Below are 70,407 nucleotides of genomic sequence, written 5' to 3'. Positions count from 1 at the left end.
GGTTCTGGGTTCAGTTCGCGAGGCATGTCGCTGGAGGACGTGGTGAGTGTGACAGATGCAGGAACTAGCCCGTCGATCACATTGGAGCAAGAAACTCATATTGAACAATTCAAGAAGCAACTGGATCAAGAGGACGGCATGAACGCCGACATGGCTACCCGTTCGGTGCATTCATCATCAACAGATTCTAAAGAAACAAGTTCCGCAGCAATTTTTGTAGCTTTTGATGACTGGCCACCACAAGAAATACCACATCAAGAGCAAGGACAACATATTTCAGGACCAAATCGGGAAAATGGTACGAAAGATTGTTGGGAGCTAGAATTGGCCATGACAGCAGGACAAGTGCAACCAAATGTGAATGATGCTATTCCCAGTGATTCCGGATCAGCCTCCACCACTGCGATTGATCTTTTCCGCGACGCCCCAATTCCCAGTTCTCAAAATAATCCATTTCTGCAGGACACAACTGCATTAAGCACCATGGTGCCGGCATCCACCGCAGCCTCTGGCAAGCCTTTCCATTACAGCACTGATCTCTTCTCGGTTGCTCCCACCTTCCAGGCTACGGCAAAACCAACTTTTGGCGCGCAAAATCCAAATGCGGATGCAGTTACGGCCCAAACCGAGAACGATCCATTTGCATCAAGCTTCGAAGCAGCGGCCAGCGGACAGAAGTCTGATGGATCCACTAACCAAGAAAACTTGCGGTATGAGCAACAGCTATGGTTGCAGCACCAGAACAAGATCATAGCAAAACACACGAAGTAACCGTGTACGATGCCGACAAGTTTGTGTAAATAATTACAGGACATTTCTTAGTTCACCGTAGTTGTGTTCTAATTGATCATGATTTTTCCTTTTTCAATGATTGCTCATTTAAAGAACACAACCTCATGCTCAGCAACCAAAACAATTAACAGCGATTTGTTGAGGCCGTTGGAACGCTGACACATTGTTTGCTTTTGGTCATTTGCCTAAACTTGCGATAGATCAAAATAAATGTCGGAGTTTGAATACGGGTTTTCCTGTATAACACCACACCACTTGTTTGATGAATCATTGGATATATTAGAATTAGAATCGCAGGGACACTCACACTGGAAGTTAATTATATCTCATCTAGGGTTCGGCTATCATCAACGGATACTACTGAGAAATATGACCTCAAAAAGTCTAGACAAGCCCGGATAAGATGAGTGACATGGGTCCTTGATGGTAACACATGAGTAAAGTACCTATGACCCAACAAATTCAAGATTTCAAAGGACTGCACGTCATGTGGTCATGTTTACTTGGTGCTTGCTTCAAAGGGAACTGAATGCACAAGCTGTAAAGGAGCTCCCTCCTCCTAACATTTCAGTTGCAGAATCTTGAAGAATGAAGTGAAGAAAACGACCACTCGTGTCTAGTTTACTAGGCACTATGCCCTATAGCCATTCCTCTTTTTTTCCTCTGTTCTTTGCTCATTGTGTGAGGTCGCTGTTCGGGGACCCACCGTATCCTATGGCTTCTCCCGTGGTCTCTTTTCAGAGTCTTTCTCACCTCCATCTCCGCCGGTGCTTCCTCCCTCTCTTGTCCGCGTTGTTCACTCCTTTTCAGATTCTACGAACATCAAATCGAATCGAACCCCACCTCCCTATACTACCTTGAGACCTGGTGCCCTTCTCCACTTTAGTATATTTTAAAGAGGGAAAAAAATTGAATGCCCAAATCGGTGCGCGAAATGAAAGTTGGCCAGTCCTTGTGCTTTAACTTATTCCCCTTCTTTTTTTCTCTAGGCGTATGTGATGGATACGCAATAATTCAATCATTCATGTGCAAAGAAATCTGACAGAGAGAGAGAGAGATTAGGGGACCCAACGAGGCATCAGGAATCGACCTCCGTGACGGAACAGCCAGCTCATTGCGCAAACCATAGACGCCCATGAGCCCCATCATTGCTCTTGATTCCCAAAACATAAGAAAAAGAAAAGGAAATCAACAGAAAAGAAAAAGGGAACCTACTTGGGATAAAGACGTATGAAAAGCGAAATCTCTGGGAAAAGTTTCGTGCCTCTCTTAATCAGTAGTATTTAGGTTTCGGCCAAGGCAGGCATGACCCATTGTAGGTTCTATCGGTCAATCGCAACCGCCCTCCACACCTACCTTTCATTCTCAGCGTTTGCATAGAAGTCAAATCACACAGTCAAGGCCGCCGGACATGCCCATCAAAAAGGGCCGAGCAAGAACCAAACAAAGGCAACGAGACGATGAATGCGGAGATCAGGGCGGCATCAAGAGAGTCAAGAAAGTGCAAGCAACAAAAGAAAAAGAGTGCACGCGGGAAGAAACACTCAGCAAATTCTTTCTGAATAAAACTCCTCTCATTACAAATCAGCCAGGAGAAAACTCTAAGACGGTTACGTATGATATGAAGGGTCATAAGACAATATCGCTCTTACAGCTTCATGAGCACATAAAATTAAGGACTATGAAACAAGACAAGAGAAAGCAAAACGAGGATACTCCCTAAAAACCGCATCCATCATGCTTTTGCTATCAATATAATATTAGTGGCAAGGAGATTTTCTTTTTTTTTCCTTTTTAGACATAATAATATACTTTTATGATAAAAAGAAAAGGAGGGTGGAAAAAAAAGAAAAAAAGAAGAAGAAGAAGAAAGAATTCGGACAGCTCGGAGCATGTGAGCGCGTGTTGGCGGGTAGTTTTCCATCTTTGACGGTTAGACAAATCCGAGGAAGGCACATCAGCCCCTGTTCAACGACAATCATCACAGCGGAGGGGTCAGAAACAGGGCGTGAATCATAAGTCAGTTAATAAAAGCGAATCTGTCCCTAACTCGATAGAAGGGAAATAAAAAAGCGAAATGCGTCTAGAATCTGAGTTAGACCCCCCCCTCTCACATGGTGGCATTCGGTCAAAACATGCACAACTACCCGACAGATTCGGCGGAATGCGGCCCAGGACAACAACCCATGAGTGTGAAGTTTGAAGACCTAATCGAAGAACGGGGCTGCTGGACTACATGCTAATCCCGCAAATTTCGGGATTAGGAGTACGTGCGTGCAAAGGAAATTTCGAAACTGATGCTCTACCTTAACGCGTTCAAAGTTTTCCTCCAAATCCAATAAGAAAAGAACATTAACCACTCAAACAATTCTTTTTTCCACCACGACTGTCGCTTGATAAAGAAATTTAAAACCTTTTTTCTTGCCAATCAAGTCTACTAAAATGCTCGCAACTCCTCATCCCTCAATAGTTACAGCTCCTAGACTATGTGAGATGCAAAGACAATTAGGACGCAAATGGCTAGCCCCTCTGACTTCAGAAACACGCAATCACAAATCAAAAAGGGCAATGCTAGGCATGCTAAGATCATAAGCTAAGCGAAATCACATGATGTGACCGGTGCTTTTTAAGAGACTGGTCTGAATCATGAGCCGGTGGATGCATTATATGGTGTCCAATATTGGCATTCACAGCACTAATGAATGGGATATACAGCACTTTTTATGCCGCTAAATTGGGCCAAAAAAGTCGACACTGTCTGCGGTATGTTTGATGTTTTGACCCATCGATGTGCTCTCGAGAAGGCTTGCACAAACGAGATGATTAAAAATGAAAAACCTTGGCAGGTTTTTGTGCTCATTTCAAGCACTACCGGAGCCGTTTTGATGGGAAAAGACACGACCCCGCGAAATGATACGCCCGCCCAAGGTGGAGGAGGCCCAACTTTCTCTTAACCCTAGGGGCAGAACCGTCACAGAATTTCTAAAAATGAAGGCGCTAAGGAAAAGAGGACCCTTTCGACTTCACGCGCCAAGCTCGGAATCCCATACAAGATTCACAGAGCGAGGACTGCCACATGGCGCCTCCGGATTGGCCCATGGTCCTCAGGAATAATTCCCTGGAACGAAACAGAAATGTTGAACTTCCCGCTTTACCCTCGGCAAAGACGACTGACCTTTTGTTTGGCGGGGTGGTTAGTTGGCGCAACTCGCTTATTCCCTCCACGACCGGCTGAACATCGTCTTCAGCCTGTTTCCGGCGAGCCTCTGCGACGCCCTCCTCGCTCCGGCGATCTGCATCTCCGCCAGCCGCTGCATGTGCTGGTGAGCCCCGGCGGCCACGAGCCTCTTCCGGCATCCCTGGCTGGCCGTCCCGACGATCGCCGACGCCACGGCCACCGGTAGCCCCTTCGGCACCAGCTCGTTCTCTGGATCCAGCATCTGGACCAGCCTCGTCAGGCACTTCTCGTCCCTCACCAGCTCCTTCCGGTTCGACCGGACGGTCAGCAGCGCCACCAGCGCCTGCGTCGCCGAGTCCTGCAAACCAACCGGCTTCGGCGACTCCATCAGCTTCAACAGCGAGCCCATGCAGCTCGAGATCGCCCGCTTGTTGCCATCGCTTAGCGACAAATTAGACAACAACGACGCCGAAATCTGCTGTAATCTGATGTTCCCGTGTTTGATTAGTTCGCCGATTTGGACAATGAATGTGGTTGAAGACGACAAGATGCGTGCCACGGCATCTGAAGCTAATAGCGAGCTAATCGCACGGAAGACGCTCTCCAGTGCATCCGGACTCGATAAATCCTGAGTCAAACGCATTAATTTCTGCAATCCTCTTTCCTGTAATATCAGAGTGCGAAAGTACTCGCCGGATTCCGCCAAAATCGCAATCGTGCCGGCTGATTTCTCTATCGCCGACGTCGAACTCGAGCTCAGTAACTGCACTAGCACCGGAACGGCGCCTTCCTCGGCCAAAGCCACTTTTATGTCCGCCACGCAAGCGACGTTCCGAATCGCCCCCACCGCGTGCGACTGAGTCGCCGGAGAACTTGATCTGCAGGCCTCGACGAGCACAGAGATGCCGCTGTACGCAGAAATGGCCCACGCGTTCTCCAAATCGGCGGTTATTGCCTCCACGGCAATGGTGGCCTTCTCTTTGAGCGCCGAAGAACCTGTCTCGATGATCCTTAACAACGGCCCCAATCCACCTCCCTCGAACACGCTCTTCCTCGATTCGTCGTTGGCGGAGGCCAAAATCGAGACAGCCGCGAGCGCTTGTTCGCGGACGGAGCTATTGTTATTCAGATCGAGCAGATGGATCAGATAAGCGACGTTACCTTCCCTGGCGACGAGGCTTGCGGCCTTCTCGTCGTCAGCGAGGAGCTGGAGCAGCGACTCGAGAGCCTTCTTCTTGAACTCGATCCCCCCGATTTGGAGGCGCGTGAAGAGATCCTTGACGAAGAACTGGACGTCGTCCTTGCCGGAGCCCGGGCCGGGCTGGGACAGGACGATGGCGTTGGACTGGTGGAGGACGCCGGATCTGAGGAGCAGGTCGAGGTCGTGGAGGTGGTTGGAGAGGGAGGTGGAGGCCATGTCGAGATCGCTCTGCATGTGGAGCTTGCTGCCATTGAAGGAAGGGGCGGAGCAGTGGTCGTGGAGGGAGCGGAGGCGCTGGAGGGTGGAGAGAACATCGGGGAGGAGGGTCAGGAGGAGGGGGTTGTCGGACCAGTGCGGGGAGGAGGAGAGGGAGGAGAGGGAGGAGTGGAGGGAGGTGAGCTTGGAGCGGAGGGCCTGCCACCGCCCGGTGAAGGACCGGACGGTGAGGGACGAGAGGAGGAGGAGAGACAGGAGGGGGTTTACCAGGTCGAGGAGGGATTGGGGGAGGCGGCGGCGGCGGCGGCGGGCTGCTGCGGGGGCGGCGGGGCGGCGGCGGAGGGATGCATTTCCGGCGAGGGACCGGGCTAGGGCCGGGGGAGATGGGGGGAGATGGAGGAGGGAGATGCATTAATGGGGGAGGGAGGCTTAGGGAGGAAGGAAGCGGGAGCGGCAGAGGGGAGACACGAGGATGGAGGGGGTAAAGAAAAGCGAAGCAACCGAGGAGAGGGGGAGGGGGAAGGGTTGAAGTTTGGAGTTGCGGGGGGATGAGTGAGAAAGAAGTTTCAGAAGAGAGAGAAAGACAGAGAGAGAGAGAGGGAGGAGTCGCCAGTCGGCACATGAAGCGAGTGAAAACTGTCGAGTGCGGACGAAATGATCGAACTCGAAGGAGGGGTGGACCGCCTGGGCTTAAGGCCACGCGGCGCGCTGTCCGGATTTCTTGGGGTGGTTTACCGATTTGGGCCTTAAAGATTGGGAATACCGAACGCTGTGGGCTAAGTAACGTCCGGCAGATCCGTCAAACAGGTAATTATATGATTGGATACTGAAGCATACCCGACCTAACAGAGTAAGCAAAAGTGAAAGAGTTACAGGCATGAATTGAGTTTAAATAGGTTGTGAATTCATTTAATATTCATATTATTTTAAGGTTCGTCATTTTAAACTCATAAATGGTCATGACCAATCCACATAACAATCCAATCCATCAACTATGGATTAAGAAATAAATTTGTAATACATTTTGATAGGTCTAATGTGGAGTTGGTGTGAACACTCAAAGTGGGCCGCTGTTTTAAGCATGATAGGTGTATGAATGTTGTTGATAATGGTTGGAAATGGCACTTTTGATTTATGGCGCAGTAACCAGAATAAACTTAAAGTGCATATAAACAGTGGCACATTGAGATATATATTCTTTGTGTTTCTTGAGTTTCATAGGGAGAACTATTTAATAAGAAACGACAAGGGGGGATGTGAATTTTTTTTTTAAAATCTTTTTCACTGATAATTTCTTCATATTAAATAATTCATTTAATGGTGAATTCATATTCATGATTCACTTGATTGACATGCGTTTCCTCTTGTGACCCTGGTCCCCGTTGGAGCGTCCCAAGTCAGCAATGGCTAGTCGATTGGGGCCCTCAGATTTTGTTTGACCGCCAAAGCTTCGATGGCGATGATGGAAACTGGGCTCGTCGAAGCTTCTTTCCAATGGACCGGACCCGATCTCCAGCTTTAGATCAGGTCCGTTCACTTTCGCAGCACAGCGCCGTGTGATCCGTCCGGGCCGTCCGATTCGCGTGGGAATTGGAGGAAAGTCCGACGGGCGGGCGGGGCCCACGCATTCCTTTCACTTTTCCTATTTTCTATCTACGAACCTCGAGGTGGGCTGGGCTAGGCCCACGCGTTTCTTTCGACTTTCGGCTTTTATCAAAAGATTTATAAAACGACGCTCTTTCCCACTCAACCTTTTATTCTGCCTTTGGTTGGACTTTTGGAGAAAATTGTTGGGAAAATACAAAGAACCTTAGGTTAAAGAGGTTTTTCAGAATACAAATTGTGTTTATTAAATTGTAATATGAAAGTTCAGTGTCAAATACCTTTGTGCAAAATAGTATTTGGAAAACTATATTTACAAAAGACTTTTTGTGATAAAAAAAATTATCAAAAGAAAAATAAATAAAATTGGCTGGCAAGGGCAGCGGCCGCCGGTGATTGAAATTTGTTGCCAGCGGCCGACATTTGACTTAGGTAGCCCCAAAGACGACTAGGGAGGGCCGCCTAGGGTCGGGCAACCTCCGACAACCCTTGAAGACCGACCTCAAATGACCTTGCCACAACCTAGATCTAGGGCAATGACGTCGCGAGAGGACCTCGCCACCCTCGAATCTAGGTCGCGCGACCTAGATCGGGGGTGGCAAGGTCCTCCCCCGAACCCTACCACCCTAGATTTGGGTCACGGCAAAGTCGGCGACCTAGACCTCACCGTGACCTAGATGGCGCGGTGATCGAGCCACCCCTCAGCGACGATCGTGCCTCCTCCCGGCGACGGTCGTCGATGACTGCCTGCCCTTTGCCGGCTACCTCTCACGGAGAAAAAGAAGAAGACGATGAATAGTGAGGGCAAAACCAAAAAAATAAAAAAACCAATGAGAATAATTTGGGAAGAAATTTTTTTATTTTACTCCCTCAACTCAGCATGCCGAGAAGGCTGGCATTTTCTAAATGGGGTTTGAAATTTTTTTGCCAAACACCCCTACATTGGCCCAAGGATCTTTAGGGGTTCAAAGTGACTTCTCAAGGCCACTCCCAAACGCACCTTGAGAAAAGTAGGAAAATTTTTTCGCCTTTGGATCTCAATCCGGAGCCCGAAATATTTAAAGTTTGTTGTTTATTAGGGGTTTGAAATTATTTTATCGTCCTTTTGTTTCATAAAATCCACTATCGTTTTCCTAAAGTCGAAAACAAGCGAGTGTAAAAAGAGTTGTCTTGTTTTATAGATAATAAAAAGAAATGAAAATATTAATGGAGGACAGAAGTAAGAGAGTGACGACTTTGAATGCGGATGATTTTATTTTCATTTTTATATCCATTCCTTAACTCGTGTTTGAAACGCAAAATAGTAAAATAATATAAAGAGATAATCTTACATTGGATAAAATTAATGTCAAGTTAGTGGGGGCCTATCTAATAAAGTATTAGTTGGTAATTAGATTGATTGCAAATAATGAATGCGACGACAAGATAATGGTTTGCTATTCGGCGTGACACAAAAGAAATCTAAAACTTGAATAAGATAGTGTGCAATCTTGGAAAAATTATCCAAAAAGTCATAAACTTATTGTATTTTTTTAATTTAATCATAAATTTTGTTTGTTAGCCAATTCAGTCCAAAACATTTTACAATTATGCTAATGTATCTTGTTCGTTGGCTGGTCGACCATCTGATTGATAATAACGTGGACAATATTTTAATAATATATATATATATATTCTTTTTTAAATTTATTATTATTATTTTTCCTTCTCCTTCCTCCTCCCTCTTTTCTTTGGCCTTAACCATAGGCAAGCATCGGTGGGGTGAGCCGAGGGTGAGCCTCATCCAATGATGGTGAGGCCCCACCTGCTCTAGCTTGGGCAAGCATTGCGAACCATGGGTAGTTTGTGATTTCGTCAAATCTGGCAAGGTCAAGCATCACCACTGGTAAGGGTGAGCCTCACCTAGCCATCGGTAGCCATTGTTAGAGGCCATGCGAGGTTGAGCCTCACCCCTAGCCGACAAGACCCGACTCTTGCCAGATTTGATAAGGGCGAGCTCTGTGTAGCCATTGGCAACCCTTGCCGGAGGCTGTGACCTAATGCAACCTCTAGTGAGGTCTAGCTTCGCCTACAGTTGGCGAAAGCCAACCTAGCTGGTGGACTGGGACGGCTAGGCTTCCCTGAGGCCGCCGAGGCTGGCTGGTTGCTAGTGGTGATCGGTGGAGGAAGGAGAAGGAAGTGAAGGAAAAAAAAAAAGAGAACGAAAAAAAATTCCAAAAAAATAAAATATTATAGAAAAAATTGTCCACATTTTGGTAAAAAAACATATTTGAAAAGTCCTAATATTACCTTTCAATTTTTTTAATTGAAAAAAATGCAACTTTTTTCATATATATTTTGACAATAATTAAAAAATCAAATGGAAAAATTCAAAATGGTCTCTTTCTTAATTAAAAAAAGGAATAGCTTCATTACAATAAATGGGATAACATGTACCCTAAGAAAAGAAATTCATTATCTTTAAAAATTATAAACGGCATTAAATATCTCCCATAGCTTCAATCGAGCCAGAGTGCCATGTAGAATGAACCTTGATACAACACAGGTTCTCAAATATTTATTCTCCGTGTACATGCAAAACCTACATAAAAGTTCAAATGCTCCAGTCATAGATAGAATTGAAGGTCATTGTAGCACACGATCTTTCGACCACAAAGATAATTTGTCTGGCCCTGTTTGACTCCCCATATGAAGTGGAAGATGAATCCTTTGAGTGACCTTTCAGGCCTTCCTCAACAATTAGATTCATGAATTTTGAAAGTGACTGAGGTCTCAATATTTACACCGTCATTAACCTTAGCTAAGTCCATCTGCATCTTCACAACAGTCAACATGGATGATTGAAGCCTTGGTATACCCTTTGCGCAGAGAAGGCCAATCTTCTTGAATAGGCATGCCTCTTTAACCATGATGTTCCCCATCCAGAGATGTGTCCACTAAGCTAATTAGCTCCCCTTTCTCGTGCTGCTTCCATGCCCATAACATAGTGTACATGTGAACCAAGAGACATGCATATTTGCAGCATCACAACTCATCTTCCAAGCCAAGAAGAGCCAGAAAGTCTCCATCTCCAAATCCCAAGCCCCTCTATCTACAGAACCCCCATTAAACATGAAGAACCTATTTGAAAGTTACAAATGGGACTTTCGCTGATTCACTAGTTAATTTGCGCGAACCTCTCCCAAATTCACAATGTTCAGCACAAATGAATCAGTGCCGAAATGCGTAAGTCAGCAATCAATGACTCATAATGAGAACAACTCAAGCTAAGCATGGCAAGCATAATTGGGCAAAACGTCAGCCCAAATACTTCCAATCAAAGAGATTACCAATTAAAGCACTAAAAGAAGCACCACAACAATGGAATCCGCAAGTTCTCAGCTTCTGCAAAAGTGAAGGTATAAATCGAGCGAAGTTCTCAGCAACTTAGACAACAACCGCGGGCGATTAAAAAATCACACGATGACCATATCGCGATTAGATTGAAATCGAACGCGAACGCATGGGATGCATGATTAGATTGAACAAAAGCGAATGCGAACGTGAACGGACAGGACGCACCACAAAGACGAAGATTGAGAACGATTGAAAAAGTTACAGTATGCACCTACAATTCCTGGAGATGGAGATCGAAGTGCCAGACGGAAAATTACTGCAAAGGGCAAGCAAATTGACGAGGATTGAGAACGATTGAGAACGATTGAGAACAGATCAGAACTGCAAACGGTTCGACTTCCACGTCTCTCCATCTACACTCTCTCTCACCTCGCGATCGAACAAGTTCTCGCCGTCATCTCGCCGTCGTCTCGCGGTACATCACCATCGTCTCGCAGCCGTCCATTGCCGTCTTCTTGCCGTCTTCAAGGGATCTCTCTCTGCGAGCACGGCGCGAGCGCTGGTCTTCAAGGGACCCTGCAGCTTCGTTCGATTTCTGTTGGGAATCTGAGCCTCTGCCGCCGCTGCCGCCGCCGCCGCCTCGGGCCGGACACAGAGCTTCTCGGTGCTAGGGAGAGAGGGGTTTCAAATTTCAATTGACGCAGGATCGCGGTCTGCTTGGTTTGATGGTGAACATAGTAATTATATCTTTTCGACTGGCTACACTTCTTCTTGGTTCTAAATGCTTGCTGCTTGGTTACTGACTGAAGAATCGCAATAGTTCTGGTTTAGATGAATCAGATACTATGTATGTTATGAAGCTGCTTCCCTAGCTGTCTTCGTAGTATAATTTTGTTTAGTGAATATCACTAACGTCCATAATTTTCTGAAACGAGAAGAAAACTATGAAACTCCATCTTCATGGCTTGATTTATCCTGGTTCTGCCATGCTCCCGGAGTATCAAAAGTATTTCAACGTTGGATTCGGTTCTCTATCTAGTATAAAACCTAGCATAAATTTGATGGCAGTGTTTGAGTTCTCTCTCTTTCAAATTTCAGCAGAGGGGTTCAAAGCATGCTGAACAAAGACATGAATCGAAAAAATTGCATATCTCCAGCCAGAAAAGGTTCAATTTGAAGGGATTTTGCGAATCGAGCTTACCAAGTCGCCGTAAGTCTCTTTCACCTCCCTACAGATTAAAGAAAACGGTAGCGTTGTCCTTATTCTTCTGGTTCTTCGCGTTTGATGTGGCTTCTCTTTCCATTGATATGCATCAGTTTTTTCCCAATGTAGATCTTGTGAAATCTTTTTGCGGTTGCTTTGACGTTATTTGCATTAATAAAGTGTTTGGGATATGCACTGGCTTTACCAACCGCAAAAAAAATTTCACGAAGTAGATATCGTGAAAAAGATTTTACTAAATGCAAAATCGAAGATTCATGAGCATTGAGCAAGATGGAAGGAATTTTTTCTTTTTTTTTTTTTAAAGTTAGAGCAATTGAAGAAGGCTAACCCAAATTACTTTAATTTTTATGCAAATTACATATCCAAATTGGGCTGACGTGGGAATTTATCTCCAAAACACATTCTCTTAGATCTAAAATGTGGAGAAAAATTGATGTGAAAATGCCTCATCACTAAGGGCAATTTTTGGTGGGATATTAAAAAGGCAAATATAAGATTCAAGTAAGAGTTGGTTTTTTTATGAGACAAAATAAATTAGGATAGAATTGAGAGACTAAAGCTAAACTTAAGGGTATTACGCCCTATAAGTTAAGGTATAAGTTTCTAGGAAAGTCTATTACTACAACCTCGTTAGGTGCGATAACCCAAAATCGCCCTAATTCATTTTTGGCAAACTAATAAAGACTTCTTCAGATTGATGATAGACTAAATCTTGTGATGTTGGATTTGCAAATCAAGTCTTGGACCACTTACAGTGGCAGTCTCATCATTTTGCATTTGCCATACCAACTTGCATTGGGTTTTTAAATTCCCGAGGAAAATACTTTTCTTAAAAAAATCGATTGTATCACTTAAAAAAAAAAATTTACGAAATAAAAAAAATTTTCATCACATACGAAAATATTTAGATATAAATTATTATTGGTAAATGGCAAGCGATGTGATATTTATTTTTCAAAGAAATGTTTCAAATCATTCATTTTTTTTTTTACGAAATAAGCAGAGTCTCGATATCTATACTTATGGCGATGCCTTCTACACTATTTTCCTCTTGGGATTATCCAAAATTAGCTTCCATATTTTTTGGTCGAAATTAACTTCTAATTTACCAATAGCAAGCATGTCCATGAAATGAAAATAGACCCTAATAAAAGTTCAATCATCACGTCAATTTGGAGGGAAGGAGCGCGGAAAACAGCTAAGGCTTTAACTCCAACGACCCGTGCAGCCGCCAAAACCCTTCACGCCACCTGAACCAGACAGCAGTCGGGGTTTAAGAAACTCAGAAGAAGACACTGCGGCACTCGTTTGATCTCGCCGAATCAAGCAGCAGCAGCAGCAGAAGAAGAAGAAGAAGAAGAAGAAGAAGAAGGAAATGGTGCACAAAGCGTGGAGGATAATTCCCAGGCCTTTGATGGAGACGGTCCTCAACAACCATGCTCAGCACCACCGCGTCCCTCAGCCCCTCATCCTCCACGGCCCTAGAGGCGTCGGCAAGACCACCCTCATCCTCGAAAGTAATTGGTCTTCCTCCTCATCCTCTTATCTCTCTCTGGACTTTCGTCGAACAGTAGGCGGGCAAAAGTCGGTTTTTTTGGACATGGGCAGTGCGATATTTGCAAATTGGTTGTTGGGTCTTTCTTTAGCGTACGCTGTGATCGGGAATAGGATGACGAAAAATGGGATTGATTTGTGTTTGGTTAATGCTTCATGGTTTTCTCTCTTTTGCCAGGACTCCTCGGCGAGTGGAATAAAGGTGTTCACGTCACTGGATACGTGGACTTGGCTCAATCGATCAAGGATCACCACCCGCAGCACAATGGCTCGTTCCCGTGGTATTCTTGGTCGAATTGCGATCTGCCCAATCTAGCGACTCTCCAGAATCAGCTCGAACAATGCCTCGAATCCATGGTGGAAAAGGGTGTCAAGCTCGGTACCATAACTTCTCAGCAGATATTCACGACTATGAAAAAATGGCATGGCCTGAACACAGCGCTTCGACGGATTCTTGAGAGCAATCATGCTTCGAAGACTGTGGTTTCGGAAAAGGTTACTGGTTCTGCATTGTGGAGTCGGGCAGTTTTCACGCTGTCTACTCAATGCAATGCCAAAGAGATTGATGGTATTTTGGGATTGAAGGAGAAGGGAAGGAGTTTGTCGGTCGAGGAGGCTTCTTATTTGCGAGAGGCCATTGTTGCATTGAAGCTAGCCAAGGAGGTCATTAAGCTTCAGCATGGGTGGAGGAGTAAGGCAATTGCACATCTGAATCAGACTGGTGCGTTTTCAAGGTCTCTAGCACATTCCTGTACTGATTGGCCGTGTTTACTGTTGGAACTGCTGTCACAAGCTGCTGAACTAGATCATTTTCAGGTATGTGTGGAGAATATGGAGTTTATTTATTTCTTGCCTTCACATCCTCTGACAGTTTATGTGTCATGGTATAAAACAATAACATTGTCTACTTAGTTTGGCTATGCATGTAATTTAACTTTTGATTGGCGCTGTGCTCTAACAATTTGCTTCCATTAAATTTGGCAGCCCAAGTTGGTGATCAACAACATAGATGTGCTAAGACATGCTATCTTGACTGATGATTCATCAGTTAGTGCATCAATGTACCATGACAGTTTGATATGGAGAATAATTGCTTTAGGTGCAAATGAGAGATGCCTACCAGTTATACTCATCACTTCTGATAGGTAATTGGTTCCTCTGTGACTGGTGTTCACAAATTCGTCTGCCTATGTAGATAATGAAATGATATGTAACTTACATATTTTTCATTTTACTTGTTTGGAATAGATTGTGTACAATGCAAGTCAAAATGATATTTGTAATAAGTTTCCTGTCGCTTGACATTAAGATTTTCAATTTGATTTTCTCCTGGTTGAGCATCCTCATTTACATGGTTGACTACCAGTACTGTAATTGCTTGTAAAACAATTAGAAGTTTTTCACAACAAGCAACCCTAGAAGTTACGAATTGCATAGGACACATGGATACATGGCAGATTTGTCCTTGTGTAATCCTTCCTGCTAATGCTTAGGATTTTCTAAATGTAATTCCTGATATGCAATACAGTTAATAAAAAAGAAACAGATTAGTTTTGGCAATTTGAGTATACATTCTTCAGATTCCTGTACCTGCCAGTGGATCAGTTAATTCATTGAACTCTACATTGATTAAGACGGGTGCTGATCATCCTTGTCATAAGATCGTTTTGATTCTATTCCGTTTGACTCTATTTTAAGATTTATTTACTTTTCAATTTGTTTATATATCTTTATTCTGACTTGAAACGTGATGCCTCAGCTACTACTCCTACAGAGCTTTCATGGATTTTGGGTTTCCGGACATATTCATCTCCCGTGAGGTACTCAATGTTAAACATTACCGTGTGACTAGATGTGAATGACTTGGTATGAGTTCGAGTTCAAATGAAAGACGTGCTTGCTGAAGCATGAAATAGTAGCATTGCTTTATGAAAGTTCACTTCACACAACCCACAGTTGGCAAAAGTTTCCTGTCATGAGTCCTTAAAAGAAATTGAGTTTTTTTGTAAAATCCTTTTAGTAATGAAGATATCTGACTTAGAGCCTAGTTTACTCAATCTAATTTCTCTGAAAGTGTTCTACATATTAATCCTTTTTCCAGCTGTTAAGAATTAGACTTACCACTAGTTGATAAATACTGCACAAAGTGGTTCAAGAGCTCACACTTTTCCATATAGGGCAGTCAGTACATTATAATCTCTTAACTATGAGTGATTCAACTTTGTTTTGTTTCTACTATTTGTAGACCTTTGGCTGGACTCCACAAGAAGCTAAAATGCATATGGTGGCAAATTTCTTCAGCAATTCAGAGGTGAGAAGATCTGATGACTATATGGGTAACGTAGTTCATAGATAACTTTTACTGTGATGGATAATGACTCTAGAGATCAAAATGAAAATAGCAGTTTTGGACATTAGTCAGTCACTAATTAATTCACATCACTACGTTTTGTTCTAACATGCATAATTCGGTAGCATCGTCATAATTTTTTATGACATGGTCTACCATTTTAACAGTTTTTTTTGTGATGAATGTAGTGGTTGGTGATTTCTGAGGTGCTTGGGTCAAATCCTCGCCACCTCTTCGAGCTCTACACACTCAAACAAAGCAATTTCTATAATAGGTATGTTTTTTTCCTAGAAGAGCACAAGTGTAATCTTTGATGCTCCTGCTGTTGTTCACTTTAGAAGAGTATGTGCGATGGTCTTTCCAATAGCTGTATATGTTATTTTATGCTGTAAGCATATCTAGTTCAAAAATCCCTGCAATATCTCTTAGTTGTTGGAATTTGTTCTTTGACATGTCTGCATCATTTTTCTTTTTGCTCATCCTCAAACTTAAGCTATGTGCCCCTTTGTGCTACTTTTCTTGGTTCTTGTGAAGAAGGCACATGTTTGAAACTCCTCTCATTTAGGGCAATCGTTTCTAGTGGTTCTAGAAGCCATCAACCTTTCTGCATCCAGCAGTTAATTTTATGGGTTAGATCTACCTGCTTCTACGAAGGTTGTCATATCCTACTCTTCCATGGGCTGAAACATTGATATTTGCTTTTGTACTAGCTGTTTGCTCCTGCCTGATTTCTCTTCAATGAACCTTTACTTCCTGGTTCTCTGTCTTTGCTAAATCAAAGATATCTTCAATCAGTTCACCTATCAAAAGTGCAAGGAATTGTATGATTATCAATTTATAAGAGGGATGTCCAAGTTATTTATTCACTTCCAGTTCCATGACATGAAAATTTTATTTCATGCTGAATATATATATCCATAAGTGGTCATGGCTAATTGTTTTAGGCAATCCTTGATTGTCTTTTGATGAAAGATTGCACTGGTGGAAACTGGTAATGCATCGGTTTTTTCCTTACGATAAGCTGAGATGTTAAAAACTTGGAGAACTAAAACATGTTAAATGATATTGAGAAAGGAGTTTTTAGACTGTACAACCTCTTAAGTTGTTCATAATCACGTGGTCAGCTTGGAATTAATTACCAGATACTTTTAAATGCATGTGCTGGTTATCCTGCTCAACAAGTTCTTGTACCTTCCATTAGATGACTTCTCTGTCAGCGTGCATAGATCAGAGGTCAGAAATCACCAGTCACCTTATTCTAAAGTGGCTACCTTGCCGACTGATCATGATCTGGCAAAAGAGCTTTATAACTACTTAAATTAGAATTCTTGCATGATTTGTAAATTTACAACACCATATAAAGCTATCTAGCAGCAGCTCATGTTTCCGTATAGAAAAGATATTGTGGAAGCATATCATGAAATGTAGTTTCATGTTTGTGCTTTTGATAATTGAACAGTGCTGTATCTTTCTATATTGCCATCGCATAATGGTTTGTACCTTCTACAACAACACAGGGTTATAAGTGACAAGAATAGCACATTTGAAGACATTGTGGATGCATATTTAGCACACTTGCAGGTAACTTCCAAATTAGCTGCGTGTTTGCTTCTCTTTTCAATGAATATTTGCATTTTCCCCTGGTGGAAATTTGTTAGCTACTTAGCACCATTGAATCATTGTAGAAAATTGAAGTTCTCTGATTATTCTTACTGAAGACATAGTAGCTGTTAGTCAATTGTTTGTTGAATGTCAGACATCTTACAGATTTTTCAAAATTTTTCCAGTCCCAGTGGGGCCTCCATTGTCCTTTCACACACTTGTATATGCTTGCAACAAGCAATCGTATTGCAAATGGTGAAGATGGTAAAATTAGCCAGCTGACTACATAGGCTGAGTGCTTCTGTTAAGTTGCTGCATCCTTATTGTTTGTACAGGAGAAAGTTTGTGCATTGCATGGGTACATAAGTATTTAATGTGTGCAAACGCTATTATTTGTCTTCTGCTTGCCTGAGTATCAGTCTCCAATTAATTGGTTTACTGTTGGCAAATACAAACTTAATCAATCTGAATTAATCAGCTCCATGGAGGGGGTGTATGCTTTGATAAAATGATCAACTGATTCCTCTAGAGAGGCCACTTGTTGCCTATCATCCATGCTATGTTTTTGAGATAAATAGTTACATTTCAGGTTTGCAACCAGCAATGAGATATAGATGTGAGTTTTTGTTTTTGTTGTTACCATATATGTTTGTTCTTCAGTAGGGACTATCCAGTAGTCAATATTCACAAAATGTCTCAAGCTTCCTCATTCTGAACAGACTGTGGTGCCACATTAAATGGTCTCTCAATTTTGTTCAGCACAAGTACCTTCCTGTGCTATCAAAGAACTTGTTGAGCATCTTCATCTATGTGATTTGGTGAGGTATCATGTGCATTCTAGGATCTATGCATTTTACCACCAATGATGGCAAATTGTATCAAATAGTTTTGCTTTATAGTTTATCCGGGTTGTCTTTACTTAATTGAGTGTATTAGAAAAGTTATGTAAACTAGAGGTATCATTAAGTATATGAGTGGTATCGCCTCTACCAGTTCAAGCTGCCTATTTTCTGGTATACTTTATGACCGAGCACTTTATCCTGTATTTCTTGTTAGATTACCACGGTGAATCCTGCAATGGATAAGGCTTTGAAGATACTTCAGAAGTTTGCTGCTGATGTGCGATGTGGACAAATTCCAAAAGACAGACTCCGTTTTGGTGCTCCTTGGAGGCATCCTCCATCTGATGACAACCCTACACTGAGCTTGGAATGGGCAAAGCTTCAGCTTTTGGACTTTGTTCAATCCCTTGATAATGCGGAATTTGGGGTACTCTTTTGTTCTGCACTTGGAACAGTATCTTTTTTTCTTGTTTTCATGCATCTTCTTGCAATTATTTTTGAATAACGACATCACTATGTAGGTTCTGCCATTGATGTATGAGCAAATTGAATCACATCTACTGCAAGCTTTTCTAGTTTGCCTGTCAGTTTTTTCATTTTTGCAAATGAAAATTGCTTCGCATTGGCTGTACAGGTCAATTACTTTGCTGATTGTAGCCTCGAGATCTTTGACGATCCATCTGCTGTAGCATTAATTGAGGTAGTTGGATTCTGCTTTCTTTACCAAAGATATCCATATTCAAGCGCACAGCAATTTTCTTGAAATGACTAACAAAATATTTGATTTTTTGACTTTCCCAAATTTCATACCACTGGATAGCAAGTTATTGATGCTTCTTTTGGAATATTTCTTGTCTGCACGCTTGCTTTAGAATCAAAGATATCTCCAATACTTTCTTTGGCTTTGTATCTTTCTTTAATCTCCTGTCAAGTATGGAAGGTAAAAGGCCTTTTCTTTTTCACTCTTTTTTGATCTTTTTGTAGGTTGGTTTGCTCTATACACAAAGGGATCCTTCTTTCATTCGCCCTGTGTCACGAGGTATTCAGAGGTGTCTTGTGAGATGGTATGTGATGTATTTTCTTACATAAGACTACTAAAGAAGATGAAACTGTTGTGAGTTATGCATGCTCATTTTGAGTCACAGGCTTGTGCAGGAGCGAATGCAGTTGAGCTTCCATAGCTCACTCAAGTACCTGTGGCAGCGAGTTTTCCGTGGTCGTAGTTATCGCCATTTGATGTTACAAGAAGGCTATAAGTGACTCCAATGTAAGTGTCCATCCTTTCCATGTCATGTTTATGAAGTTAATTTGCACCAGAATATCTTGAAATTTAGCGGGCTGTTTTCCTCTTGGACTGTCATGCAAACTGAGGGAGCACTAGTGAAATATAGTCAGTGCGGCATAATATTGTAGTGATGCTTTCGCAGTTGTTGTACATGCTTGCAAAGTCAACCTGGTTAATTTACAATTGTCCAGATAAAGTCTTGGGGAACCTGTGGAAGCTGGGCTAAAAGAAGAGTTTATTCTTGATATTTTACTTTGCTTTTGTGAGATTGTGGTTTGAACCAGTAATGAGGCGACCCCATTTTTGGGCAGAAGCAATTTATATGATGGTTGATTTTGCCTAATGAAGTCATTGGCTTACTTCTTTGTAAAACTTCTCAGGAATATATTGCTGGTTCATCCTTCTGTGCCTCAGCATTCTCTTTGACAGTTGCAAAGAAATAAGGTACTTGCTACTAATCTACGATTATACAACACATAATAACGTTGATAACTCTATTTTGAATTTAACTACTTTCACAAGAGTTGCTGGATTGCGGTCTAAAATTTTGGTTTGGTTGCTGAAATTTGATCTGTATGCTTCATTATATGCAGGGAAACAGAACAGCATGCTGAGAATGATTCTTTTGCTACTGGCACATTGGTAAGAGTTCCTTCTTATCCAGAATAACTGTGTCAGAATTTCGGTTGTGAATGTACTCATGCTTAGTCAAAGTATTATTTTTCATCAGTAAATAAAGATATCAGCACTTCCAAGCAGAACTAGGTTCATCTGATGGGAGCTGATTCCTCCATTTCTAAGTCCATTTATGTTATTAGCTTCATGTGGTATGAAGACAGCAGTGACGTCTGTCTCTCTTCATGTAGATTGTGTCAAAGCGAGCCCTTGATTTGAGGTGCCTGCAAACAGAGGACCCTCCATTAACCTGTGTACACATGATTCCTTTTAGATCGAGTGTTTCTAGTTGGCAATGAAAATGGGTCTCTCCATCTGTGCCTGACGAAGGATCCCCTCATATTAACTTGGGAGACTGTGCCCACTGACGGCGACTAAGAATAAGAGAGTAGACAACTTGTAGCTGCATAAGTATTTCAATACAGCATTGATATTAGTATGATTAGCATGTCTACTGAGAATCGGAAAGTAAGTAGTCATTTGCAGAGAGCCAATGTCTTTTGCCATCATGGTTAGGTATCCAATCTACCTATCCAGCTTTTTGCAAATTGACATAGTTGATGTTTGTACATTATACTATTCTTTTCAATTCCAGTTATGACAGTTTGATGGTAAAGAGAATGTGTTTCTGCGTATCTCCACCAGATGGATTCTATACCATTGAGCCCGCTCACCCTTGCTACATGGCCATCCATGTCTCGGCTTCCTTAATTTCCCTGTTTTCTCCGCTTTAGGGGCTGTCAGATCGGGTGTCTCGGCATCACTCAATCACGATTCTTTTATCAGTCGGTCTGTAGAAGATGAAGTACTCATGTGCTTTTTACTTTTTGCCAAAAGTGCTCATCTGCTGATGTGTTCCCCTCTTCATGGCGCAGTTTAAATTATACAACTACATAAAGCTCTGAACTACAACTATTTTTCTATGACATTTTATCTTTCTTGAAAAAAGGAAACACTTACCAAAAAAAAAAAAAAAAAAAAAAACTACGAGTGTAAAAGTGTGCTAATCTCTTTATTGACTATCCCCCCATCCCCAGATGAGTCCAAAAATGGCCTGAACGAAAATCCAGATACAACATATATGCGCGTGTACGTTTGTCACCGTCGCCTCATTTTGTCAAGTTCAACACCGGGTCGCAGCTAATTACGGGGTAATCAGAGGGCCGGATTTCATGGCTTTTTTGCTTGAATCACGTCTTGACTTTTTATCCCAAGCGAGCCCACCCACGCAGGACGCATCATTCGATCGACAACCATAGTTCCAAGCCCGACAGTAGCTCTGGGGTTTAAGAGGAAAATCGATTACATCGACTGGTTGCCATGCACGTTTCGGGCCAAGCCAAGCCGTTTGATCTGCCTAGATTCTATCAGCGTGCATGCCGCAATTTCTCTTCTTGGAATAAGAAGAAAAGTTGAAATGATGTTTTAACCTCCATCTGCTCCACTGATGATGATGAGTCGAGGGTCGGAAAAAAAAAGGGGGGTGTTGTGCTTACTACAAATGGCTCTTCGCTCAAGGGCATAGGCCCCGAATCGCCATGATTAAACACGCGTCGTTCTCGATCTCTGTCGTTACCTTTTCCTCGTGGCTGGTGCATCGGTCAATCTCTTCTCAGTTTCCACTGCCTTAGACAACTTATAGCTTTGCACAAATCTTTCAGAAAGCTCGCCCTCCCGTGACGCACTCCGAAAGCTACGCCGTTTCGCCTCCCCAGGAGCTCGATCCCATGCAAGCACAAGGGGTCGTGATCCGGCTCTAGTCGAGTAAGTAAGCTCCTGCCTCTTGCATCGACTTTCTCGTGCTCAGTACAGACGCTTCCTGCATTTTGGGTCCTTTCGTTTTCGTCTTCTGAACGTTCTCATCCCACGTTCCAACTCGTTCGTGCTCGGGCGGCAAAGCATGAGCACGCATTTTGATTCGTACGTCCGTTTCGTTGAATAAAAGAAAACACCCTTCATTCGCTTGTCCTCTCTCTCTCTCTCTCTTCTCGAGTTCGCAAGCCGACGAACAAAAGGAAAAAAAAAAAACTTATTCCTTTACGAAGAAAACCGTAAGAGACCCGCACTGATGCGACGTAGCAGCATGGGTTTACGCTCGAGATTTCGCCATATCATTCGCCCCGTAAACATGCCGTTAACGCTGTCACTCCAACTTTGCAGGGCCTGGCGTGGGAAAACCAGAGCGTTCGCTTTCTCGGAAGAAATTGTAGAGAGAGAGAGAGATGGAAGGCGGGAATGGGAGCAGGATGTGGAAGACGCTGAAGCAACGGCTGGGAATCAAGCGCATGGGCTGCTGCGGCGCCGCCACGTGGACCCCACCGCCCCGCACCATCCTCACCATCATCACCGAGCCGTCGTCGCCCGAAATGACGGACGACCCGGATGGAGGGCGCGGCCGCGATCGTCACGCCGCCGCCATGCACCCGAGCGACGTCCCGGCGGCGCGCGACGACGAGGAGCGCGCGCTGCTGCAAGCCCCGGCGCTCTCGGGCATGAACCTGGCGGCGGCGCTCGAGGCGGAGCGCAACCTGGGGAGGGGGCGGGGGCCCGGGCCCGTGAAGACGCTGATGAGGCTGATCGAGGAGACGGACGGGGTGGACCTGAAGCAGGGGCGGAGGAGGGACAAGGGGGCGGCGAGGAAGAGGAACGGAGGCGGCGGCGGCGGCGGGGGCGGGGGCGGCGGCGGCGGCGCGGGGTGCGATTGGGTGTGCTGCGTGTGCATGGAGAGGAGCAAGGGCGCGGCCTTCATCCCGTGCGGCCACACGTTCTGCAGGGTGTGCTCGCGGGAGCTGTGGGTCAATCGCGGGTGCTGCCCCATTTGCAACCGTTCCATTCTTGAGATTCTTGACCTATTTTGAGGAATTCTTACTTCAGAAAGGTTCCCAATTTTTTGCTTGCAAAACATGCAGTCATGCACATAGATGGGAGTCCTCTTGGGTAAGAAAGGACTGTGAATTTTTCTGGTGGTTGGAAGGAGTTTTTTTCCTACCCCAAACCTGAGAAAAATTTTGTTGAATGGTTGCCGGGTATGTCGCGTTAGCAATTGATATGATATGTGTTAGATCATTTTATGAAATGATGCATGTTATACCATGTGAAATTCATCTCTCCATTAGTTGATTTTATAGTTTCTAATAACTTAAAACATTGTTCTAACCCAATGAAGGCTTTTGTCGATTATAGAGATGGGAAGCATCTCGAAATAACTCAGGCAATGGGTTCGAGCAAAACATCGACAAAATAGCCACTACAACCTCTTAGAAATTTTTTTTTCATGAAATTAATGAAGCACTCAATTTTTGAATTTATGCATCTCGTTCAACATATCGAAGTATAGGTCACCAAATTTGATGAATTTCATATTAAAACTAGTGGGACATAACATATTAATGATGCATTGGCATTAGGGAGATTGTCAGAATAATCTTGTGATTAGAGGTGATAATTGGGTGGTAAATGAAGGCCATCCCCTTCAAATTGGCTTGAAAGACAAAGTCTCTTTCTGGATAATCGATCAGGGCCAACTTGAAGTCCAATCAATTTTACCTAGAAGTTTGATATTATGAATAAGCCCACAAAAGGAATTTTAGCCTAGATACCCCACTCTACCCGTCCAAACTCATTCATTGATCGGGTTCACTTATGCCATTAATCCAGGAACCAACCAACTCTTTGGTATTGGCTTCCATGTTAATTAGATTACGAACATGAACGACATAAATCAAGTGAGGACTCATGGTCCGTTAACTAGCCCAAGGTGAGATTACGAAAGAGTTGTATGGGCCTGGAAGCGTATTGGTCAATTGCTAAGCCCATGATGTTCTAAGGATGCATGAATAATTTCATCAATCCCTCTTTATCATTACATGTCATTTGAGCAATTTTACTGATGGATAATTTTTGTCTCAGAGCTATTGACTTGTGTTGTAACAATGTACTGGCATTGGCTGTTCATGAAATTTCCATGTTGTGGCCAATTATACATCGATGTTGTGAGAATAGAAAATTTATTTTAGTTGGGTTGAAACATATTAAGTCGTGTCAGTTTCATTTTCCCCTTGTTGAATCTTACAGTGTTGTCCTCCAATTGGTCCGAGAATTGACACTTCCTAAGGTGGTCGCTCTCCATTTCTGAGTTAAGTCAAGATGCCTGAGCCTGTCATCAAACATTGGCGCTCATTTTCCATGGACTCGCTTCCAACACAATCATCTTCAAGGAAAACATGCAGTCATGCACATTGCACATATATGGAAGTCCTCTTGGGTAAGAAAGGATCGAATTTTTTGGTGGGTGGACGAAATTTCTTTCCTAACCCAAACTTCAGGGAAAAATTGTCGAATGATCGTTATGTGTATCGTGTTAGCAATTGACATGATATGTGTTAGATTATTTGTGAAATGTTGCATGTTATAGTAGGTGGAATTTGATCCATCCTTTGGTTGGTTTTGTAGTATGTGATAACTTAAAACATCGTCCTAATGCAATAAAGGCTTCTATTGATTATAAAGATGGGGGAGCACCACGAACAATCAACAATGGGTTTGAGCAAAACATTAATAAAAGGGCCACTACAATCTCTTAATCAGAAAAAACAAAAAACAAAAAACTTCATGAAATTAATGAAACACCCAATTTTTTAATGTATGCATCTCGTTTAACAAATCAGAGTATAAGTCCTCAAATTTGGTGAATTTCACGTTAAAACTTGACAGAACATGACATATTAGTGATGCATTTACATTAGGGTGATTGTTAGAATAATCTTGTGAGGTGATAATTGGGTAGGCCCCTAATAAAAAAAAGAAAGAAAGAAAAGAAAAGAAAATCAGCTTGAAAGACGAAATGTGCAATATCAAACGAGGAAAATCCTTTCTGTCTGATTTCGGCCAATTTTACCTAGAAGTTTGATGTCATGAACGATACCCCTTATGCCATAGTTCTAGAAACCGATCAGCTCTTTGGTATTGACTTTCATATTAATTAGATCAGACAAGAATGACATAGATCAAGTGATGACTCATGGACCCTTGATTGGCCCAAAGTGAGACCAAATAGGAGTTTTATGGGCTTGGGAGTATATTGGGTCAATTGCCAAGCCCATGATGTTCTAAGGATGTTTCAATAATTCCACCACCTATCTCTCTTTATCATCATGTCATTCGAGCAGTTTTACTATTAAAATGGATGATAATATTCCCCTTACAGTTGTCAACTTGTGTCGTAGCATCACGATCGCATTGGTTATTTGTAAAAATTTCCATATCATGACAAAAAATATTGATCTCACGAGAATAAAAAATTTATTCAAAATAAGTTGAAACGTGTCAAGTTGTGTCAGTTTTCTTCATTCTTGTTAAATCTTGCAGCATTGTCCTTTAGCTGGCCCGAGAATCGATGCTTCCTAAGCATGTCGCTTTCCAATTCCGAGTTAAGCCAAGATGCCCAAGCCCATCACCAAATGTTGGTGCTCATTTTCCGCCGACTTGCTTCCTCACACAATCTCTAAAACGTGCTGGTAATTTAGCTGCTTGGAAGGGATCTCAACAGCATCGTGGACCGTCAAAATCATTCTGTCAATTCCTCATAAGACCAAAACAAAATGGTGAAAAACGGGGACAAAATCAAAATGAACGTGCTCCAAAATTCCGTCTCCATCTTGGATTAACTAGGATGTGAACGCAAATTGAATTCTCGGATTTGATCAAACGGGTAAACTCAAAGACAAATTGGCCAATGGGTAAATCAAAGACAAATTGGCCACATTGGTACGTACAATTGAATCAACCGTGATGGATGGGCTCATTGACTTAAAACTTATAATCGCTATCTATCAAAAGTCTCTTTTGTTTGTTGGTATAAATCAATTAGTCATGTCAATTCGCTCTCACTCTTGAGAAAATTCCACCGTTGAATTGTAAGTCTTGATTGGCTCTTCCCATATTGCTTTGGTAATACTCATTTCCAAGAAGATGGCCCATAAATATGTTCTTTCCTAGAATTTGCTGGTACATATTTTCCTAAAAAATGTCGGCTTCCAATTTTTCATCAAGAGGCAAGAAGAAAGATCTCACATGGGTAGAAAGGATGAGAAGAACAATCAAAGATCCTAATGCTCGAATATGTGATTAAGCAAGCTTGTTCGATGGGGACTTGGGTTTCGTCTTTAGACGGTCAAATTGGGAGACGTAAATTTATCTATAAAGGCCTTAAAAATAAGTTATGTAAAGAAAAATAATGTTACAATTGGCTATGTCAAGTAAGGTATATCTTTATTTATAATTTCACTCGAATTTCAATTTCGAGAGATTTTAAGGAGGATAAAGATTTTGAGAAATACACATATTGTTACTATATATGAGAAGAACTTAGGTCGGAACACATGAGGATATCTCATGCTCATGATGTTCACTTCCGTGATGTGTCGTCTGTCTTGATTTGCCAATCCTAATTGCATAGATCAAGAGAAAGATCAAACTTTGCGGTGCTTGCTCATCGCATCACGGCCCCCACCATTGAACTCTAATTTGTCTGGAGAAACCTGTCAAATCCCATGCTGACTAGACTTCGATAGGGCCCCCCACCTTCGCTGTTCCGTTCTTTGTAGAAGACTCCCAAGCTCGGGGTTTGACTGGAATCTTTTCAATAATTTCTGGTAGGAAACCACAAGGGATAAGACCGGCCCCATGAACCGTAAACGACCCTCCATAGAAATATTACTCGTCAAATTGCGAGACCAATACCTCTCCCTCACAGTCAAACTTCTTCTACAGTACTATTAAATCATCAACTGGCGTCCTAAAAGAAATTAGTTTCCACGTGGATGCAGCCAACATGAGTCGTAGCGATCTTTTATGTAGCATTTACACCAATCGATTTAGCAATGGATTGACTTTTTGTAATTTCATTGTCTTTCGTCAATCTACACATTATGAAGTATTTACAATTATTCTTTTAGTATTTTTATTCTTTTGGAGCAATCAAGAGCTAGTGGAAGCCAAAAAATCTTTTCTCTCTATCCTCTTCTTCAACCTTCAGCTATGGGGGAGGATTTGAGCTAGTCTCACCCTCACGTCCCTCTTTTTGTTGATTCTGCTTGCATTTGTTCTTTTCTTGCTTTTTCTTCTCTTTCGATTTAGATTTGGGAGCTCCCTTCTCTGAGTCTAATTCTCCATTTGAGAGTTTGAATTCTCCTAATCTCTAATTCTAGATCTGGTTGTTATCCTTTCCCAAACTAAATTTGGAAGTTTAATAAATATACTTTTGAGGATTTGATACCCACTTGCTCTACTCATGTACAAGTTTTTTGCCTTCAGCTTCGTATCTTTGAATCACAAAGATTTGCTTCTCCACATGTTAAATTTGCGTTTGTTCAACCTATTTTAGTTGTCTCCATATGGTGATGATGTAAAGAAAGCCAAATCTAAGTATGCATCACACATCATAGTTATTGGATAAGGAATTATCGGCGTATGCCCATCACTGACAAATGCATGAGGTCCAGTGATCGACCGTCGATTACTTTGCTTGACAGATCTATTCTTGTGGAACAAGTGTGTGCTTAACTTTATTAATGCTCCATTGATTCTTCTTCTTATATATATATTGGTTTTGCTGTTTAGTATTTTTGCTTTGTTTTGATTTGTACTTACTTTTTATGTATTCTTTCGAGCAAAGTATATAATTTTCTTTCGATTTAATAAAAAAAAAAATCAGGAGCATGTCACTCTTAGCAAATTGAGGTCAATGACAAGGAAATGTCTACTTTACGCCCGCAAATGATTCGACCGCTTGTTGCCAAGAGAAATTGCTCAATGACAAGGAAATGTCTACTTTACGCCTGCAAATGATTCGACCGCTTGTTGCCAAGAGAAATTTCCTAGCAATTTAATGTAGAGCCTCCTTGAATTTTGTCTCTATGCATGTTTGCATCGTCAGCTCATCACAATGAACAGGAATGGTCCTAATTAGAGGCGTGATTAATGAAGTTGAGCCTTGAATACATGAGACGAGCTTGTGGTGAACAGCTAAGCAAGCTTTGAAATCCACTTTGATTAATTCGAAAAATCAGAATTGACATCCTCCCCATTCTGCTGAAGAAATACCTTTGAATGGAGACATGACTCAAGACGATAGAATTGCAAACCGCCTAAAAAAAAATTCAGATGTTACAAATGGAAATCTTGAGAAAAAAATTAAGAGCAGCTGATGCTACAGAAACAAGGTTGCTTACGTCATAGATTGTCCAGTTACCTAGGAGCTTACAGTGTGAAATTTTGCCCTCATCCTAAATCCCAGTAACATGCATGTGATGCAAAAGTTAGATCTTGTCTAGAATAGACCTAGTTGATTTGATAAGGGAAATCCTGGAAATTTAGTCATATATGCCATAATGCCAAATTTCTCTTTTTTGGGTTGTAGAAAAGTTTGACATACATGTATAGAGTTTATGAATACCTTATAACTTAAATAGACTTAACAGGTTAGTCTAAATTTAGGGGTTGAGGTCAATCAGCATTGCGTATAACCTAAGTTATATTTAGCATGTTGACTACAAATGTTGCATGCACTCTATGCTTACAAGGACCGGCTTAGAAAGTTGGTTTGCTAAGCAACGTGTCTAAGTAGGTTTATATTGCGCGGACCATATTAAAAACTAGTAGTAGTTTAATATATCACTAGTTTAGCTCTTTCTCGATACACATGAATATTTTCAATTAATACACAAGCTCTGTTTGTTTTGCGGAAAATAACTTTCAAGAAAATAGTTTTTCAATTTTTCGATGTTCATTTCACGAAAAATAAATTGGTTGAGGAAAATATTTTCCATTAACATAAAAAAGTCTTCTAATGGAAAGGAAAATGTTTTTCCCCTTCTTCCTCACTCACTCTCTTTATCTCATATCCCCATCAGCCCCCATGTATACTAGTAAAGCTATTTTTTTTTAATTGTTAGAAATTACCTCCATAAAAATTTGTTTTGTCGAACACAAAATCTAGTTCTTTTCTACGTTGTTGATCAAATTTTTGAATAAATTTTTAACTAGATGAAATTTAATAAAAGTAAGACATTGCATAAAGTAATGACTTCTTTTTTAAACAGCCAATGAAGCATCATTACGTTGGATTGACTGTTCATGAAAAAAAATATGAATATATCTCATCGTGAACAATATGTTTAGACTAATGAAATTAATAAAAAGTTCACTGAGAAGATGAGCTTTTGATAAAAAAGAAATGAAAGATAGATAAGCTATTATAAGATCAATGATGAAAAAGAGGCTGTCGAGTTTTATGCTTTATCAAAAAATGTCTTTTTAACCTTACTATTAGTTAGATAATTTATACTAAGTATATACAACGTTACAGGAATATCCAAGAATGCATCTTTCTTTAATACACTAAAAACAAAATATTTGAAATGCATAATAAAGGTAAATATCCTAAAAAAAAAGGAAAAATTGAAAAAAAAATACAGAAAAAAGGAGTGGACCATCATTTTAAACTGCAATTGAAAGATTAAAGAGAGTGTTATCTTTTTAGTGTAAATGGGGGTGATCATGGTTATTTAGGGGGTGGGAATAATGTCTTGCTAGTTTGCCATAGCAACTCTTTAAGCATAGACACTCATGTGATTTCTCAAATATCAGGAAATGCCGTTTAGGGAAAAAAAGATGCTTAGAGTGTTTTTGTTTTGAAGAAAATTTCGTGATAATAGAAAAAGGGGACAAGTACAACAGTAGGCCATAAATTTCATATGGTGCTCATTTGATGGTCATTACTTTTTTTCTCTACTCACTTAAGTATCACATCATAGTAAAATCAATTATTTGAGTGCCATTTCCCGCAAATTGTCCAACAATATTTTGCATTGATTTTTTTTTTTGTGGCGTTGGTCGTAAAGGCCTCGCCCTCAGCCAATGGGGCTGTGAAGGCCTTGGGTGAGGCCGTTGCTAGTTGCAGGTGAGGCTATGATGGCATCGCCTAAGGCCAGGGCGGCCTCGCCTAAGGCAACCTTGCTAGTTGTAGGTGAGGCAGGTTGTGAGGGCCTTTGTGCCTCCGCCTAAGGCTAGTGAGGCCGCGATGGCCCAACAATAGATTTTCCAATGAGATAAATTACTGATGACATTTAAGTAATTGATTTTTAAAATTTGTATCGCTTAAGTGAGTGAAAAAATTACAAAAATCTATCTACGTTGATGTCGGTAGTGTCATGTAGGACGAGTGGTGTCTACAAGGAAATCGCCGAAATCGCTGATGATACTTAAATGATCGATTTTTCAAATTTATGATACTAAACTGAGCGCAAAAAAAGAAAAAGAAAAGGTTATGGACTTAATTGATCACCATACAAAAGTGGTGTCACTTATTGTACTTGTCCTTGGAAAATGCATTTCAAGAAATCATGTTTTCTCCTTTTTTAGGTTAGGAAATTCTTTTTTTAACTTTAAACGTGCATATTTTCTTTTAATGTAGATGGTTTTCTGTTCACTGATATTTTCAATAAATTAAACGAGTGAAAATAAAAAAAAAGCCTAGTTTGTAGAAATTTTTTCACTCAAATAAACACACCCTTATTTAGACTCTAAATCAATAAAGATTTCAATTTAAGCAAAATCATGGTATAAAGACGACCGACATCAAAATCCTTATTTTAAGTGTGCGAAAACAACAAAGCACCTTTATGAAAAGAAGAGAAGAAAGGAAAAGAAAGCGCGTTTCATCATTATCCAGCCCTTTCCGACGCAGCCCCACCTCCCTCCCTCTCTCACCGTTCCATTGCCGACATTCTCTCTCTAGTTCTTTTCAATATTTTCCCCTAATAATAATCATCTTGAATATTTCGGAATTTTTTAATTTCGCTACTCGTTACTCATGTAGAATTACGTGAAACTTAGTTATGTCAATTCCGAAATACTCTTGCTTTATACATCTCGAGATATGTCGGAATAATGACAAGATCCGATATCATTCGAATGTCCAAAAAATTCAGCTTGGGGATTGCCGACTTTAATTGAATATGGAAAGATGAAACGTGTCCGTCATTATGCATGTGATTCATAATGCTAAAATCTGTAAGAGAGGCTAACCGGACTCTGCCGAGCACCATTGCCAAATGGAGGAGTTCTTACACAACCCAAATTTGCTTGCCTTGACGTACATAAAGAGGCATCCTCCCACGTGAAGCACGATTGCTTCGAGGATAGCACGTAACAATGCACTTCGATTCTAGCTTTTTGCCAAATAAGCGGGTTCGGATCAAATCACTGACGACCAAACTCTCCAAAAATAGAGGAGAGGATGTCGGTAGTGGTTGGTGGGGCTTATGGAAAATGACCAAAGAAGTTGGAAGATGACTTAAAACTGCCATTTGCGGTCCATCTTTTCCACTGCTTTTCTACTCGTGCGCCGTAAATTTAGCAAAAATAATATTCCCACTATGAGCTCTTTGGAGTCCCACTACATAGGCCAACACGATTAATCCTTTTTTTTTTCCCTAGGGTTTTACCTAAAGAAGCCTGGCTTTCAAACAAACCCATATCATTTGCCCTCTTCGTAATTGGGATACCCCTATTATATCATAAATAACTTATGATAATTTCGCACTGGTATTGTTTTCTTATGACGTATGCTCCGCCATGTTTTGGAGGATGTGCAATGCCGTGCTTAGAAGCAAATCCCGCTTGCATGCTATCTAGAATGTCCGTTGAATGTTGAAGGACAGGCGCATCACGCCTTTTGCTCTTTGTGAAGAACGGAACGGATCATTGAGGATAGTGTCTACAACCCTCAGACAATTTCTATGTCTTGTGGGAGTTGTTATCAACATTTCCAACAAGTTTACACTTTTAAAAATAGGGAAGGTGCATCTAAGAGATTACTAGACAAGATCAAACACATCAACTCCTTGACTTCAACTTCTAGTTTTTGACCCCAAGTAGCTAGAGATATACAATGTAGAATACACATTAGATTGATTATAAAAACTATAGATCTATCGATGCAAAAGTATTCACAGTCGGCTGTAACCTTTCATAAACTTTGGTAAGAAAAGCACTTTTGCAATTCATAGATAATATCTAGAGAATTACCACCCTCAACAGTCAATCAAATTAATGTATTTTGAAATGTTATAAATTTTTTGAGATAAGTGTAATAAAAGTTCTAAAACTTGTTATGAAAGTATAATCGAAAACTAAAACTTTCAAAAATTGTAATCAAGTCTTAAATTTTGTCAAGTTAGTGCAATTAAGCCCTTCCATTAACTCTATCCAACTTGAGAAATGAAAAATGTTAACAAGTTTTAGAATTTGATCGCAATTTTTGAAAGGACTCAATTGGACTTTCATACTTAATTTTAAATCTTTCATTACGCTTATCCCATTTCTTTCCATGCTCTCCGCTTAAAATCAATGTGGTGACACCTAACAATAAATTGGATGAAATCATGTCTCAAAAGTGTCCAACAATATCTCCGCTTCTTCATGGCTGCTTAACTAGGGTTCAATTGGACCAATTTATATAATATGATCTCATACCATAAGTATCGGATTTAATTAATTATTTTTTGGCAAGATGATGCGATGAGCAAGATCATATGTGGATCATCTAGCCATGGATCGAATCAACAACAATGAATGTTTATCATACGGAATCATATGTGGATCATTTAGCCATGGATCGAATCAACATCAATGAATGTTTATCATACATAATGTGACGTCAAATAGTAAAATGTGCACGAGTCACTTGCTTCTAAATATGGGCTGAATCCCATATATATAGCTAATGTCATGAAAAGCTTTGCTTAGAGCACACAGGCCATGGTGCTTAGCATGTCAATTATTTTTGGATTCACATGGATTGTTCTTAATAACCTCTGACTAAGATATGCAACACGTTAATGGGAAAAATGTCTAATCAATTATAAATTCAATGTACATATATTAATTCAATCTTTAAACTTTCCAATTTCGCTAATTTAGTTTTAAACCTTTGCATAAAATTTTAATATAGTCATTTTTGCCTTCATTGGAAATTGTTGACAATGTAGTATGCCACGCAAAATAGTCAGCGATGACTGAATTGTCGCGTCGGTAATTTTCAAAATGACTACCGTGAAATTGAAAAGTATAGACTAAATTGGCATCCGTGCATTATGTTTAAGACTTATTGAGTAATTTTCCCAAATGTAGATTATGGTGGTAATATCTGCAATTCATTTGTGTATTTAGTTGATATTACCTAAGTCTCATGACTTGAAGTAGTCACATTTTCAAGAAACAATACAACTTACACCATAGCGTACAAGATCATTCTTCAACCATGTTTTTTTGTCACAAGACCCACAACTTACATGCTCTAATTGCCAAATACAATGTGAAAATTTTTGTTTTACCTATCCTTTCGACACGTCATCGATGCTCAAAACGAACGCATAAAGGGACTCGGTTAGTGCATGTTCATGGAAGGTCACTGCCGACTTTAAACTCCGGTCAAGAGGGAGTGAATAAAAAAATAAAGGCGAAAGGCAATAGGGATCTCAGCCACCATAAGTGGGGTCCAAAATCCAGAGAGCCAGAGAGATTTGATTTTTTATTTTTTCCTTCTTTTGATCCCCCCAGAGAGATGGTTGGACAAGGCAGGTTGACCACAGCCACCGCCTTGGGGTTGGGCCACAGTGGAGGATTTTTGGGACCCACTGGATGCCATAATTTTACTAGTTTTCCATCTTCAATCGCCGCTCGACTCCATGGCCCATGCGATACTTTGTACAAGCATGCGAACATGGAAAGTGATAAAGGAAATCCTCTCATTTTTTTTTTTTTTTTTTTTGGCCGAAACAAAATCCTCTCATGTGCAGTAGGAAAAACTACTATAAATAGCGAACCCACCAGGCACCCAATGCACAAGACAAGCCAAGGCAAACAAGCAAGTGCATTATCTTCATTCGGTGAGAGAGAGAGAGAGAGAGAGATAGAGCAACCAAAAGAGAAGCAAGCTTTTACTGCAATTTATAGAGAGAGAAAATGGAGAGCTTCCCAGTGATCAACATGGAGAACTTGAATGGTGAGAAGAGAGCAATCACCATGGACAAGATCAAAGATGCCTGTGAGAACTGGGGCTTTTTTGAGGTACCTCTCTTTCTCATTCTAACCTATATTTTATGTTTCAAAAAGTGGGTCTAACATTTTGGATTGTGATGCCATGGATAATGACCAAATGAAGCTGGTGAATCATGGAATTCCACCCGAGCTGATGGACACGGTGGAGAGAATGACAAAGGAACACTACAAGAAGTGCATGGAGCAAAGGTTCAGAGAGCTGGTGGCGAGCAAGGGGCTTGAGTATGTCCAGACGGAGGTCCACGACTTGGACTGGGAAAGCACCTTCCACTTGAAACACCTCCCCGTCTCCAACATCTCCCAAATCCCAGATCTCGATGATGATTATAGGTACCATGATGAGAATCGTCAACTTAGATGAAAAGCTACGTTCCACTGCACATCCATCGATGATGACCTTCTGCCGTTTGATGTGCAGGAAAGTCATGAAGGAGTTTGCAGTGAAATTGGAGAAGCTGGCGGAGGAGCTCATGGACATGCTGTGTGAGAACCTGGGCCTGGAGAAAGGTTACTTGAAGAAGGTCTTATACGGGTCCAACGGGCCAAACTTCGGTACCAAGGTCAGCAACTACCCTCCGTGCCCGAAGCCCGACCTCATCAAGGGGCTCCGGGCCCACACCGACGCCGGTGGCATCATCTTGCTCTTCCAGGATGACAAGGTCAGCGGCCTGCAGCTCCTCAAGGATGGCCAGTGGGTCGACGTCCCCCCGATGCGCCACTCCATTGTCGTCAACCTTGGCGACCAAATCGAGGTAACATATATACTATACTCACACTTGCAACCCCCTCCCCAAAAGAAAAAAAAGTAAGCTTTTTAACAATACAAGAACATTCGAAATTATAAGAACGTTTCAATTTAAATGCAGGTGATAACTAATGGGAAGTACAAGAGCGTGCTGCACAGGGTGGTGGCCCAAACGGATGGCAACAGGATGTCCATAGCTTCATTCTACAACCCGGGCAGCGACTCCATGATCTATCCGGCACCGACGCTTGTGGAGAGCGAGGCAGAAGTGGCCGGCAAAGCAGCTTACCCGAAGTTTGTGTTCGAGGACTACATGAAATTGTATGCTGCTCTGAAGTTCCAAGCCAAAGAGCCAAGATTCCAAGCTATGAAAGCCGCGGAGTCGAGCCCCAATTTGGGCCCAATTGCAACCGCTTGATTTGGGAAAATTCTTGTCCAAATAGGTCGCAATCCTTTATTGGAAAACATGCAGTCATGCACATGTGTGAGAGTACTCTTTGGTGAGAAAGGACCGTGAATTTTTTAGTGGTTGGAAGGAATTTTTTTACTACGCCAAGCTTGAGAATAAATTATTATGGTTGCGCGTCTGTCCCGTTAGCAATTGACATGATATGTGTAAGATTATTTATATGAAATGTTGAATGCTACAACATGTGAAATTGATCCCTCCATTAGTTGGTTTTATAGTATCTAATAACTTAAAACATTATTCTAACCCAATGAAGATTTCTATTCATTATAAAGATGGCGAGTGTCTTGAAATAACTCAGCAATGAGCAAAACATTGATAAAATAGCTACCTTGACCGCTTAATCAAAAGGAAAAAAGAAAAAAAACTCTTGAAATTAATGAAGCACCCAATTTTTCAATGTTTTCATCCCGTTTAACATATGGGAGTATAAATTGTTAAATTTGATGGATTTCATGTCAAAACTTGGTGGGACATAACATATTAATGATGCTTTTGCATTAGGGGGAATGTCATAATAATCTCATGATTATATGTGACAATTGAGTGATAGGCGAAGGCATCCCCCCTCCCCAAATCGGTTTCGAAAGACAAAATGAGCAGTATCAGGCAAGGAAAATCCCTTTCCGGATGGTCCATCAGGGCCAACTTGGGTCTGACCAATTTTATTTAGAAATTTGATATTACGAACAAGCCTAAAAAAGATATTTTGGCCTGAATACCCCACTCTACTCGTCCGAACTCGATCATTGATCAAGTCCATGTCATGATCTAGGAATCAACCAACTCTTTGGTATTGGCTTCCATGTTAATTAGATTTGCAAACATGAACAAGACAGATCAAGTGAGGAAAGTGAGGACTTATGTTTTGTTGATTGGCCCAAAGTAAGGCCACAAATGAATTTTATGGGCCTGGAAGCATATTGGGTCAGTTGTCAAGCCCCTGATGTTTTAAGGATGCCTGAATAATTCTACCGATCTTCTTCACAAAAAAAAGAATAATTCTACCGATCTTTCTTTATCATCACACGTGGTTTGAATAATTTTACTGTCGTTGATGGGTAATTTTCCCTTTATAGCTGTTGACTCTTGTTGTAACATCATAGTTGCATTGGCTATTCATGAAATTTCCATATTGTGACAAAAAATACCTCGATATCGTAAGAATGAAATATCTATTTAAGATAAGTTGAAACATGTCAAGTCGTGTCAACTTCCTTTTTCATTGTTGAATCTTGTAGTGTTGTCCTCCAATTGGCCTAAGAATCAACACTTCATAAGCTCGTCGCTCTATAGTTCTGAGTTCAGCTGAGATGCCCGAGCCTGTCATCAAACCTTGGTGCTCATTTTCCGCGGACTTGCTTCCGAAACAATCTCTAAAATGGACTTTGTAATTTAGCAGCTTGGAAGGACCTCGACAGCATCGTGGACCGTCAAATCATGCTGTCAATTACCCCATAAGACCAAAACAAAATGGCGAAACAAAAGGGGAACAAAATCAAGATGAATGTGATAAAAAATTCCATCTCCATCTATAATTAATTGGATGTGAACGCAAACCGGATTCGATGATCCGATCAAACGGGCCAAAGACAAGTCAGGCCACACTTTGGTACGGATAATTGAATGCTGGGCTAATCCGCTAGAAACCATGATCGACGGGCTCACTTACCCAATCCTTATAATTTTTATCTATCAACATGTTATTTATTTATTTAAGTCAACAAGTCATGTCAATTCGTTCACTATTAAGAAAATTCCACCCTTAAATTGTAAGTCTTAATTGGCTCTTTCTGGTCTCCAATGGCCTCTCCAGTCTCTCGATCTGCTTTGTCAATGCCCGTTTCCAAGATGGATCATAAGACGTTTTTTCCTAGAATTTGCCGGTTCATGCTTTCTTTGAGAATGTCGGCTCCCAATTTTCCATCATGAGGCAAGAGGAAGATCTCACATAGGTGGAAAGGATAAGAAGAACAAATAAGGTCCCAATACTTGAATTTGTGATTATGCAAGCTTGTTTCACAAAGACTTGGTTTCGTCCTTAGAAGGTCGAAGTGGGCGGCTTGAATCCATCCAGTTAAAACATCTTGAAAATAAGCTACGTTGAAAACAAAGCTCTATTTGCTACTGGATGTATCAAGTAGGATATATCTCCACTTACTAGAATTTTTCGCTCAAATTTTAATCATGGGAAATTTTAAAGGAGGAGAAAATGCATGACATTCATATTAGATTTCGAAAAAATATACATATTGTTGCTACTTATGAGAAAAACTTCTAGTCAAATGAGGTCGAACCACATTAGAATATCTCATGCTCATGATGTCCACGTATGTAACATGTCATCTTTACACAAATCATGTGGCGATTTTGCTTGATTTGCTCCTCCTAATTGCATTGATCAAGAGAAAATTAAACTTTGCTAAAAATGCTCAAATGCTTTTGTCACGGTCTGCGATTCTACTATATTTGTGAACCCTCATTAGTGCAAGTTGGGGTTATCGAGTGAAGAGTGAGAATACATAAGAGATGAACATAACTACTTCATTAGGGTGGCGTCAGAACGATTGGTACTAGTAGTCGTAGGATAGAAGGATTATCTTACTTAAGAACACTGGAGACATGGTTGGCCTCCCGTGCATAAACTAGTTGAGCTAATGGCGCTCTTTTAATGAGATCATGGTAGGTCGAGATCAATTATTGAGCATAAAGTGATTCTCTATCTAACTTGATGCACTAGATGCCTGGACTAAATTGGGTATATGATACGATCTTGTATAAGGAAGTTATTTGTCATATTATTCTCTGAAACAACAATTGAACAACGGTTGGCTTGGTGAATTCCGCTTATCGGGTACTGCACAGGTTGTTTTGAGGCCAAAGAACTGTCGGCTAATGACACTTTGCTCATGTCATCACCAGCCACCACCATTGAAGTCTGAATTGTCTTGGGAACCATTCAAATCCCATGATCACTCGGCTTCCGTGCTCACCCCGACCATTGAAGTCTGAAATCTCTTGGGGCGCCTTCGCAGTTCTGTTGTTTGTACAAGACTCGCGAGGTCGGGTTTGACTAAGTACAAGACTCGCGAGGTCGGGTTCGACTGAAATTCCATTGGTCGTCAACAACTTTGGTTTCTCCTTGCGGGCCCCATTGTACATGGGCCGTTGCCATTCGACGGGTTCCAGAATTTCTGGTAAGAAACCGCAAAGGAAAATGAAAAAAGAACATCCGTTCATTTTCCAAATCGTGAGAATAGGCTGCCCCCTCCCGCCCCCATGAACCGTAAACGACCCTCAAGTTGCAAGACCAAGACCTCTCTCGCGGTCAAAGTTCTTCTATAGTACAATTAAATCATAAATTAGAGTCCTAATCGAAATTAATTTTCACGCAGATGCAACCGATATGAGTTGTAGTGGTCTTCTGTGTAATACGGACATTAGTCGATTCAATAGACGATCTTCTGAAGCAATGGGACTGAATTTTTGTAATTTCATTGTCTTTTGTTAATCTATACGGTAGGAAGTATTTACATTAAAATAATTACATTATAGATTATTATTTTTAGTACTTGTGATCTTTTGGATTAATCAACACGCTCTTGGCAAATTAAGGTCAATGACACGGAAAGGTCTACTTTACCCCTAAAAATGATTCGACCGCTTGTTGATAAGAGAAATTTCCTAGCGGTTTAATGCAGAGCCTCCTTGAATTTCATCCCTACGCATGCTTGCATCGTTAGCTATTATCACAAATAGGAATCGTCCTAATTAGAGACGTGATTAAGTCATTGATGATAAATGAAGTCAAGCCTTGTATACATGAGCAAATTTTGAAATTTACTTTGATTAATTCAAAAAATCAGAATAGGCATCCTCCCCATTCTGCTGAGGAAATCCCTTTGAATGGAGAAACGACTTGAGATGACGAAATTGCAAGCCACCTTGTGAAACAATTTCAAGGTTGCTTACCTCATAAATTATTTAGTAACCTAGGAGATTACGGTGTGAGAATTGCATGGTCCAAGTTGCCCTCGTCCTATATCCCAACAACATGCAATTGATGCACAAGTTAAATCTTGTCTAGTATAGACTTGTTTGATTTGATAAGGGAAACCTTGGAAATTTTGACTTAGGTGCCGTAATGCCAAATTTCTCTTTTTCGGGTCGTACAAAAGTTTGACATACACGTACATAGTCTATGAATACATCATAACATAAATAGACTTAACAGGTTAGTCTAAGATTAGGGGCAGAAGTTAGTTCACCTCACATATAACCTAAGCTATATTTAGCACGTCAACTACAAATGTTGTGTGTGCTCTGTGCTTACAACGACCAGTTTTGAAAGTTGGTTTGTTAACAATGTGTCTAAGTGGGTTTATATCGAGTAGACCATATTCGAGAACCAATAACAATCACTTTCTCCACACACATGATAATTTTTCAATTAATACAATTAGTTGATACATGATATATCATTTATGGGTAAATTGTCTAAAAAGTCTTAAAATATTGCATTTTTGCCAATTCAGTCATAAATCTCTTTATAGTGCCAATTGATAAGCATTCCAATCTAACCAAAATCGTCACGTAGCGATAAGACCAACATGAAAACCCTATTTTTTAAGAGTGTGTGAAAACAACAAAGTGCCTTCAATAACAGTGGAGCGAGCACACATTCACGTGTGGGTGTCGATTTCAATTTTTGGCAGAGAATGGGACACGCAAGTTCATTAAGGGGTCTAACGTGTGAACATTGTAAGAAGATGAAGAAAAACAGAGAAAACAAAGAATATGTCTGTATGTTCTTTTCTTAAAATCAATATGGTGCCACCTAACAATTGAATTGGATGATCTTGTCTCCAAAGCATCCAACGATAACTCTGCTTCTTCATAGCTACCTAACTAGTGTTCAGTTGATCCATTTATATAATACGATCTCTTAATCTAATCACAAGGATCGGATTTAATCAATTTTTTTTATTGGCAAGACGATGTGGATTAGCAAGATCATATGTGGACCATCTAGCCATGCAACCAATTAATAGCAACGAACGTTTATCATTCAAATTGCGACGTTAAATATTAAAATGCGCATGAGCCACTCCCTTCTAAATAAGGACGGAATCCCATTTATTTAGCTGAAGTACTTTTCTTTGGAGCACACGAGCCATGGGCTTAGCATGTCGATTATTTTGGGATTCACATGGATTATTCTCAATAACCCACAATTAAGTTATGCAAAATGATAACGGGGGAAGTTGTCTAATGTTATAGATCTATTGTATGGATGTCAATTCAGTCCTTAAATTTTCAAAGTCTACCGATTTAGTTTTAGATCTTTGCGCGATATTCCATTGTAGTCATTCCTGTCAATTTTCACCAAAAATCACTGACATGACAATATGCCACCTAAGATGGTTAGCAATGATTAGACTGCCATGTCGGTGATTTTCGAATGTCGTAAATTTTGTGTAAAGATTTAAAATTAAATTGATGAATTGAAAAGTGTGAGAGTGAATTGTTATCCATATAATAGATTTACAATCGAATGGTTAATTTTCCCAAATGTAGACTATGGAGGTAATACCTACAATTCATTAGTGTATCTAGACGATACTGCCTAAGTCTTATGGCTTGTCGAACATGTTTTTATTTCACAAGACCCACAACTTACATGCTCTAATTGCCACATGCCTTTTGAAAAAACTTGTTTTACCTAACTTTTCGGCGCGTCATCCACGCTCAAAAGGAAGGCACGTCGGATCTAGGTTAGTGCATGTTCATGGAAGGTCACTGCCGAAATGGAAGAGGGATCCTAACTACCATCCAAAGTGGACCCAAAATCAAGAGAGCAAGAGAGATGGTTGGACAAGGCAGGCTGTCTATAGCCAACACCCTGGGGTTGGCTGTCCATGGAGGATTTCTGGGACCCACCGGATGTCATTATTTTGCTAATTTTCCGTCTTCTTCAATCGTCGTTCGACTCAATGGCCCATACAATACTCTGTACAAGCATGTGAACATAGAAAGTGATCAAGGAAATCCTCTCTTGTGCAGTAGGAAAAACTGCTATAAATAGCGAACCCACCAGGCATCCAAGGCACAAGACGAATCAAGGCGAACAAGCAAGTGCATTATCTTCATTCGGAGAGAGAGAGAGAGAGAGAGAGAGAGAGACAGAGCAGCCAAAAGAGAAGCAAGGTTTCACTGCAATTTCTAGAGAGAGAAAATGGAGAGCTTCCCAGTGATCAACATGGAGAACTTGAATGGTGAGAAGAGAGCAATCACCATGGACAAGATCAAAGATGCCTGTGAGAACTGGGGCTTCTTTGAGGTACAACTCTCTCTCTCTCTCTCTCTCTCTCTCTGTGTAACCTATATTTTATGTAAAAGAAAAAAGTGGGTCTAACATTTTGGATTGTGATGCCTTGGGAAATGACCAAATGAAGCTGGTGAATCATGGGATTCCACCGGAGCTGATGGACACGGTCGAGAGAATGACAAAGGAACACTACAAGAAGTGCATGGAGCAAAGGTTTAGAGAGCTGGTGGCGAGCAAGGGGCTCGAATGTGTCCAGACGGAGGTCCATGACTTGGACTGGGAAAGCACTTTCCATTTGAAGCACCTCCCCGTCTCCAACATCACCCAAATCCCTGACCTCGATGATGACTACAGGTAACCGGTGATGAGAATTGTCAACCTAGATGAAAAGCTACATTCCACTCCACATCCATCGATGATGGCCTTCCACTGTTTGATGTGCAGGAAAGTCATGAAGGAGTTTGCAGTGAAATTGGAGAAGCTGGCGGAGGAGCTCATGGACTTGCTGTGTGAGAACCTGGGCCTGGAGAAAGGTTACTTGAAGAAGGCCCTCTATGGGTCCAACGGGCCGAACTTCGGCACCAAGGTCAGCAACTATCCGCCGTGCCCAAAGCCTGAACTGATCAAGGGGCTCCGGGCCCACACTGACGCCGGCGGCGTCATCCTACTCTTCCAGGATGACAAGGTCAGCGGCCTACAGCTCCTCAAGGACGACCAGTGGGTCGACGTTCCCCCTATGCGCCACTCCATCGTTATCAACCTAGGCGACCAAATCGAGGTAGCATACATACTCGCACTCACAATAAAAAAAAAAAAAAAAAAGAAAAAGAAAGAAAAAGCTTCTCAACGAGTTGGTCACATTGATGCTTACATAGTACAGCGCAACCATTACCTTTTAATATATGAAGGTCACATTCAGCATTTGAAAGAACATTTGAAATCAAATACAGGTGATAACAAATGGAAAATATAAGAGCGTGTTGCACAGGGTGGTGGCCCAGACCGATGGGAACAGGATGTCCATAGCTTCATTCTACAACCCGGGCAATGACGCAGTGATCTATCCGGCACCGGCACTTGCACAGAGCGAGGCAGAGGAGGCCGATGAAGCAGCATATCCGAAGTTCGTGTTTGAGGACTACATGAAACTGTATGCTGTTCTCAAGTTTCAAGCCAAAGAGCCAAGATTCCAAGCCATGAAAGCCATAAAGTCGAGCCCCAACTTGGGCCCAATTGCAACCGCTTGATTTGGGGAGTTTGGGGAATTCTCCATCAAAAAGTTGGCAACTCTTTGCTTGCAAAACATGCCGTCGTGCACCTTAATAAAAGGAATGTGAATAATTTGGTGGTTGAAGGAATTTTTTTTCATACCCAGAACTTAAGAAAAATTGTTGTTTGTGTTGTCTTAGCAATTGACGCGATATGTGTCAAATTATATATGAAATGTTGCCTGTTATATTGTGTGAAATTGATTTCTCCATTAGTTGGTTTTATAGTATCTAATAACTTAAAATATCGTTCTAACCCAACGAAGGCTTATGTTGATTATAAAGATCTCAAAATAACTCAACAATGTTCTTGAGCAAGACATTAGCTAATACAACCTCTTGATCAATAAAATAAAAAACTTCATGGAATTAATGAAGCGCCTAGCTTTTGAATGTATGAATTTCATTTAACATATCGCAGTATAAATCGTCAAATTTGGTGGATTATGAGCCTACAAAAGAAATTTTAGCATGGATACCCCACTCTACCTGTCCAAACTTGCTCATTGATCAAGTCCACTAATGTCATGTATCCAGGAATCAACCAACTCTTTGGTATTGGCTTCTATGTTAATTAGATTTGCAGACATGAACGACACAAATCGAGTGACAACTCATGTCCATTGATTGGCCCAAAGTAGGACCATAAAGGAATTTTATGGAACCGCAAGCATATTGGATCAATTACTAAGCCTAATATGTTAAGGATGCTTGAATAATTCCACCGATCCCTCTTCATCACATGTCATCCCAACAATTTCACTATTACATATGGATAATTTTCCCCCTGGAACTATCGGCTCATGTCATAACATTGTAGTTGCATTGGCTATTCATGAAATTTCCACATTGTCGTGAAAAATATAATGATGATGTGAGAATATAAATCCATTCAAAATGAGTTGAAATGTATTGAGTCGTGTTAGTTTTTTTTTTCCCTCGTTGAATCTTGCAATGTTGTCCTCCAATTGGCTTGAGAATTGGCACTCCCTAAGCTCATCTCTCTCTAGTTCTAAACTAAGCCGAGATGCTCGAGCCCATCATCAAACTTTGGTGCTCATTTTTGCAGAACACAAGGCAACTTTTTTACATGGAAAACCTCCTCAGTGTGATGAAATAAAAAATCACGGGATTGGAGTCCACTCAAAATCTTCTCTCTCAACAAAATCAGGTGAACAAAGTTTTTCTCTAGTAAATACTAAAGGTACATAGCAGTAAAGATATCAAGAATATCATTTTTGATAATACGCATAAATTTCACAAGAGATTAAAGATAAATCTCATAAAAAGCATAGGTCCTATTCAACCTACAGAAAACCTGAGGTAGGGAGCTCAAGTGAATCAAATTGTTCAAATTTGAAAAGATTGTGTCACAAATACGCTAAAATTTCAGTTCAATCGGACCATAAATTGACGCCAGCTTGATGATAATATGATACTATCCCGAATCTAGATTTTCGACTCTCTCATTTTCTCTTGTTTCCACGTTTCAACCAACATACTTTGCGATAGTGAGAAATCCTATTTCTTCATATTAATTATCATATGGGCTTAAACTTTTGAGCTTACAATTCATAGGTCTTCCTCTATATGAGAGTAAACTTAGTCAGCAGAAATATGTCAAATCGTATTAGTTTCCTTCCCTCTTGTTGAATTTTGTAGCGTTTTTCTCTAATTAGCCCGAGAATTGACGCTTCATATGCGTGTCGCCCTTCAGTTCCGAGTTAAACCGAGATGCCGAGCCTGAGACCAGACTTTGGTGGTCATCTTCTGCGGGCTTGCTTCCGACGCAATCTCCAGAACGTGCTTGTAATTTAGCTGCTTAAAAGGGACCTGTACAGCATCGTGGGCCGTCAAGGGGACACAATCAAGATGAACGTGCTCCGAAATTCCATCTCCATTTATCTTGGATGTGAACGCAAATCTAATGGGTAAATTCAAAGATAAATTGGCCACGCATTGGTACGGACGATTGAAACCAAAGCTGGTCCACTAGAAACCGTGATCGACGGACTCATTGACCCAAAACTTATATAATTACCATATACCGAAAGTCTCTTTCTTTTGGGGTGGGGTGGGGGTGGGGTAGGGTGGGGGTTTATAACTAATAAGTAATGCCACTTCCGTCTCGCTTTTAAGAAAATTCCACTGTTGAATTGCAAGTCTCGACTGGCTCTTCCTAATCTCGACTGGCCTCTCCAGTCTCTCCATCTACCTTGTCAATGCTTATTTCCAGGATGGCCCATATAACGTTCTTTCCTAGAATTTGCCGGTTCATGCTTTCTTTGAAAAGGTTGGCTCTCAATTTTTCATCAAGAGGCAAGAAAAAAGATCTCACATGGATGGAAAGGATAAGAAGAACGGTCAAAGGTCTTAATGCTCAAATCTGTGATTAAGCAATTTTGTTCGATGGGGACCTGGTTTTGTTTTGAGATGGTCGGATTGAATGACGTAGATTAATCTAGTTAAAGGCCTTACAAATAAGTTATGGTAAAGAAAAACTATGTTACAATTGGTTATATCAAGTAAGGTATATCTCCATTTACTAGAATTTCTCGCTCTAATTTCAATCTCAAAAGATTTCAAGGAGGAGGAAATGTGCAATGTTCATAGCAAATTTTGAGAATATACATATGTATGGTTGCTATTTATAAGAAGAATTTTAAGTCGATTGAGGTCAGACCACATTATAATATCTAATGCTCACGATGTTCACATACATAACGTGTCATTTTGAATTGAGTCATGTGATGATTTCGTTTGATCTGCTCCTCCTAATTGCATAGATCAAGAGAAAAATCAAACTTCGTTAAAAAGCACAAGCTTTGCCAGCATCACGGGGCCCCACCATTGAACTCTAAATTGTTTCGTGGAACCATTCAAATCCCATGATGACAGGACTTCGGTGGGGCCTCCTGCCTTCGCTGTTCTGTTCTTTGTAGAGGACTCGCAAGCGCGGGGTTTGACTGGACTTCCGTGTAGCCCTTCGGGAGGTTTAAGAATTTCTGGTAAGAAACCACAAAGGAAAAAGAAAAAAACAAAAATCACGTGCATTTTCCAAATCATGAGAATATGCTGTTTCACAGCCCCGTGAACCGTCAACGTCACTCCGTAGAAAAATTTCTCCTCAGGTTGCGAGACGAAGACCACTCTCACGGTCAAAGTTCTATAGTACTATTAAACCATCGACTAGATTCTTCATCGAAACTACTTTTCACACGGATACAGCCGATGCGAAATGTAGCGATCAGTTTCAAGTGGTGGGATCATATATTCATATATAATAGTGGAATCCCGTCTCCTTAAAGATCTCTTATGTATAACATCCATACCAAATGATTTAGCTAATGATCTTATTAAGCAATTGGACCGATTTTTTGTATTTCCATCTTTCGTTAATCTACACATTAGCATGTATTTACATTAAAATAAGTACATTTTAATCATGGTATTAATCCAATTTAATTGAAACTGATGAATAGTAAATATACTAGTTTGGAATTTCTCGTGGTCAAAAAAATTAGTTTTAAATAAATTTATCATATATGTACCGATTTCAGATTCTTGTGGTATTAATCCTTGAAATTATTATTTTAGTACTTGTAATCTTCTGGAGAAATCAAGAGCATGTTGCTCTTGGCAAATCGAGGTCAATGACAAGGAAAGTTCTTCGCCCCCACAAATAATACGACTGCATGTTTCCAAGAGAAATTTCCAAAGCAGTTTAATGCAGAGCCTTCTTGAATTTTGTCCCTATGCATGCTTGCATCGTCAACTCATCATCACAAACAGGAATGGTCCTAATTAAAGGCATGATTAAGAAGTTAAAGATAAATGAAGTCAGGCCATGTCTACATGATCAAATTTTGAAATCCACGATGATTTATTCAAAAATCAGAATTGGCATCCTCTCCATTCTGCTGAAGAAATCCCTTTGAATGGAGAAATGACTCGAGATGATAAAATTGCAAGCTACCTCGTGAAATAATTTCAAGGTTGCTTACGTCATAAATTATTTAGTTACCTAGGAGCTTGCCGCATGAGAATTGCATGGTAATAACATACATTTGATGCACAAGTTGGATCTTGTCGAGAATAAACCTGTTTGAATTGATAAGGGAAACCCTGAAATTTTTTTCTTTGGTGCCGTAATGCCAAATTTCTCTTTTTTGGGTCATAGAAAAGTTTGACATACACGTACATAGTCTATGAATACATCATAACTTAAATAGACTTAAGAGGTTAGTCTAAGATTAGGGGCCGAAGTCAGTCCATGTTGCATATAACCTCAGCTTTATTTAGCACGTTGACTACAAATGTTGCGTGCGCTCTACGCTACAAAGACTAGTTTAGAAAGTTGTTTGTTAAACACTCTGTGTCCGAGTGGGTTTATATGGAGCATACCATATCCAAAAACTAATAATAATTGAATATATCACATATTTACTTTCACTTAATACACTTAGTTGATACATAATATATCATTTGCAGAAAAATTGTTGAAAAAGTCCTAAACTATTGCACCTTTTTGTCAATTCAATCCTAAACATTTTAATTGTACCAATTGATAATTGTTCCAATTTGACCAAAATCATCACATAATGATAAGACTGACATTTAAACCCTTATTTTAAGTGTGTAGAAACAACAAAGTGCCTTTAATAACATTCGAACGAGCACACATTCATATGTTGGTGGTGTCGATTTCAATTTTTGGCAAACAGAATGGGACACCCAAGTTCATCAAGTGGTCTAACATGTGAACATGACATCGCATGGGCCGTATACATCTACGTGCATCTATATACTTCCAAGAAAAGAGTAGACGAAGGAAAAAGAAAGTGCATTTTATCCTTATCAAACCCTTTCCAATGCAACCCCACCGTCCCACTATTTCTCGCCATTCCATTACCGACATTCTCTCTCCAATCCTTTTCAATACTTTCCCATTGTAATTGTTAGAATATTTAAGTAATAAACGATGTGTTCATTTAATAGCTTAAACTTTTAGAAAAATAGGGCAATGATACCATAAATTCTCACATGGTATCAAAGCTAGATATCTTAAGGTTTAATAGTTTCATGTCCCATTTGTCTCCCCAATTAAGTTTTCGCACTTAGTTTTAGGCCAAAAAATCAAACTAAGCATGAAGAGGAGTGTTAGAATTTTTAAATAATAAACTAAGCATTTATCTAATAGTTAAAACTTTTAGAACAGTTAGTAGTGATCCCACTAAAATCTCATATGGTATCAAAGCTTGAGATTTTAATACTACTTAAAAGACAAGAATAAGAGTGAGAGAAAATGTTAGAATATATAAATAAAAAATCATGCATTTATCTAACAGTTTAAGCTTTTTACACAGTTGACAACTTTACACGTCTCGAAAAACGCATGATGTCAAATATGTTACTTGATGCTGCTAGTCGAAATCATGAAAGGCGTGATATTATCAAATGTTTAGTAATCCTAGCGTAGGGTTTGCCGGCTTTGGTTGAATATGAAAAGATGAAACGTGTCCAATTTTTATGTCATTATGCACATGATTAATAATGTTAAAACACGGCGGAACACGTGAGAAAGGCTAATCAAACCATCGCCAAACGGAGGAGTTCGTACATGAGAATCAAAGATGTCAAGCATCATGTTCCAACCTAAGTTCGCTTGGCCTTCTTGCAGAAAGTACATAAAGAGGCATTGTCCCACGCAAAGCACGATTGCTTCGAGGTTAGCAAGTAACATTCCCCTTCAATTCTAGCTTTTTGCTAAATAAGTAAGTTGCGGTCAAATCACTGACAGCCAAACTCTCCAAGAAAAGAGAAGAGGATGTAGTTGGTGGGGATCAAGGAAAACGACCAAAAGTAGCTTGAACATGACTTAAAATGCCTTTACAGTCCATTTTCTCGACTGTTTTTTCTACTCTTGCACCTTAACTTTAGCAAAGAATATTATTCCCACTTCGAGTTCTTTGGAGTCCCGCTACATAGGCCAAAAGGAGCTCTCTCTCTCTCTCTCTCTATTAGTGCACCTTAACTTTAGCAAAGAATATTATTCCCACTTCGAGTTCTTTGGAGTCCCACTACATAGGCCAAAAGGAGCTCTCTCTTTCTCTCTCTCTTATTTATTTATTTATTTATTTATATTATTATAGGGTTTTTTCCCAAGCAGGACCTTCAAACAAACCCATCATCATTCCCCCTTTGCAATTCTCTCTCTCTCTTATTATTATTATTATTATTATTATTATTATTATTATTATTATAGGGTTTTTTCCCATAAGAAGCATGACTTTCAAACAAACCCATCATCATTCCCCCTTTGCAATCGAGATATCTTATATCATCGATAACTAACTATAATTCCACGTTGGGTATTATTTTCTTATGCGCGTGCACTCTGCTATGTTTGGAACAAGTGGGATGCCATGCTTAGAAGTGAATTGCGCTTGCACTCTATCTAGAATGTTTGTTAAATGTTGAAGGATAGTCACGTCACACCTTTTACACTCTATGAAGATCGAGCAGTATGATTGAGGATAGTGTCCACAACCCTCAGACAATTTCTACATCTTGTGATAGTTGTTATTGGCATTTCTAACAAGTACATTACACTTTTAAAATAGGGTAGATGCATTTAAGAGATTGCTACGAAATATTGTCATGCTGACAAGATCAAATACATTGGCTTCTTGACTTCAACTTCTAGCTTTTGACCTCAAAGAGCTAGAGATATATAATATAGAATGCGCATTAGATCGATTACAAAAACTATAGATCTACCGATGTGAAAATATTCACAGCTGGCCATAAGTTTTCATAAACTTTGACAAGAAAATCACCTTTGAAATTCAAAGTTAAAATCTAGAGAATTACCCTCAACAATCAATCAAACTAGTTTTTTTTTTTTTTTTTTATTTAAAATGTCATGAATATCTTTTTACGTTCTTCTCTTAAAATCCATGTGGTGACACCTAACAAATGAATTGGATTATCATGTCTCAAAGGCATCCAACAATATTTCTGTTTTGTCATAGCCACCTAATTAGTGTTCAATTGACCCATTTATTAATCTTATCATAAGGATCGAATTTAATTAAATTTTTTATTGGCAAGACGATGTGGATGAGCGAGATCATATGTGGACCATCTAGCCACGGAACCAAACAACAGCAACGATCGTTTGTCATACAGATTGCAATTTCAAATAGTAAAACGTGCACGAGCCACTCGCTTCTAAATAAGGACCGAATCCCATTTATTTAGCTGATGTCATGAAAAACATTGCTTAGAGCACACCTGCCATGGTGCTCAGCATGTTGATTATTTTGGGATTCACATGGATCTTTCTTGATAATCCATGATTAAGTAAGATATGCAAAATGTTAACGAGAAATTTGTCTAATAAGTCATAAATCTGTTAGCTGGATATCAATTCAGTCATTAAACTTTTAAATTTTGCTAATTACAATGTTGTCTTTCCTAACAACTTTCGCCAAAAAATTGATAACATAATAGTATGCCACATAGGATTGCAGTGATAATTGGATTGCCACATTAGCAATTTCAACAAAATTAATGAGGAAGGATTATATTGGAATTACATGCAAAAGTTTGGAACTAAATTGATAAATTCGTAAATTTATGACTGAATTGACATTTATAAAATAAGCTTGTGATTGATTGGGTAATTTGTCCAGATATTAACTATGGTGGTAACATTTGCAATTCATTTGTGTATCTAGATGATATTACCTAAATCTCATGGCTTGTTGAACTAGTCACATTTTGAAGATACAAATACAACTTCAACGATAGTGCACAAGATCTTAAATCAAGCATTTTTTTTTTTTTTTTTTGTTTTTTTTTTTTTGTAACAAGACCCACAACTTAAATGCTCTAATTGCCACGCACCTTGTGAAAAACTCAACCTATCTTATCGACACGTCATCGATGCTCAAAAGGAAGGCATTTAGATTGTAGGGTCTAGTTTAGTGCACGTTCATGGAAGGTCACTGTCGAGTTTAAACTTTAGTCAAAAGGGACTGAAAAATAAATAAATAAATAAATAAAGGCGAAAGGGAGAGAAGGATCTTAGCCACCAGCCAAAGTGGGTCCAAAATCCAGAGATCAAGAGAGCTGGTTGGACAAGGCAGGCTGACCATAGCCACCGCCTTTGATCCTCGTTTGACTCTATGGCCCATACGACACTCTGTACAAGCATGTGAACATGGAAAGTGGTCGAGGAAATCCTCGTGCAGAAGGAAAGAACTACTATAAATAGCGAACCCATGAGACACCCAATGCACAAGACAAGGCAAACAAGCAAGTGCATTATCTTCTTTCTGAGAGAGAGAGAGAGAGAGAGAGAGAGAGAGAGAGAGAGAGAGAGAGAGAGAGACCAAAAGAGAAACAAGGTTTCACTGCAATTTCTCAAGAGAGAAAATGGAGAGCTTCCCAGTGATCAACATGGAGAACCTGAATGGTGAGAAGAGAGCAATCACCATGGACAAGATCAACGATGCCTGTGAGAACTGGGGCTTCTTTGAGGTACAACTCTCTCTCTCTCTCTCTCTCTCTCTCTCTCTCTCTCTCTTGCTCTCTATGTAACCTATATTTTACGTAAAAGAGTGGGTCTAACATTTTGGATTGTCATGCCTTGGGAAATGACCAAATGAAGCTTGTGAATCATGGGATTCCGCCCGAGTTCATGGACACGGTCGAGAGAATGACCAAGGGGCACTACAGGAAGTGCATGGACCAGAGGTTCAGAGAGCTGGTGGCGAGCAAGGGGCTCGAGAATGTCCAGACGGAGGTCCATGACTTGGACTGGGAAAGCACCTTCCACTTGAAGCACCTCCCCCTATCCAACATCTCCCAAGTCCCTGATCTCGAAGATGACTACAGGTAACTGATGACGAGAATTTATCAATTTAGATGAAAAGTTGCATTCCACTCTGCATCTATCGATGGTGACCTTTCACCGTTTGACGTGCAGGAAAGTCATGAAGGAGTTTGCAGTGAAGTTGGAGAAGCTAGCGGAGGAGCTCATGGACTTGCTGTGTGAGAACCTGGGCCTGGAGAAAGGTTACTTGAAGAAGGCCTTCCACGGGTCCAACGGGCCGAACTTCGGCACCAAGGTCAGCAACTACCCGCCGTGCCCCAAGCCCGAACTGATCAAGGGGCTTCGGGCCCACACCGACGCTGGCGGCGTCATCCTGCTCTTCCAGGATGACAAGGTCAGCGGCCTACAGCTCCTCAAGGACGGTCAGTGGGTTGACGTCCCCCCGATGCGCCACTCCATCGTAGTCAACCTCGGCGACCAAATCGAGGTAACATATATACTCCGACTGTTGCTTACCCATATAGCGAAACCATTACCTTTTAATAGAAGAATATTGCATTGGGCATTTGAAATTGAAAGATCGTTTCAAATCAAATGCAGGTGATAACCAATGGGAAGTACAAGAGCGTGCTGCATAGGGTGGTGGCCCAAACTGACGGGAACAGGATGTCCATAGCTTCATTTTACAACCCGGGCAGCGACGCCGTGATCTATCCAGCACCGGCACTCATGGAGAGCAAGGCAGAGGAGGCCAGCGAAGCAGCTTATCCAAAGTTTGTGTTCGAGGACTACATGAAACTGTATGCTGCCCTCAAGTTCCAGGCCAAAGAGCCAAGATTCCAAGCCATGAAAGCCATGGACTCGAGCCCCAATTTGGAGCCTATTGCAACCGCTTGATTTGGGAAATTCTTTTTGCAATTCTTTGCTTGCAAAAGATGTAGTCATACACATTATGGAAGTCCTCTAGGGTTAGAAAGGACTCTGAATTTTTTGGTGGTGGAAGGAAATTTTTTCCTACCCCAAACTTGATAAAAATTGTCAGTGTGACTCATGTTAGTATTTGACATGATTCGTGTTAAATTATTTATGAAATATTGCATGTTATAGTCAATTGATCTCTCCATTAGTTGGTTTTTATAGTATCTAATAACTTAAAACATTGTTCTAATCTAGTGAAGGCTTTTGTTGATTATAAAGATGGCAAGTGGCTCAAAATAACTCAACAATATGCTTGTGCAAAATATCGATAAAATAGCTACTACAACCTCTTAATCAGGAAAAAAGCTTCATGAAATTAAGGAAGCACCCAACTTTTGAATGTATACATCTCGTCTAACATATTGGAATATAAATCATCAAATTTGGTGGATTAAAAGCTTACAAAAAATTTCAGCCTGCATACCCCAATTGACCAATCCAAAGTTGCTCAATGATCAGGTTCACTTATATCTATATCCAAGAACCAACCAACTTTTTGGTATCGGCTTCCATGTTAATTAGATTTGCGGACATGAACAATACAAATCAAGTGACGACTTGTGGTCCATTGACTGGCGCAAAGCAAGACCATAGAGGAATTTTCTGGGTTGGAAGAATGTTGGGTCAATTACCAAACCCATGATGTTAAGGGAGTCTAAATAATTCCACTCATCCTTTTTTAATCACGTGTCATCTAAACAATTTCATTGTTTTTATTTATTTATTTATTTTTGGCACCCAGGGAGCCTCCGTGCGCGGAGTAAACTTTGGAGGAGCAGGAGAGTCACCACCACAGGAGAGTCACCACCACCCTTTCTGCCCTAGGTAAGTCATGGGTTCCTTTCCAACAAGGCAAACGACGCGGGGATTCGAACTCCAGACCTCTCCCGAAAGGAACTGAAGCTCAACCACTATGCCGTCACCACGGGTGGTTACAATTTCATTGTTTTTGATAGATAATTTTCCCCCTAAAGCTATTGACACATGTCATAACATTGCAATAGCATTGGCTATTGGTGAAATTTCCATATCGTTGTAAAAAATATATTGATAATGCGAGAATGAAAAATCTATTCAAAATGAGCCGAAACGTGTCAAGTTATGTAAGTTTTCTATCCCTCGTTGAAATATGCAATGTTGTTCTCTAATTGCCGAAGAATCAATATTTTCGAAGCTCAGAGATGGCCGAGCCTGTCATCAAACTCTGGTGCTCGTTTTTGCGGACTTGCTTTTGACACAATCTCTAAAACGTGCTTGTAATTTAGCAGCTTGGAAGGACCTCAACAGCATCTTGGACCGTCAAAATCATGCTGTCAATTCCCCCACTAGACCAAAACAAAATGGGAAAAAAAGGTGGGGACAGAATCAAGATGAACGTGTTCCCAAATTCCATCTCCTTCTCCAATTAACTTGGATGTGAACGCAAATCCAATTCCTTGATTCGATCAAAGGGGTGAATTCAAAGACAAACTGGCCACGCATTGGTACGGGCAATCGAATCATGGGCTGGTCCACTAGAAACCGTGATCGACGGGCTCCCCCAAAACTTATAATTATTATCTATCAAAAGTCTGATTCTTATTTTTTTTTTGTTTGGGGGGTGGGCCGTGGTTTATAAAATGTTCTTTCCTAGAATTTGCATGTTCATGTCTTCTTTGAGAATGTCGGCTCCCAATTTTTCATCAAGAGGCAAAAAGAAAGATCTCACAGAGTATAAAGGATAAGAAGAACAATCAAAGGTCCCAATGCTCAAATCCGTGATTATGCAAACTTGTTCAATAGGGGCTCGGTTTCATTCTTAGACAGCCGAATTGGACGACATAGATTGATCCAGTTAATGACCTTAAAAATAAGTTATCATAAAGAAAAACTATGTTACGAATGGTTGTATCAAGTAAGGTATATCTCCATTTACTAGAATTTCTAACTAGAATTTCCATCTCAAGGGATTTCAAGGAGGAGAAAAAGTACGACGTTCATAACGGATTTTGAAAAAACACATATACTTTGTTGCTATTTATATGAACTTTTAGTCGATGGAGGTCGCATCACATTAGAATATTTCTTGCTTATGGTGTTCACGTATGTAACATGTCATTTTGAATTGAATCATGTGACGATTTTGGTTGACTAGCTCATCTTAATTGCTTATAGCAAGAGAAAAATCAAACTTCGTTAAAAATCCTCAAATGCTTTGCTCATAGCATCACAAGGCCCCACATTGAACTTTAAGGGCTTGTTTATGTTGGATGCAAAACTCGCAACCCAACATCTCCATAACCAGAACAAGAACATGCATAATTGAGCAGAAAGATTAACGCACTTATTTTGGGATCTATCGTTCTTGAAGCGAAAGCGGAAAACCGATGTTCCACGTGCAAGTCCTCCTCCTCTATTGTCCTCCATATCACTGGCTCAATGAGATGGCCACCTCACTCTTTAGTGCTAGGTTAACGCTCCTTATATAAGGATACGCGTGAGAATTAGGGTTAGAGGAGAGACTTGAGCACTATTTAGAGAGTTTCCAACTAGGCTCTCTCATTACGGGTTAGGCTCAACTCGGCCCATATTAACTAGCCTCATATTAGACTAATTAAGAAACCTTCTATCTCACTTTAGACCAACCCCGTTTTATAATAATCGTAAAACTGTAAATTACAATATCAATTAATGTAGTCCACATTAGAAGAACTCTTATAGTTTAAGCCCTGTTTGTTTGTGTTATTTTCTTTTGGTCATGAACACAATTTCTGTTTTTTTGTTCTTGGGAACAAAAAAAGAACAGAAACGCATTTATTTGCGTGTTTGCTCCAACTCTATATTTTTTTATTCTCGAGAACAAATTTATAACATAAAAAGAAACAAGAAATTTTTTTTTTTTATTGTTTTTGGAACACTTTCAAGAAATAATTTTTACCTCTCCGATTTTTTTTCTTCTCTTAATTTTCTTCTTCTTTTCTTCTTTTTTTTCTTTGGTCGATCGCCGGCCTTGGCCATGGCCGATGACCTCGCCAGAGTGTCATCAGCCCCTGGAGAGGCTCAGCCTCGCCGGTGGCTGGGCAAGCTCGGCTCGTCGGGGGCTAGCGAGCCTCACCGTGGAACAAATTTATACAAGTTTATCAAATATGTTTTTGTTCTTTTTTATTCCAGGAATAAATTTACCAAACACGTTGTTCTGTTAAAAAATTATTCTCGGAATAGAAATAGTTTTTTTTATTATTTATTTCTGTTTCCTAGAACAATTTTTAAACATAAACGTTATCAAACGTATCCTTAAAAACTATTTTGGACCTAAAAATAATTTTCGCTTAAAAATAGTTTTTCCCAATTCCATTCACTAAAAAAGTTTTTAGACATTTGAAGCCATTTGGTAACCATACAAAATTTCTATTTCCAGAGTTGAAATACATTTCGTATCACCCTCATTTTTTTTTTTTTGGTGATTTAGAATTTTTTTGATTTTTAAAATAATTTTATTATATTTTTCTCTTTTCTTCTTTTCTTGTTTTCTCTTCTTCTTGGTCGCCGGCCTTGAGTGAGCCTTATTGGCCCAAGCCTCACCCGAGGTTGGTGAGGTTGTCAGCTCTTATCTGGCCTGTCGCCAGCCATCACGGAGAAGAAGAAAAGAAAAAGAAGAAAAGAAAGAAAAGAGAAAAACAAATTGCTCTATTCTTAAGTTGTTCCCAAGAAGAGATAAGTTGTTTTTTTTTTTTACTTTTTTTTGATTTAATTACTGAGAATAAAAAAAATTGGCTGACCTTATCAAATGGATTTTTATTTTTATTTTTATTTCGAATAAAAAAATATAGAAATAATAATTGTTTGAGTGGTTATCGAATAGAACTTAAATTGCCTTGTCAAACTTTTCAAAACCCATCATGACTGGACTTCGGTTGGCCTAGGAGAAATGAAAAATGTTAACAATTTTTAGAATTTGATCGCAATATTTGAAATGACTCAATTGCACTTTCATATTTAATTTTAAATCTTTCATTACGCTTCTCCCATTTCTTTCCATGATCTCCGTTTAAAATCAATGTGGTGACACCTAACAATAAATTGGATGAAATCATGTCTCAAAAGTGTCCAACAATATCTCCACTTCTTCATGGCTGCTTAACTAGGGTTCAATTGGACCAATTTATATAATATGATCTCATACCATAAGGATCGGATTTAATTATTTTTTTTTTTTTGCAAGACGATGAGATGAGCAAGATCATATGTGGATCATCTAGCCATGGATCGAATCAACAACAATGAATGTTTATCATACAGAATTATATGTGGATCATCTAGTCATGGATCGAATCAACAGCACTGAATGTTTATCATACATAATGCGACGTCAAATAGTAAAATGTGCACAAGTCACTTGCTTCTAAATATGGATTGAACCCTATATATATAGCTGATGTCATGAAAAGCTTTGCTTAGAGCACACGGGCCATGGTGCTTAGCATGTCAATTATTTTCGGATTCACATGGATTGTTCTTAATAACCTTTGACTAAGATATGCAACACGTTAATGGGAAAAATGTCTAATCAATTATAAATTCAATGTACAAACTTCGGCAAAGCAGCTTACCCGAAGTTTGTGTTCGAGGACTACATGAAAATGTATGCTGCTTTGAAGTTCCAAGCCAAAGAGCCAAGATTCCAAGCCATGAAAGCCGCGGAGTAGAGCCCCAATTTGGGCCCAATTGCAACCGCTTGATTTGGGAAAATTCTTGTCCAAATAGGTCGCAATTCTTTATTGCAAAACATGCAGTCATGCACATGTGTGAGAGTCCTCTTTGGTGAGAAAGGACCGTGAATTTTTTAGTGGTGGGAAGGAATTTTTTTACTGCGCCAAGCTTGAGAATAAATTATTATGGTTGCTTGTGTCCCGTTAGCAATTGACATGATATGTGTAAGATCATTTATATGAAATGTTGAATGCTATAGCATGTGAAATTGATCCCTCCATTAGTTGGTTTTATAGTATTTAATAACTTAAAACATTGTTCTAACCCAATGAAGATTTCTATTCATTATAAAGATGGCGAGTGTCTTGAAATAACTCAGCAATGAGCAAAACATTGATAAAATAGCTACCTTAACTGCTTAATCAAAAGGAAAACAGAAAAAAAAAAACTCTTGAAATTAATGAAGCACCCAATTTTTGAATGTTTTGGTCTCGTTTAACATATGGGAGTATAAATTGTTAAATTTGGTGGATTTCATTTCAAAACTCGGTGGGACATAACATATTAATGATACTTTTACATTAGGGGGAATGCCAGAATAATCTCATGATTATATGTGACAATTGGGTGATAGGCGAAGGCATCCCCCTCCCCCAAAAATGGGTTTCGAAAGACAAAATGAGCAGTATCAGGTAAGGAAAATCCCTTTCTGGATGGTCCATCAGGGCCAACTTGGGTCCGGCCAATTTTATTTAGAAATTTGATATTACGAACAAGCCTAAAAAAGATATTTTGGCTCGAACTTGATCATTGATCAAGTCAATGTCATGATCAAGGAATCAACCAACTCTTTGGTATTGGCTTCCATGTTAATTAGATTTGAAAACATGAACAAGATAGATCAAGTGAGGAAAGTGAGGACTTATGTTCTGCTGATTGGCCCAAAGTAAGACCACAAATGAATTTTATGGGCCTGGAAGCATTTTAGGTCAGTTGTCAAGCCCCTGATGTTTTAAGGATGCCTAATTCTACCGATCCTTCTTTATCATCACACGTCGTTTGAATAATTTTACTGTCATTGATGGGTAATTTCCCCTTTATAGCTGTTGACTCTTGTTGTAACATCATAGTCGCATTGGCTATTCGTGAAATTTCCATATTGTGACAAAAAATACCTCGATATCGTAAGAATGAAAAATCTATTTAAGATAAGTTGAAACATGTCATGTCGTGTCAATTTCCTTTTACATTGTTGAATCTTGTAGTGTTGTCCTCCAGTTGGCCCGAGAATCAACACTTCCTAAGCTCGTCGCTCTATAATTTTGAGTTCAGCTGAGATGCCCGAGCCTGTCATCAAACCTTGGTGCTCATTTTCCATGGACTTGCTTCCGAAACAATTTCTAAAATGGACTTTGTAATTTAGCAGCTCGGAAGGACCTTGACAACATCGTGGACCATCAAATCATGCTGTCAATTACCCCATAAGACCGAAACAAAATGGCGAAACAAAAGGGGAACAAAATCAAGATGAACGTGATCCAAAATTCCATCTCCATCTATAATTAATTGTATGTGAACGCAAATCAGATTCGTTGATCCGATCAAACGGGCCAAAGACAAGTCAGGCCACACTTTGGTACGGATAATTGAATGCTGGGTAATCCGCTAGAAACCGTGGTGGATGGGCTCACTTACCAAATCTTATATTTTCTATCTATCAAAATGTTATTTATTTATTTAAGTCAACAAGTTGTGTCAATTCGTTCACTATTAAGAAAATTCCATTGTTAAATTGCAAGTCTTAATTGGCTCTTTCTGGTCTCCAATGGCCTCTCCAGTCTCTCGATCTGCTTTGTCAATTCCTGTTTCCAAGATGGATCATAAGACGTTTTTTCCTAGAATTTGCCGGTTCATGCTTTCTTTGAGAATGTCGGCTCCCAATTTTCCATCATGAGGCAAGAAGAAGATCTCACATAGGTTGAAAGGATAAGAAGAACAAATAAGGTCCCAATACTCGAATTTGTGATTATGCAAGCTTGTTTCATAGAGACTTGGTTTCGTCCTTAGAAGGTTGAAGTGGGCGACTTGAATCCATCCAGTTAAAAGGTCTTGAAAATAAGCTATGTTGAAAACAAAGCTCTGTTGCTACTGGATGTATCAAGTAGGATATATCTCCGCTTACTAGAATTTTTCGTTCAAGTTTTAATCATGGGAAATTTTAAAGAAGGAGAAAATGCATGACATTCATATTAGATTTCGAAAAAATATACATATTGTTGCTACTTATGAGAAAAACTTCTAGTCGAATGAGGTCGAACCACATTAGAATATCTCATGCTCATGATGTCCACGTATGTAACATGTCATCTTTACACAAATCATGTGGCGATTTTGCTTGATTTGCTCCTCCTAATTGCATTGATCAAGAGAAAATTAAACTTTGCTAAAAATGCTCAAATGCTTTTGTCACAGTCTACGATTCTACTATATTTGTGAACCCTCGTTAGTGCAAGTTGGAGTTATCAAGTCAAGAGTGAGAATACATAAGGGATGAACATAACTAGTTCCTTAGGGTGGCGTCAGGACGATTGGTACTAGTTGTCGTAGGATAGAAGGATTATCTTACTTAAGAGCACTTGGAGGCATGGTTGGTCTCTCGTGCATAAACTAGTTGAGCTAATGCCGCTCTTCTGATGAGATCATGGTAGGTGGAGACCAATTATTGAGCATAAAGTGATATGCTATCTAACTTGATGCACTAGATGCCCGAAATAAATTGGGCATGATACGATCTCATATAAGGAAATTATTTGTCATATTATTCTCTGGAACAACAATTGAATGACGGTTGGCCTGGTGAATTCTGCTTATCAGGTGCCGCATGGGTTGTTTTGAGGCCAAAGAACTATCGGCTAATGACACTTCGCTCATATCATCACTAGCCACCAACCATTGAAGTCTGAATTGTCTTGGGAACCATTCAAATCCCATGATTACTAGGCTTCTGTCACGGGCCAATCGATTGGGATCGTAACCGCGTGGCGACTCGAGCAACTATGAATCACCCAAGCCAAGCCTTGCTCGATCGAACGCTTACCCGCTCGCTTACCCGGATCGTTGAGAGAGAAAGTAAGAGAGAGGAGCTCTGGAAGGAAAGGAACTTTATATTCCTGAAAGGATTAGATTCAATGATTACAAATGAGGGAGGACACCCCTTTTATAGTTGAGGGCCTCGGCTTACAACCGTTGATCTACTTTTGATCCGGCGGGCGAGATCACACCACCTCAACTACCGACATAATGTCAACTACCGTCTACCGACATAAATAACGGAACAGAAATCTAGAATATGACTCAATGACGGTATCACCCGCCCTTGGAACCTTCGGGGAGCAGGCTTGGTGGAAATCCGAGTGAGAGCAAGAGGTCCACGGGCGAGTTGGGATCAACTCTGGGGAACCTCTCGGGTCGACTCTCTTTAGGCCCGTGACATTCTCCCCCACTCAATCGAGCAACGTCCTCGTCGCTTTCAGCTTCATGGGCAGCCTTACGGGCTTTGGCACGAGCTTTCCTGTTCTTGTTGCGCTTCGCTCGGACGCTCATGAATGAAGGGCCGCATCCTTCTATGATGAAGTCGGACTTGGCACGCGGCTCGGTCTTCGGCCTGGACGGAGCACGTGGTGAGCACTCAACTTCAGGGAAGAGCGCTTGGATTGGCATGGCGTGTGTTGGAGTAGGATCCAACTTGACCTTCGGCTTCACCTCGGACAGCTTGTTGATGCGTATCACGGCCTTCAAGCTCTTGTCGAGGCGTCGGATTGACGCGATGGTCTTGGTGTCGACCACCCCTTTGATCATGGGGATCATCGACAGGCACTTTTGGTCGAGGATCATCTTGCACTTGGTCCTCATGTTGATCATCGCTCCCACACTTTCAAAGAATTGCATGCCAAGAATGAGATCATAATCGTCAAGAGGGATTACCTCGAATGCCATCTTGCCCTTCCATCCGCCAATCTTGACATCCACGTCGGGTGTTGCTCCTACGCCATGGAAGTCGCCCGAATTGATGGGCTTGTACAACTTCCCGGATGGTTCCACGTGAAGTCTCAAGGCTTTTGCAACCTCGGTCGACATGAACATATTGGATGCGCCGGTGTCGACCAAAGCGTAAAGCGTTCGGCCGCACACTTCGACCTCCACGAAGAACATGTCTGTGTTCGGTGCGATTCCTTCTTCTTTGGTCGGCGATCGGGCTTGAACCGAGTTGATCATCCTCACAGCTCCAATCCGGATTTGCCGCTTATCTTCTTTGGACTCCTCCTTTTCTTCCTCGATGGCAAGGAGGGCGTTGATTCGACCCTTCTTTGGGCACTTTTGGGTCCAGTGTGGACCTTGGCAAATGAAGCAAGGAGAAGGCGGGGGTTGATCGAACCTACTCGCGTAGTCCGTCGGTGGTCGACCCCTTTGGAAGGATGGCTCGGAAGTTCCTTCTCCCCATGCTTTGGCTCGGCCGCTTTGCTCATGCGCGCCTCGGGGAGTGCTTCGCGCTTCATCCTCGCAAGGTCGATTTGACCTCCAATCCCTTGTTCGACTCCTTGGTTCGGTCTTAATGAGGTTGACGAGCGACTCGGCTACGCTTAGTGCTCGTGCAAGACTACTCATGTCCCATCTCTTTAGCTCGAGAAGTGCCCATGGCTTCAACCCATCCATGAACGCTCCGAGAGCCTCCTCTTCGCTTAGGTTGCGAATCTGAAGTTTGAGCTTCGTGAACTCCTTCACGTACTCTCGAATCGCGCCTCTTTGCTCGAGGTGATGGAGCTTGCTACGGGCTTCTTGTTGAGCGAACTCAGGGAAAAAGTAGTCCCGGAACTCTCTCACGAAGTCGTCCCATGTGCACACGGGATCGGCGCCGCGTCTTACCTCATCACACTTGTTGCGCCACCAAAGCATTGCCGTATCAGACAAGAACATGGAAGCGGTTCGTACCTTGGTCAACTCGTTGTGTATGTTGACGGCGCCGAAGTATTGCTCCATGCTCTAGACGAAGTTGTCCACCTCTTTGGCGGATCGTTCGCCTTTGAACTCCTTTGGCTTTGGCACCTCAAGTTTGGGCACCGCTTGGGTAGGCACAGCACCATTGGTGATGCTCAGCTTGCACAGGGCGAGCTCAGTCTTGAGCTCTCGGATCTCCGCCTTCATGGCATCGACCTCGTCCCTACGCGGAGCTTCTTCCTCGACCACTTGGACGAGCTCCTTCAACACATCGATCGATGCTTCGAGGGCTTCGTCCTTATCGTGTAATGGCATGGTAGCTTCGTTGAGGCTGGTTGTGAAGTCTTCATGGAGCGAACTCTCAACCTCCATGATCCGGTCTCATACATCGTCAAGACCTTCCATGAGTTCGAGCACGGCGCTCCGGACCTTCCCGATCTTCTCATTGAATGCAGCTACAACATCCATCGAGGCGTCTCTTTTCTTTGCACGGCCGTGGGTCTCCTTGACTTGTGCGGCCTCTCCATCCATGACAGCTTCTTGGCTCGACATTCCTTCGAACAGTTGGCGCTCCTTGGTCTCTCGAACGGATCTCTCTTTTGCTTTGATACCACTTGTCATGGGCCGATCGATTGGGATCGTGACCGCGTGGCGACTCGGGCAACTATGGATCACCCAAGCCAAGCCTTGCTCAATCGAACGCCTACCCACTCGCTTACCCAAATCGTTGAGAGAGAAAGTAAGAGAGAGGAGCTCTGGAAGGAAAGGAACTTTATATTGTTGAAAGGATTGGATTCGATGATTACAAATGAAGGAGGACACCCTTTTTATAGTTGAGCGCCTCGGCTTACAACCGTTGATCTACTTTTCATCCGACGGGCGAGATTGCACCGCCTCAACTACCGACATAATGTCAACTACCGTCTACCGACATAAATAATAGAACATAAATCTAGAATATGATTCAATGACGGTATCGCCCGCCCTTGGAACCTTCGGGGAGCAGGCTTGGTGAAAATCCGAGTGAGAGCAGGAGGTCCACGGGCGAGTTGGGATCGACTTTGGGGAACCTCTCGGGTCGACTCTCTTTAGGCCCGTGACACTTCCGTGCTCACCCCAACCATTAAAGTCTGAGATCTCTTGGGGCGCCTTCGCAGTTTTGTTGTTTGTACAAGATTCGCGAGGTCGGGTTTGACTGAATCCATTCGTCGTCAACATCTTTGGTTTCTCTTTGCAGGCCCCATTGTACATGGGCCGTTGCCTTTCGACGGGGTCCAGAATTTCTGGTAAGAAACCGCAAAGGAAAATGAAAAAAGAACATCACGTTCATTTGCCAATTCATGAGAATATGCTGCCCCCTCCCGCCCCCACGAACCGTAAACGACCCTCAAGTTGCAAGACCAAGACCTCTCTCGCGGTCAAAGTTCTTCTATAGTACAATTAAATCATCAATTAGAGTCCTAATCGAAATTAATTTTCACGCAAATGTAATCGATATGAGTTGTAGTGGTCTTCTATGTAATACGAACATTAGTCGATTCAGCTGACGATCTTCTAAAGCAGTTGGACTGAATTTTTGTATCGTCTTTCGTTAATCTATACAGCAGGAAGTATTTACATTAAAATTATTACATTATAGATTATTATTTTTAGTACTTGTGATCTTTTGGAGCAATCAACACGCTCTTGGCAAATTAAGGTCAATGACAAGGAAAGGTCTACTTCACCCCTAAAAATGATTTGACCGCTTGTTGATAAGAGAAATTTCCTAGCAGTTTAATGCAGAGCCTCCTTGAATTTCGTCCCTACGCATGCTTGCATCGTTAGCTATTATCATGAATATATGAAGGTCACATTCAGCATTTGGTCACACTGATGCTTACATAGTACAACGCAACCATTACCTTTTAATATATGAAGGTCACATTCAGCATTTGAAAGAACATTTGAAATCAAATGCAGGTGATAACCAATGGAAAATATAAGAGCGTGTTGCACAGGGTGGTGGCCCAGACCGATGGGAACAGGATGTCCATAGCTTCATTCTACAACCCGGGCAACGACGCAGTGATCTATCCGGCACCGGCACTTGCACGAGCGAGGCGAGGAGGCCGATGAAGCAGCATATCCGAAGTTCGTGTTTGAGGACTACATGAAATTGTATGCTGCTCTCAAGTTTCAAGCCAAAGAGCCAAGATTCCAAGCGATGAAAGCCATAAAGTCGAGCCCCAATTTGGGCCCAATTGCAACCGCTTGATTTGGGGAGTTTGGGGAATTCTCCATCAAAAAGTTGGCAACTCTTTGCTTGCAAAACATGCCGTCGTGCACCTTAATAAAGGAATGTGAATAATTTGGTGGTTGAAGGAATTTTTTTTTCATACCCAAAACTTATGAAAAATTATTGTTTGTGTTGTCTTAGCAATTGACGCGATGTGTCAAATTATATATGAAATATTGCCTGTTATATTGTGTGAAATTGATTTTTCCATTAGTTGGTTTTATAGTATCTAATAACTTAAAATATCGTTCTAACCCAACGAAGGCTTATGTTGATTATAAAGATGGGGAGCATCTCGAAATAACTCAACAATGTGCTTGAGCAAAACATTAGCTAATACAACCTCTTGATCAATAAAATAAAAAACTTCATGGAATTAATGAAGCGCCTAGCTTTTGAATGTATGCATTTCATTTAACATATCGCAGTATAAATCGTCAAATTTGGTGGATTATGAGCCTACAAAAGAAATTTTAGCATGGATACCCCACTCTACCTGTCCAAACTCGCTCATTGATCAAGTCCACTAATGTCATGTATCCAGGAATCAACCAACTCTTTGGTATTGGCTTCTATGTTAATTAGATTTGTGGACATGAACGACACAAATCGAGTGACAACTCATGTCCATTGATTGGCCCAAAGTAGGACCATAAAGGAATTTTATGGGCCCGCAAGTATATTGGATCAATTACTAAGCCTAATATGTTAAGGATGCTTGAATAATTCCACCGATCCCTCTTCATCACATGTCATCCCAACAATTTCACTATTACATATGGATAATTTTCCCCCTGGAACTATTAGCTTATGTCATAACATTGTAGTTGCATTGGCTATTCATGAAATTTCCACATTGTTGTGAAAAATATATTGATGATGTGAGAATATAAATCCATTCAAAATGAGTTGAAACGTATTGAGTCATGTTATTTTTTTTTCCATCGTTGAATCTTGCAATGTTGTCCTCCAATTGGCTTGAGAATTGGCACTCCCTAAGCTCATCTCTCTCTAGTTCTGAACTAAGCCGAGATGCTCAAGCCCATCATCAAACTTTGGTGCTCATTTATGTGGAACACAAAGCAATTTTTTTACATGGAAAAAACCTCCTTAGTGTGAGGAAATAAAAAATCACGGGATTGGAATCCACTCAAAATCTTCTCTCTCAACAAAATCAGGTGAACAAAGTTTTTCTCTAGTAAATACTAAAGGTACATAGCAGTAAAGATATCAAGAATATCATTTTTGATAATACGCATAAATTTCACAAGAAATTAAGGATAAATCTCATAAAAAGCATAGGTTCTGTTCAAACTACAGAAAACCTGAGGTAGGGAGCTCAAGTCAATCGAACTATTCAGATTTGAAAAGAGTGTGTCACGAATACGCTAAAATTTCAGTTCAATCAGAACATAAATTGACGCTAGCTTGATGATAATATGATACTATCCTGAATCTAGATTTTGTACTCTCTCATTTTCTCTTGTTTCCACGTTTCAACCAACATTCTTTGCGATAGTAAGAAATCCTATTTCTTCATATTAATTATCATATGGGCTTAAACTTTTGAGCTTACAATTCATAGGTCTTCCTCTATATGAGAGTAAACTTAGTCAGCACAAATGTGTCAAATCGTGTTAGTTTCCTTCCCTCTTGTTGAATTTTGTAGGGTTTTTCTCTAATTAGCCCGAGAGTTGACGCTTCATATGCGTGTCGCCCTTCAGTTCCGAGTTAAACCGAGATGCCAAGCCTGAGACCAGACTTTGGTGCTCATCTTCTGCAGGCTTGCTTCCGACACAATCTCCAGAACGTGCTTGTAATTTAGCTGCTTAAAAGGGACTTGAACAGCATCGTGGGCCGTCAAGGGGACACAATCAAGATGAACGTGCTCCAAAATTCCATCTCCATTTATCTTGGATGTGAACGCAAATCTAATGGGTAAAATCAAAGATAAATTGGCCACGCATTGGTACGGACGATTGAAACCAAAGCTGGTCCACTAGAAACCGTGATCGACGGACTCATTGACCCAAAACTTATATAATTACCATATACCGAAAGTCTCTTTCTTTTGGGGTGGGGTGGGGGTGGGGTAGGGTGGGGGATTTATAACTAATAAGTAATGCCACTTCCGTCTCGCTTTTAAGAAAATTCCACTGTTGAATTGCAAGTCTCGATTGGCTCTTTCTAATCTCGACTGGCCTCTCCAGTCTCTCCATCTACCTTGTCAATGCTTATTTCCAGGATGGCCCATATAACGTTCTTTCCTAGAATTTGCCGGTTCATGCTTTCTTTGAAAAGGTTGGCTCTCAATTTTTCATCAAGAGGCAAGAAAAAAGATCTCACATGGATGGAAAGGATAAGAAGAACGGTCAAAGGTCTTAATGCTCAAATCTGTGATTAAGCAAACTTGTTCGATGGGGACTTGGTTTTGTTTTGAGATGGTCGAATTGAATGACGTAGATTAATCTAGTTAAAGGCCTTAAAAATAAGTTATGGTAAAGAAAAACTATGTTACAATTGGCTATATCAAGTAAGGTATATCTCCATTTACTAGAATTTCACACTCAAATTTCAATCTCAAAAGATTTCAAGAAAGAGAAAATGTGCAATGTTCATAGCAAATTTTGAGAACATACATATGTATGGTTGCTATTTATAAGAAGAATTTTAAGTCGATTGAGGTCAGACCACATTATAATATCTAATGCTCACGATGTTCACATACATAACGTGTCATTTTGAATTGAGTCATGTGAAGATTTCATTTGATGTGCTCCTCCTAATTGCATAGATCAAGAGAAAAATCAAACTTCGTTAAAAAGCACAAGCTTTGCCAGCATCACGGGGCCCCACCATTGAACTCTAAATTGTTTCGTGGAACCATTCAAATCCCATGATGACAGGACTTCGGTGGGGCCTCCTGCCTTCGCTGTTCTGTTCTTTGTAGAGGACTCGCAAGCGCGGGGTTTGACTGGACTTCCGTGTAGCCCTTCGGGGGTTTAAGAATTTCTGGTAAGAAACCACAAAGGAAAAAGAAAAAAACAAAAATCACGTGCATTTTCCAAATCATGAGAATATGCTGTTTCACAGCCCCGTGAACCGTCAACGTCACTCCGTAGAAAAATTTCTCCTCAGGTTGCGAGACGAAGACCACTCTCACGGTCAAAGTTCTATAGTACTATTAAACCATCGACTAGATTCTTCATCGAAACTACTTTTCACACGGATACAGCCGATGCGAATTGTAGCGATCTTATGTATAACATCCATGCCAAATGACTTAGCTGATGATCTTATGAAGCAATTGGACCGATTTTTTGTATTTCCATCTTTTGTTAATCTACACATTAGCATGTATTTACATTAAAATAAGTACATTTTAATCATGGTATTAATCCAATTTAATCGAAACTGATGAATAGTAAATATACTAGTTTGTGATTTCTCGTGGTCAAAAAATTAGTTTTAGATAAATTTATCATATATGTACCGATTTCGGATTCTTGTAGTATTAATCCTTGAAATTATTATTTTTGTACTTGTAATCTTTTGGAGAAATCAAGAGCATGTCGCTCTTGGCAAATCGAGGTCAATGACAAGGAAAGTTCTTCGCCCCCACAAATAATACGACTGCATGTTTCCAAGAGAAATTTCCAAGTAGTTTAATGCAGAGTCTCCTTGAATTTTGTCCCTATGCATGCTTGCATCGTCAACTCATCATCACAAACAGGAATGGTCCTAATTAAAGGCGTGATTAAGAAGTTAAAGATAAATGAAGTCAGGCCACGTCTACATGATCAAATTTTGAAATCCACGATGATTAATTCATAAAATCAGAATTGGCATCCTCTCCATTCTGCTGAAGAAATCCCTTTGAATGGAGAAATGACTCGAGATGATAAAATTGCAAGTTGCCTCGTGAAATAATTTCAAGGTTGCTTACGTCATAAATTATTTAGTTACCTAGGAGCTTGCCGCATGAGAATTGCATGGTTCAAGTTGCCCTCATCCTATATCCTAATAACATGCATTTGATGCACAAGTTGGATCTTGTCTAGAATAAACCTGTTTGAATTGATAAGGGAAACCCTGAAATTTTTTTCTTAAGTGCCGTAATGCCAAATTTCTCTTTTTTGGGTCATAGAAAAGTTTGACATACACATACATAGTCTACGAATACATCATAACTTAAACAGACTTAAGAGGTTAGTCTAAGATTAGGGGCCGAAGTCAATCCACGTCGCATATAACCTCCGATTTATTTAGCACGTCGACTACAAATGTTGCGTGCGCTCTATGTACAAAGACTGGTTTAGAAAGTTGTTTGTTAAACCACTGTGTGTTTGAGTGGGTTTAAATGGAGCAGACCATATCCAAAAACTAATAATAATTTAATATATCACATATTTAGCTACTTTCACTTAATACAATTAGCTGATACATAATATATCATTTGCAGAAAAATTATTGAAAAAGTCCTGAATTATTGTACTTTTTGTCAATTCAATCCTAAATATTTTAATTGTACCGGTTGATAATTGTTCCAATTTGACCAAAATCATCACATAGTGATAAGACCAACATTTAAACCCTTATTTTAAGTGTGTAGAAACAACAAAGTGCCTTTAATAACATGCAAACGAGGGCACATTCATATGTTGGTGATGTCGATTTCAATTTTTGGCACAGAATGGGGCACCCAAGTTCATCAAGTGGTCTAACATGTGAACATGGCATCGCATGTGCCGTATACATCTACGTGCATCTATACACTTCCAAGAAAAGAGTAGACGAAGGAAAAAGAAAGTGCATTTTATCCTTATCAAACCCTTTCCAATGCAACCCCACCGTCCCACTCTTTCTCGCCATTCTATTACCGACATTCTCTCTCCAATCCTTTTCAATACTTTCCCATTGTAATTGTTAGAATATTTAAGTAATAAACGATGCGTTCATTTAATAGCTTAAACTTTTAGAGAAACAGGCAATGATACCATAAATTCTCACATGGTATCGCTGGAATTTTTAAATAATAAAGCTAAGCATTTATCTAATAGTTAAATCTTTTAGAGCAGTTATTAGTGATCTCACTAAAATCTCATATGGTATCAAAGCTTGAGATTTTAATACTACTTAAAAGACAAGAGTAAGAGTGAAAGAAAATGTTAGAATATATAAATAAAAAAATCATGCATTTATCTAACGGTTTAAGCTTTTTACACAGTTGGCAACTTTACACGTCTCGAAAACGCACGATGTCAAATATGTTACTTGATGCTGCTAGTCGGAAATCATGAAAGGCGTGATATTATCAAATGTTTAGTAATCTAAGCGTAGGGTTTGCCGGCTTTGGTTGAATATGAAAAGATGAAACGTGTCCAATTTTTATGTCATTATGCACATGATTAAAAATGTTAAATCACGGCGGAACACGTAAGAAAGGCTAATCAAACCATCGCCAAACGGAGGAGTTCGTACATGAGAATCAAAGATGTCCAGCATCATGTTCCAACCCAAGTTCGCTTGGCCTTCTTGCAGAAAGTACATAAAGAGGCATTGTCCCACGCAAAGCACGATTGCTTCGAGGTTAGCAAGTAACATTCCCCTTCAATTCTAGCTTTTGCTAAATAAGTAAGTTGCGGTCAAATCACGACAGCAAACTCTCCAAAAGAAGAGAGAAGAGGATGTAGTTGGTGGGGATTATGGAAAACGACCAAAAGTAGCTGCAACATGACTTAAATTGCCTTTATAGTCCATTTTCTCAACTGTTTTTCTACTCGTGCACCTTAACTTTAGCAAAATGTTATTCCCACTTCGAGTTCTTTGGAGT

At 40.4% G+C, this 70,407-nt stretch overlaps 7 protein-coding genes across 11 annotated transcripts in view; 6 read left to right on the top strand and 1 right to left on the bottom strand.

The window, feature by feature from the left end:
• Positions 1 to 805, top strand: part of LOC104427146 (clathrin coat assembly protein AP180) — a 1,891-nt gene extending 1,086 nt beyond the window's left edge. Inside the window, exon 1 of the mRNA XM_010040288.2 lies at positions 1 to 805. This exon is cut by the window's left edge and continues 1,086 nt beyond it. Coding sequence (XP_010038590.2) covers positions 1 to 771 — 771 coding nt within the window. The 3' untranslated portion in view covers positions 772 to 805.
• Positions 806 to 2,324: 1,519 nt separating this feature from the next.
• Positions 2,325 to 5,798, bottom strand: LOC104427145 (vacuolar protein 8; the record flags this gene model as incomplete). The annotated part of the gene is made up of 2 exons (XM_010040287.3): positions 2,325 to 2,756; positions 3,968 to 5,798. A coding segment is annotated over one exon (1,794 nt), but the record flags the coding sequence as incomplete, so codon positions are not given.
• A 4,623-nt stretch (positions 5,799 to 10,421) lies between these two features.
• Positions 10,422 to 20,493, top strand: LOC104424723. 4 transcript variants are annotated; one of them, XM_039304038.1, is made up of 16 exons: positions 10,422 to 11,053; positions 11,424 to 11,535; positions 12,734 to 13,067; positions 13,283 to 13,920; positions 14,089 to 14,249; positions 14,864 to 14,924; positions 15,350 to 15,415; positions 15,643 to 15,728; positions 16,972 to 17,035; positions 18,113 to 18,325; positions 18,533 to 18,598; positions 18,883 to 18,962; positions 19,054 to 19,165; positions 19,564 to 19,627; positions 19,777 to 19,825; positions 20,050 to 20,493. In XM_039304038.1, the coding sequence occupies exons 3-13, from the start codon at positions 12,926 to 12,928 to the stop codon at positions 19,067 to 19,069; spliced, it is 1,593 nt and encodes a 530-aa protein (XP_039159972.1). In that variant the 5' UTR covers positions 10,422 to 11,053; positions 11,424 to 11,535; positions 12,734 to 12,925; the 3' UTR covers positions 19,070 to 19,165; positions 19,564 to 19,627; positions 19,777 to 19,825; positions 20,050 to 20,493. The 4 variants fall into 4 exon arrangements, with proteins under 4 accessions (XP_039159972.1, XP_039159971.1, XP_039159969.1 ...); XM_039304037.1 differs by having other exon boundaries at positions 10,424 to 11,053; positions 12,779 to 13,067; positions 19,044 to 19,165; XM_039304035.1 differs by having other exon boundaries at positions 10,424 to 11,053; positions 19,044 to 19,165.
• A 677-nt stretch (positions 20,494 to 21,170) lies between these two features.
• LOC104424722 lies at positions 21,171 to 22,958 on the top strand. 2 transcript variants are annotated; one of them, XM_010037213.3, is made up of 2 exons: positions 21,171 to 21,626; positions 22,019 to 22,958. In XM_010037213.3, the coding sequence occupies exon 2, from the start codon at positions 22,081 to 22,083 to the stop codon at positions 22,714 to 22,716; it is 636 nt and encodes a 211-aa protein (XP_010035515.2). In that variant the 5' UTR covers positions 21,171 to 21,626; positions 22,019 to 22,080; the 3' UTR covers positions 22,717 to 22,958. The 2 variants fall into 2 exon arrangements, with proteins under 2 accessions (XP_010035515.2, XP_010035514.2); XM_010037212.3 differs by having other exon boundaries at positions 21,173 to 21,622.
• A 10,805-nt stretch (positions 22,959 to 33,763) lies between these two features.
• LOC104424721 (1-aminocyclopropane-1-carboxylate oxidase 3) lies at positions 33,764 to 35,386 on the top strand. The gene is made up of 4 exons (XM_010037211.3): positions 33,764 to 33,991; positions 34,086 to 34,312; positions 34,401 to 34,734; positions 34,849 to 35,386. The coding sequence occupies exons 1-4, from the start codon at positions 33,887 to 33,889 to the stop codon at positions 35,143 to 35,145; spliced, it is 963 nt and encodes a 320-aa protein (XP_010035513.1). The 5' UTR covers positions 33,764 to 33,886; the 3' UTR covers positions 35,146 to 35,386.
• Positions 35,387 to 41,323: 5,937 nt separating this feature from the next.
• LOC104431774 (1-aminocyclopropane-1-carboxylate oxidase-like) lies at positions 41,324 to 42,971 on the top strand. Its single transcript, XM_039305642.1, has 4 exons — positions 41,324 to 41,536; positions 41,652 to 41,878; positions 41,969 to 42,302; positions 42,475 to 42,971. The coding sequence occupies exons 1-4, from the start codon at positions 41,432 to 41,434 to the stop codon at positions 42,769 to 42,771; spliced, it is 963 nt and encodes a 320-aa protein (XP_039161576.1). The 5' UTR covers positions 41,324 to 41,431; the 3' UTR covers positions 42,772 to 42,971.
• Positions 42,972 to 51,103: 8,132 nt separating this feature from the next.
• On the top strand, positions 51,104 to 52,745 carry LOC104424717 (1-aminocyclopropane-1-carboxylate oxidase). Its single transcript, XM_039305641.1, has 5 exons — positions 51,104 to 51,136; positions 51,167 to 51,339; positions 51,470 to 51,696; positions 51,788 to 52,121; positions 52,235 to 52,745. Exons 2-5 carry the CDS (start codon positions 51,235 to 51,237, stop codon positions 52,529 to 52,531), a joined length of 963 nt encoding a protein of 320 aa, XP_039161575.1. The 5' UTR covers positions 51,104 to 51,136; positions 51,167 to 51,234; the 3' UTR covers positions 52,532 to 52,745.
• The last annotated feature ends 17,662 nt before the right edge of the window (positions 52,746 to 70,407 follow it).

Source organism: Eucalyptus grandis, chromosome 11 (genome assembly GCF_016545825.1).
Source record: "Eucalyptus grandis isolate ANBG69807.140 chromosome 11, ASM1654582v1, whole genome shotgun sequence".
Classification (NCBI taxonomy): Eukaryota; Viridiplantae; Streptophyta; class Magnoliopsida; order Myrtales; family Myrtaceae; genus Eucalyptus; species Eucalyptus grandis.
The sequence above is the reverse complement of the archived record's forward strand: the minus strand, read 5'-3'. Positions and strand labels throughout refer to the sequence as shown.

Excerpts from the sequence above, each read along its gene's own strand:
- LOC104424717 (XM_039305641.1), top strand. The coding sequence starts at position 51,235 with ATGGAGAGCTTCCCAGTGATCAACATGGAGAACCTGAATGGTGAGAAG. Across the intron at positions 51,340-51,469 it reads AGAACTGGGGCTTCTTTGAG|CTTGTGAATCATGGGATTCC; the intron begins GTACAACTCTCT and ends GACCAAATGAAG. Across the intron at positions 52,122-52,234 it reads ACCTCGGCGACCAAATCGAG|GTGATAACCAATGGGAAGTA; the intron begins GTAACATATATA and ends AATCAAATGCAG.
- LOC104424721 (XM_010037211.3), top strand. The coding sequence starts at position 33,887 with ATGGAGAGCTTCCCAGTGATCAACATGGAGAACTTGAATGGTGAGAAG. Across the intron at positions 33,992-34,085 it reads AGAACTGGGGCTTTTTTGAG|CTGGTGAATCATGGAATTCC; the intron begins GTACCTCTCTTT and ends GACCAAATGAAG. Across the intron at positions 34,735-34,848 it reads ACCTTGGCGACCAAATCGAG|GTGATAACTAATGGGAAGTA; the intron begins GTAACATATATA and ends ATTTAAATGCAG.
- LOC104431774 (XM_039305642.1), top strand. The coding sequence starts at position 41,432 with ATGGAGAGCTTCCCAGTGATCAACATGGAGAACTTGAATGGTGAGAAG. Across the intron at positions 41,879-41,968 it reads GACCTCGATGATGACTACAG|GAAAGTCATGAAGGAGTTTG; the intron begins GTAACCGGTGAT and ends TTTGATGTGCAG. Across the intron at positions 42,303-42,474 it reads ACCTAGGCGACCAAATCGAG|GTGATAACAAATGGAAAATA; the intron begins GTAGCATACATA and ends AATCAAATACAG.
- LOC104424722 (XM_010037213.3), top strand. The coding sequence starts at position 22,081 with ATGGAAGGCGGGAATGGGAGCAGGATGTGGAAGACGCTGAAGCAACGG.
- LOC104424723 (XM_039304037.1), top strand. The coding sequence starts at position 12,926 with ATGGTGCACAAAGCGTGGAGGATAATTCCCAGGCCTTTGATGGAGACG. Across the intron at positions 13,921-14,088 it reads CTGAACTAGATCATTTTCAG|CCCAAGTTGGTGATCAACAA; the intron begins GTATGTGTGGAG and ends TAAATTTGGCAG. Across the intron at positions 18,326-18,532 it reads TTGATAATGCGGAATTTGGG|GTCAATTACTTTGCTGATTG; the intron begins GTACTCTTTTGT and ends TTGGCTGTACAG.